The following is a 72,089-nucleotide window of genomic DNA, read 5'->3' as shown; positions in this document are numbered from 1 at the left end:
TATTCCAGCTTCACCCTCTGACATACTTCGCAGGCTGACACAAACTGTGCCACTTCTTTCTTCATCGCTGGCCATCAATAAACTTTCTTCAGATCTTGATACATCTTGGTGGCTCCGGGGTGAACGTTGTATCTTGCATTATGAGCCTCCCTCATAATGTCTCCTTTTAGCCCTATGTCATCTGGTACACAAAGTCTGCTCCCATAGCGGAGGATCCCCTTACTGTCAAATCTGAACTCACTGTCCTTGCCTGACTGAACAGTCCTGGCAATCTTCACTAACTCTGGGTCCTCATGCTGTTTCTGAGCCACTTGCTCCAGAAACACAGGTGTCACTCTCATCTGGGCCGCTAAAGCACCTGTACCAGACAACTCTAACTGTAGACCTTCATCAATGAGCTTGTAAAACTCCTTCACCACTGGTCTCCTTTCTGCCTTAATGTGGGATAGACTGCCTAGTGACTTCCGGCTTAGGGCGTCTGCCACGACATTCGCCTTACCCGGATGATACTGAATCTTGTAATCATAGTCACTCAGCAGCTCTACCCACCTTCTCTGTCTCAAGTTCAAATCTCTTTGACTCAGGATGTACTGCAGGCTCTTATGATCTGTAAAGATCTCACATTTTACCCCATAGAGGTAGTGCCTCCACATCTTGAGTGCAAAGATTACTGCTGCCATCTCTAGGTCATGCGTGGGGTAATTTAACTCGTGCTTCTTCAGCTGTCTAGAAGCATAAGCAATCACCCTCTCATTCTGCATTAGCACACAACCCAGTCCCACACGGGACGCATTACAAAAGACTGTAAAATCCTCATCACTAGATGGCAGAGCTAACACTGGTGCTGAAGTCAACCTCTTCTTAAGCTCTTCAAAACTCTCTTCGCACTGGTCGGTCCACACAAACTTTTGATTCTTCCTGGTTAACCTGGTCAGAGGAGCTGCAATCTTTGAGAAGTCCTGAACGAACCTCCTGTAGTAACCTGCCAAACCCAAGAAACTCCTGATTTCTGTCACTGAAGTGGGTCTAGGCCAGTTAGCCACAGCTTCTACCTTCTTGGGGTCCACCTCTATCCCATTTTCTGACACCACATGCCCTAAGAATGAAATGCTCCTCAGCCAGAACTCGCACTTGGAGAACTTGGCATACAAGCCATGTTCCCTCAAGGTCTGCAGAACCAACCTCAGATGATGGGCATGCTCCTCTGCATTCCTGGAATACACTAAGATATCATCTATGAAGACAATAACAAAATGATCCAAGAATTGGCTAAACACTCTGTTCATGAGGTCCATGAATGCTGCAGGGGCGTTGGTTAACCCGAACGGCATTACAAGGAACTCAAAATGCCCATATCTGGTCCTGAAAGCTGTCTTTGGCACATCTTCTTCTCTGATCCTCTGCTGATGATACCCAGATCTCAGATCTATTTTGGAGAAACAACCCGCTCCTGCTAGCTGGTCGAATAGATCGTCGATCCTTGGCAATGGGTATTTATTCTTGGTAGTGACTTTGTTCAACTGCCTGTAGTCGATACAAAGTCTAAGGGATCCATCCTTCTTTCTGACAAACAAGACTGGTGCACCCCAAGGTGAGGTGCTCGGTCGGATAAAGCCCTTTTCTACCAGCTCTTGCAACTGTTCCTTCAATTCTTTCAACTCAGCTGGAGCCATCCTGTAGGGAGGGATAGAGATCGGTCGGGTTCCAGGCATCAGTTCTATCTCGAACTCTATCTCCCTAGCAGGTGGTAAACCTGGCAGCTCATCTGGGAAGACGTCTAGGAACTCTCTAACCACTGGCACTGAGGCGGGCTCTCTAACCTGACTACTGAGCTCTCTCACATGAGCCAAATACCCCTGACATCCCTTCCTAAGCAACCTACGAGCCTGAAGAGCTGATATCAGACCTCTAGGTGTACCCCTCCTGTCTCCCCTGAAGACAACCTCTGACCCATCCTGATCTCTGAACTTGACTACCTTGTCCCTGCAGTTCAAGGTAGCACCATGGGTAGATAACCAGTCCATCCCTAGAATGACGTCAAAATCTGTCAAGTCTAGAACCACAAGGTCGGCGGAAAGGCATCTTCCCTCAACAAAGACTGGACTGCACTGGCAGACTGACTCTGCCACTGATGGATCACACTTGGGTCAACTGACCCAGAGAGGACACTCTAACCAAGAGATCATCAGACCCAACCTCTCGACGACTCTCGGAGCAATAAAAGAATGAGATGCACCAGGGTCCATCAAGGCATACACATCTGAACAACCAATGACTAAATTACCTGCCACCACGGTGTTAGATGCATCTGCCTCCTGCTGAGTCATGGTGAAAATCCATGCTGGAGCTGATGGACCTTCACCTCTGAAACCCGCTGACGAAGAGGCTGCTCCTCTTCCTCTGCCTCTGCCACTGGCCTGAGCCATGGCTGGAGCTGCTGGTTGAGCCACACTGCCAGAAGCCGTCTGCTGAGACTGTGCTCCAAAAGTTGCCCTAGGACACTCCCGAGCCATGTGTCCCTCTTGCCCGCATCTGAAGCAGGCTGCTGTCCCAGCCCGGCAAACTCCCCTGTGTGGCCTATTACACTTTGCACAAACTGCATTATCCGCACCAGAGCTCGAGCCACTCCCTAGTCCCAGACTGGATTTGACCTTGTTCCAAAACTTGTTCTTCTTGGGCTTCCTAGTGGTATTACTCCACTTTTTGCTACCTGAAGCTGCTGCACTCAGAGAAGAAGAGCCTGGGGTCTTGGAACCAGAAGACTGTGCCACTGATTGTCTGACTGTTCCCTGAACGATGGCACTGGCCTCCATTTTCTGGGCCATATCCACTATGGCATGGAAGCTCTCCCTATCTGCTGACTGGATCAAGGAGGAATATCTGGAGTGGAGTTTCATGATATACCTCCTTGACCTTTTCTGGTCTGAGTCAAGATTTTGCCCTGCAAATGGCAACAGCTCCAAGAATCTGTCTGTGAATTCCTTTACACTCATCTCATCGGTCTGCCTCAACTGCTCAAACTCGATCATCTTCAGCTCCCTTGAGCTATCGGGGAAAGCCCATCCTGCAAACTCGTTTGCAAACTCCTCCCAAGACATGCTGTCCACTCTCGGGTTCACATAATTCTTGAACCACTCTTGTGCCTTCTTGCACTTAAGCGTGAACCCTGCCATCTGAATGGCTCTACTGTCATCAGCCCCAATCTCCTCTGTGATCACCTTAACCCTTTCAAGATACATAAATGGGTCATCCCCTTTTTCATACTGAGGAGCACCCAGTTTCATGTAGTCGGTCATCTTGACCTTGCTCCCACTGGCTGAGCTAGGTCTAGAAGGCTGAGTAACTAGGGCTGCTGGTTCTGTAGGTGGTGGAGGTGGGGGTGCAGCATTCCCTGAGGTGGGGTTTGCCGGGTGAGGATAAAAGGGTGAGGGTGGATAAGCTGGGTACTGGGGGTGAGGTGGATAGAAAGGTGGATAAGGCATGTAGGTAGGGTAGGGGCTAAAGCTGGAGTAATCCGATGTGCCTCCCATCGGATACCCTGAACCCTGTGGGAAGGGTGGATAATGGGGTGGAAAACCATACCCCGAGGCCTGAACGCCTCCCTGTGACTCCCCTGTCCCCTCTTCCGTCATGCTGACATCCAGATTCCCATCCCTCCTCTGATCCTCTTCCATAACCTCCCTCACATCTGAAGAACTTCCTCCTCTATCTGTCCCCCTTTTGCTAGCATCAAAAGACCTTCTAGGGTCCCTTGACACTCTTTCTCTGCTTGATCTACATGACATTGCCCTAGGCAATGCAGGAGGACGGGCGCTCGTGCCCTCATCCTCAGGTGGCACTCCAGTCAATCGTGCAGATCGACAAGTTTCCCTCATCCTGTTTTCTGAAAGGCAGCACATAACAAGCAAACATTAGCATCATATGGTTCATGTGGGCACACATGAACCCTCATCACATACATCACATATCATTAATGCACATGCATATAATCATGGTATTTCACATCATTATTCAAGACAGGACTCTACATCCTATCCTAGTGGACATGATCTTCCTATTGTGCTTGACCTTCTATAACATCTATGAGCCCGACACTCTAGGTCTGACCATATGAACTTAGGGCTCTGATACCATTCTGTAACGACCCGAAAATCGGACCGCTACCGGCGCTAGGGTCCAGGTCGACTTAAGGCCGCCGGGACCCGTAGCAAGCCTAACATGCATCCTGCTAATCTGTTTAATCCCATACATGATCGACAATGTACATTAAAATTAAAACTTTTCTTTCATTCATTTTCTCATGTACCAATCTCAACCTGTGCATGGACTAAACATAAACATAAACATAACCATAACATTGACACCTCTGTGGGATCTCATCAAAGCCCCAATGGGCGACATAACATGCGTTGAGTTGGTTCACATATACATCATAAAACATCTGAGATCATGTAATAAAAGAGGATAACAATACCCATAGAGTCAAGCACAACTTCTAATCCTCAATATCATTATACATAACATGACTATTCAACTTTACATCATCTTACAATTTATCATGTCCACTTCCTATCTATTACAAATACATGACTTTACTCTCCTTGACTTCTCTGTCTAGCCCGTACCAGCAAGTATGGGGGTGAAGGGAGAGGGGTGAGCTACAAGAGCCCAGTGAGTAGAATAATGAAAAACAACATTTAAAATCTCATGCCATCATGTAATGCAACACATCACAACAAATCACATCTCGGATGGTATTGTCACCAATAGTCCTCCACATTCCAAAGTGCCGGGACGTAGAATGGGTCAACCGGTCTTTCTCTTAACATAACATAACATAGCATTCCAATGTGCCAGGGACGTAGAATGGGTACAACCTGGACTTTCTCTTACATCGTGCCAGGGACGTAGAATGGGTACAACCTGGACTTCCATACCGTATCATGTCGTAACATCATCATATCATATGAGGACTAAAGGATCATCCAATAACCAATCCACATCAACATCATAAATGCAATGCAACATATTCGTGAATTCTAATGCAAACAACCTAATTCATCACATGGCATTCATGATGCATGAACATGCTCAAAACTTTATAATTTATTTGCTTTCAATCGTAAAGGTTTGTTCTACTCACCTCTTGGCTAGCTCTGACAATGACTGAAGCAGCTGACTCACAGCTGGGGTCCTCGGTTCCTCAGGTCCGAACCTACACAGGTGGACTCAAATGAGGGACCAAACAACTAGAACATAATTCTAAAAACATCCCCCAAAAACCCCCTAAAATACCTCAAAACAATCATGCAAAAACATGCAAAGGAAGGCTGAACAGGGCACTTTCGGCGGCAGGTTCGGCGGCCGAAAGTCCCTCCAGAGCCGAAAGTCAGGCAGGTTCGGCGGCACCTTCGGCGGCCGAAACTCCCAGACAGAGGCGAAACTCATGCATGTTCGGCGGCACTTTCGGCGGCCGAAACTCCCAGACAGAGACGAAAGTCTCCTTTCGGGGGCAGGCTTCGGCAGCCGAAAGGCTTGCCTCCCCAGCCATGTTCGGCGGCCGAAAGTCCTTCGGCTGCCGAACCTGGTTTCTGCCAAAGGGCAGAAACTTGGCTCCTCTTGCCTCCAATGCCTCCCAAACCTTATAATCATGCACAATCCTATTCTACAACACTCATACTCAAGCATACAAGCTCCTAGGGGCTTCAAACTATCTTAAACCCCATGTACAACACATCAAACAACACAAATCCAACATACATTGTCCATAAACCAATATAAACCCAAAAACTCATAAAACCCTACACATGCATTTCTACTTCAAGAATCAACTTAAAACTTGTTAAAAACATGTAGTGAGCTCAAGATCGGCCCTTACCTCTTGTAGATCGAGAGAAAAACGACCCTAGCTCGGAGATGGAAGAGATTTGAGTTCTTGAACCTCAAAGCTCCAAAACTTGCTTTAAACTCGAAAATCTTCAAAACAAGGTGGAAACTCATAAGAAAAACATGAAAACTCGAAGGGAGAAGCTCAAAACAAAGGAGGGGCGGTGGAGAACTCACCTTGGCCGAAAACGGGAAGAAAAGCTTGTCCGTTTTGGCCATGGGGTCCTTTTATAGGGCTGTCCTTACCACCTTTCGGCGGCCTAACGTACCTCCACAACGCATTCAAGTTCGGCGGCCGAACATGAGGTTCAGCGGCCGAACCTTGGCTTATTCAAACAAGGCTTTCGGAGGCCAAAAGCGCTCCCAAAACCTCCCCATGTTCGGCGGCCGAACATGACTTTCGACGGCCGAACCTGGTAAAGTCTCCAAAGCCCTCTACACTCAAAAACTTGGATTTATTTCTCTTAAAAAAACATAAAACACCTTAAAACATTTTATGAAAACATGGTTTTACCCCTTCTTGAGGTTTCCGACATCCGAGATTCCACCGGACGGTAGGAATCCCGATACCGGAGTCTAGCCGGGTATTACACAAGGCCACAAAGCAAGTTTTACGGTTTTGCTAGATCACAATTCTGGCGTTGGTCCCACTAAATAAAGCCACAAGGCAGGTTCTGCCAAGTCAGGTCACAAGGCGGGTTCTGCCAGACCATAATCCGAGCATTGGTCCCACTAAACAAGGCCATAAGGCGGGTTCCGCCAGCCAGGTCACAAGGCAGATTCCGCTAGACTAGGCATTGGTCCCACTAAACAAGGCCACAAGGAGGGTTTCGTTAGGCCAGAAGGCTAGTTATTGGTCTCACTAATCAAAAGCGATCATAAGGAGCCACAAGGAGGGTCTCGCCAGGTGTTAATACCCTATAAGAAATTCTAAGGCATGTCCAAGGCCACAGGACGAGTATGAGCCAGGCCAAAGTTCAGGCATTGGTCCCACTAATTGAGGCCTTCATGCTAGGCCGCAAAGTAGGTTTCGCCAGACTCAATCATCAGGTGATAGCCCTATACAAAATTTTTGAGGCATTTGAAGCCTAAGCCACAGGACGGGTGTCCACGGACAAGCATTGGTCTCGAGATTATAAGAAATCCTATAGGATATTTCAGACCCAAGGCAAGCATACACTAGGTCATATATCCAGGTGTTATTTCCACTGTTCGAAGGTTTTCAAGCTATTTATCACCACGGTGGAGGACGAGTGTCAACCCTTAGCATTTTTTTAAAAATTGTTTAAATCTTGGATGAGGGCTATGAATGAGTACAGGACACATAGACACTCAATGAAAATAATGAAAAGATATGAGAAAATATTTTCATTGAAGTCACAAAAGATTACATAGGAGGAGGGATATCTTCAGGTACCTGCTCGAGTCTGTATTATATCGGTAGTTTCTCCATCTACTATGTTATCTGTAAAGACCCGATCGTGGGGACTACCCTCAGCTTATCCCTCTCCCTCTTCAATCTCATCTCTCTCCTCCTCAGGGAAGATGTCATCTATCAAAGTAAAGTCTTCAGAAGGAAACCATTTTGCTAGCTCCTTATTTACCGAGTCTTGACCTTGTATGAACATTTCCCTGCCTTAGGCCACCGTCTCCAACAGCTCTGCATCAAGCTCAGCAACTCTGGTAGAGGCAGCCCGAGGCCTCCTCAGTTTGAGCCTGTAGCTTCATAACTTGGCGATGCAACAGGGCCACCTGATCCTCGGCAATCTTTGCCTGATTCTCAAGGATTAACTTGGAAGCATTGGCCTCATTCAACTCGGCCTGGAGCTTATCCACTGACTCTAGGGTCTCCTTCATGGTACCTTTCACTTCATCGACCTGAGTCTTTAGCCTTGAGCATTCTTCGACCAAGAGCCTCCTATTCGTCTCTCGAGTGCTAAACTCCCACCTTAGAGCTTTGTGGTGCTTCTTGGCTACATAAGCACAGAGGGAACTCTCTAGGGCAGAGTGCATGATATTATCAAAAAGCTCATTTGTCTTGAGCTCATTCAGGCAATGCTAATCCGCAGGCTTCAGGGCATTTTTGATTAATAGGACGACTAGAGTAGGATCATTAAGGAGTGAGGGTGCGCAGTTTAGTGCTAATGCCAGGCACTAGATGCTCAGAGGCCATGAGGATTCAAACCCCACACTCGCAGGAGCGGGCTCAGAAGGAGTGGGGACAGTAGCAGAAAGCTCAAAAGCTAGGGCAAAAGCAGAGGCGCCTCGGGCAGAAGACTCAGGCTGTAAGTAGACCGACTCTTCTGCTGTAGGTTAGGCTGGGAGGGAAGGAAGCATGATCACCTCTTTTGCTCGGCAAGCACGCTTAGCAGGGGGACCAATAGCCATGACATTAGCCTTGCCTTTGCGGGCAGCATGCGCCGCTTCAGTAAATTTATTCCTTAAACCAACCATATCTATGAAAGTTACGAAGTAAGTAAGGCAGTTCAAAACCTAAAAGAAGATAGAAAGAAAAAGTATACTGATCTCTAGCCAAGGAGGAGCTTTCCCTAAGGCGGGGAAGCTGGACAGGCGAGGACCCTGAGTCTAACTTGCTTGCAAATGTCTCTGCCAAGATAAAATGGCGTTCCTCACCACCTTAGTAATGTCCATTTTCTTTGGGGACTTAGCCTTCGTCAAGAGAAAGGCTAAAGCCTCATCCTCATCTCTCCTTAGACGAACCTTATCCTTTCTCAGTTCCACCCAAAAATGCCAACTTGTTTGAAGGTGCCCAAAATCTTTAGATGTTCGGTAACGAAGGATAAAAAACTTATTTTTCCATCACTTCAGTGAAGAAGGTATCTGATCGAACATGGTCTATTGTTTTTGCCCGTTAAAAAATCAAAATTCTTCATTTTTTTAATACCCAACTAAACTCCAGCGTCGGAATTTCCACTTTTCGATAGAATCTCCATCGGAATCCAGAATCTCGAAGCTGGAATCTTTAGAAGGGTAAAATAGGGATTTCACAAAAATATTTTTTAAAGGTTCGGCCGTTGAACCCTAAGGTTCGACCGCCGAAGGTGGTCTCTTCAGCCACCTATAAAGGGCCTCCAGCCAGAAAATCGAGAGAGTTTTTCTCCATCTTCGGGCAGAGGTAAGCCATTTCTGTTCTTGATGATTCTTGCTGAATTTTACTTTAAATCCTTGGAGAATTCACAAGGTTCTATCCTATTGTTGAAGATTCGGTTTGGAACTTCAATTCTTGGCTTTGGAGACCTTCGGAAAGCTTTTTCCCCTTTTCCTTCAAGTGGTTTTTGGGTTGTGCGTCCCGTTTTATTCAAGAGGTGAGTTGATCATTGCTTCTTCTATGTATTCTGAAGTTTTAAATCAAGTTTTACAAGTTTCTGGGGGCATGCATGGGTGTTTATCCAAAAAGTTTAAGGTTTATGTTAGTATTTGCATGAAATGTTTACTCTTGAGAATATGTGTTTGCATGTTGAGTTTAGAGCTATTTTTGAGGTCCCTGTTGTGTGTTAGGTGGTTATGGTAGCTGATAGATTGTTGCATGCGAGTTTTGAAGAGTTTTGGATGCTACATATATAGGGCGGAATCGGGTTCTGCCTTACTGGAAAACCCAGGTTCGACCGCCAAACTTGCTTGTGGAGGCAGCCTTTTGGCCGCCTAACCTACCTCCGAAGGTTTTAACTTTCGGATCTGTGAGGGACCTTCGACCGCCGAACCTGCCACCGAAAGTCCCCTACCCAGCCTTTTTCTGCTTGTTTTCTATGCATGTGCTGGTATGTTTTTAGGGGTTCTTGGGGAGTTGTTTAGAGTTTTGTAAAATTTATGTTTGGTCCCTCATTTGAGTCCATCTGTGTAGGATCGGACTTGGGAGACCGTAGAGGCCTGCAGTGAGATAACTGCACCAGTTTTAGGCGAGCGTCAGCCAGAGGTGAGTAGAACTTAACTGATCTTTTATTTTAAAGGAATCAAACCTTTTAAGCATGCTCATGCATCATGAATGCTATGTATATGTATTGGGTTGTTTGCATTAGAATTTACGAATATAATGCATTGCATAATTTACTGTTGTTGCGGATGGATGTTGGATGACCCACTAGCCCTTGAGTATGATATGTTATGACGGATATGGAAAGACTAGGGCTGCCCATTCTATGCCCTTGGCACTATGTAAGGGAAATACCAGGGTTGCCCATTCTACGCCCCTGGCATTATGTATATGTTATGATATGTTTAAGAGGAAGTCATAAGGAGCACCCGTCTTGGGCTGGGCACTATTGGAATTTGTAAAGGGTTACTGGTGATAAATCTATCTTGATGTGAATTGTTTATGTTGTGACGCATTTCATTCGATCATATGTTTATTGAACTATTTTTATGTTCTGCTCACTAGGTTCTTGTAGCTTATCCCTTTCCCCTAACCCCAGGTTTGCAGGATCAGAATTAGCTCAGGGAAGTCTGTTGAAATGTTGGTATAGTACATTGTAATAGTATAGATGTGGACATGTTTTACTTTGTGGTTTTATAATTGTGCTTTGCCCTAGTATTTGTCCTTGTAATCCCTGTTTACATGATCCTTATGTAAAAGTTTTAATTATGAGTTATGTTTGAACTAAGCTTGAGGCATGTGATGTTTACCATACTGGAGCATTTGATGAGGGCTCTAGTATGGGTATTTTATGTTTACAGTTTTGATATATGCACATGTCGAGTCTTGGTTCATAGAATGTTTATGTTTTTATTATATCGTGTGATCATGTATGGGATTTTATCAGGTATAACAGGATGTATAGTACGCTTGCTACAGACTCCGGCGACCTTAAGTCGATTTGAACCCTAGCGCCGGTAGCAGTCCAGTTCGCGGGTCATTACAATTTTTGCAGGTACTTAGCTGGTATAGCTGGGAGAAAAGGGCTACGCTTGATTCAATGTTATTATTAAGGCAAACGAACTGAAAGGCCACCAAGATTCTCTAACTATTGGGGTGTAATTGGGCAATTGAAAGCTTATGGAATCGAAGAACATCAATAAAAAATGGGTCTATAGGGAACCGAAGATTCGACTTTCGCTGCTCCTCGAAGACCATAATAGTGTCCTCTACAGGAATCAAGTCATTCACATGAACGCATAGAGAAGGGGAAAACACGTGAAAGGACTCTCGAGAAATTTGGTAGGTATCATAAAAACGCTATACATCTTGGTCTGATAGGATGGACGGGATGTCATTAATCGATCTACCCTTGCTTTCTATAGCCTTCCTCAAAGGAACGATATGGGCTGAGGCACGAATGGGGCTGTTGAAGAAAAAGCTTGAGACAGAACCTCTACTAGGGGTAAGAGAAGAGAAAGTATTCATATTCATTCTAAAAAAGAAAAAGAAAACATAACTTACTATAAGAAGTATAAATGGAAAAGGAAGAGCAACCAGAGTCTTTTTGAAAGTAAAATATCACAGTTGAAAGCAAAAGCGATATTTAAGAAAGAATAAGGGTTCTTATAAGACGGTTTTTAAGAGCAAGCTTTAAATACGGTACGAGAAGCGGGACAGCCAACGGTGAAGAGTTAGGTAAGCAAAACGGTGAGAGCAAGAGGGAACCAATCTCAGCAGGCCATGTGCCTCAAATCATGAGAACAGTTATCACATTCGAATCTGATGAATCGAAGACCAGCGGAGGTCCTCTGATCCTACATAACAATTGACCAAGGTAAGCCATAAGTTGTCACCATAGAATAGTGTTGGGAAATCTCGAGATTATTACAACTCAAATTGCGCAGGGAAAAAATAAAATCTCTGATTTCCTTTCCCAGAATCCGAGTGCTTCGTTTAATTCAAAGGAATGATATGAGACAAACCTGTTAATCTCGTTGATAAGATACAATGCCGGACTGATGGTGCTGCCTCTTCAAATGAACACCCTCTATGGTATCCACACGAATGTCTTCTATCCTTCTAGAGTGCTACCTCTCTCAAAGATGGATAGATTATGTGCTCCACAATCTACAACTGTTAGACTGAATTTTTTTCCAAAAATTAACATCACCTCCACAATTCGTAGGAGTATTTATATGTTTCAGTCTCTTGTTTTCCCACAACTCTTTTCCCAAAAGAGTTGTGTTCAGAACCCACTATCATAATCTCGCAGATACTTAAATATCTTATGTGATAGAGTCATTTATCTGTAACAGTTACAGATAGATTTGCAGATCTTTTAAATATTATTATCTCATAATAATAAATAATTAATAATTAGTATTATTAATAATAATAATTATTATTATTAATAATTATTATTATTAATTATATTAATAATTAATAATAATAACACTTTATTATTATTAATTATATTAATGGACTTTTAGACCATTAATATGTCATAGCACATCAACAACATTCTTTTGTGTGTGACCCAATAGGCTCACATTAATTGGCAATAGGTCCAGTCCCACAAGGCCCATAAGTCATAAGTGGCCTCTAGCAAGACATTATGACCACCCAACTAATATGAGGATCAATAGTCCGATAAAGCCTAATAAATAGAACATGTTTAACCATTTGTCACACGATATCTAGTTTGAATATAAGTCATGGTCAATGTCAAACTTATAATGTTCAAACTTATGATTTCTCGATCTCTAAGTAGACTGATAAATTCAAATGATATTGATCACACTATCAATTCATTTGAGTACGGCCATGCATTTCTCAGTCTCACTTATCGAAGGGTCCAGAAGATATCTCTCTTAGAGAGAGGGACAAATCCTATCTTGATTGTTCATTATCCTCTACATAATTTCTATTATGCTCAATCATAACCTTTATGATTGTCCGATTAAAGACAATGTTTGGTTATATCAAAACATAATAGTCCTTATGTTGGAAACTATGACAATCTCAAGTCAAAGGATTAAGACATAACTATTTTGAGATTCACTTATGACAATAACCCATGTAGTGATCTCAACGCGGGTCCATCCAATACTTTATTATCTAACAAGTATCTATGATTATTGAATTATATCAACATATACATAATCATCTCATGATTATCAATCAATAATCATACTAGCTATGTTTTATTATTATCAACATAATAATAAGTAACCAAGGATGATAATCATTATTATGTAACATGCAAACAAATAATAATGATAAAAACCTCTTTTATTAATAACCAAAATGACATACAAAAAAGGTCCAAGATAATGGACTAGGACAAATACACTAACAAATAGGTCCATGTAGTAAGGATCTGATAAGTGGGTAATGCGGTCCCATCTGAGGAAGGAAAAACCTAGACACCTTAACATCTGGTTTGTTATCAAGACTTGCCCTCCCCTTGATAGCCCGAGTCTCGGCAAGAAGTTACCGTTATCAAGCACAGTCCAATATATCTTCATCACGCCTGTAATCGCGGGATTACCAACCTATTAACTGGTGATATTCCTTATTGACCAGCTAGCCACATCATTATCGAATTAACAAGAAATGCTATATTTATCTCTATCTTTTTATGGTATAAAAAGGGAAGAGTCACTGAGACAAATGTACGTTATTCTCTTACACTAAAGTTCTAAACTATTCATTACATTCACTCTCTTCTTCAATGTAATGACTTACATATCGGAGTGGCACTCACCACCACTTGAGCATTTTTTCAATTCATGCATAATAAAAAAATTAATTTTCAATTCACATAGGATCCGAAAATATTTTCGGATCCTGTGTGTCGGCGGAGCGTGTTCGGCAGTCATACTGTCGAACACGCTTATTCGTAGGGAGTTCGACACCATGGGTGTCGAATTGCCATTAGACCAGCTTGTTTGACACCAATTGTAACGACCCGAAAATCGGACCGCTACCGGCGCTAGGATCCGGGTCGACTTAAGGCCGCCGGGACCCGTAGCAAGCCTGACATAAAACCTGTAAACCTGTATAATCCCATACATGATCGACAACATGCATAAAAATTAAAACTTTTCTTTCCATTGAACATCAACCAAACTCAACCTGTGCATAACATTAACATAACTTTGATCCCTCTGTGGGATCTCATCTATACCCTCAATGGGTAACATATATCTGTTGAGTTGGTTTACATAAACAACAACAAAATCTCTAAGATCATGCATAAAAGGGATACAACAATCTATGGTCAAGCACACACTAACATCCATAAAACTCATTACATAACTATACTGTACTTTTACATTACAATTTTGATCATGTCCATTTCTATCTATTACATAAGCATGACTTCTTCACTCTATCCGAACTCCCGCACTAATCCTGTACCTGCAAGCCTGGGGGTAAAGGGAGAGGGGTGAGCTAAAAGCCCAGTGAGTAGAGCTAGTAAAAACACATTAACACTATGCTCAAATGGAATGCATCATAACACAGACAATTCACATAAGGGTTGGGTGAACTTGTCACCAATTAGTCCAAGCTAACATAGTGCCAGGCCGTAGCATGGGGTCCTGGTCTTCCTGTCATACATACATTACTTACCATTTTCCCAGGGCCTCCTCTAGGCTCCTGGTCTTCGAGTCCACAATCGTGCCAGGCCGTAGAATGGGGTCCTGGTCTTTCATTTCCGTGCCAGGCCGTAGAATGGGGTCCTGGTCTTCCTGTCATGGACTAACTGGGTCATCCAACATTCACCCACATCAACAATAATCAATGCAATGCGGCATATTCGTGAATACTAATGCAATCATCCTGTTACATAATCATGATGCATGAAACATGATAAAACATTTAATTTAAAAGATTGAGTTTAGTTCCACTCACATCTGGCTGACTCTGACAACACCGAAGCAGCTGAACTCACTGCTGGGGTCCTCGGTTCCTCGGGTCCGAACCTACACAGGTGGACTCAAATGAGGGACCAAACATACCTGAACATAACTCTAAAATATTCCCCAAAAACCCCCTAAAACATCATAAATTAACCATAAGAATGCATGCATGAAATGGCTGGACAGGGCACTTTCGGCGGCAGGTTCGGCGGCCGAAAGTCCCTCCAGAGACGAAAGTCAGGCAGGTTCGGCGGCACCTTCGGCGGCCGAAAGTGCCAGACAGAGACGAAAGTCTCTTTTCGGGGGCACCTTCGGCAGCCGAATGCTGCCTCCACAAAAGGGGTTCGGCGGCCGAAACTCCCTTCGGCTGCCGAACCTGGTTTCTGCCAAACGGGCAGAAACTTGGTTCAAATGAACCTCCTGCCTCCCAAAACCATAAATCATGCATATATCTCAACCAAAACATGCATACAAGTTCCTAGGGGCCTCAAACATACATATACCCCATCTACAACACTTCAATCACACACAAACAAGCTACATTGTTCAAAACATCAATATATACCCATAACCTCAACATATAACCTAACATGCATTTCTACCCATAGATCTTGCATAAACTTATTTAAAACTCATAAGGAGCTTAAGATCGGCTCTTACCTCTTGAAGATCGAGAGGGAGACGACCTAAACTTGGAGATCCACGAAAGTGAGCTCCTGAGTTCCCAAAGCTCCAAAACTTGTTTCAAAAGCTTAAATCTTCAAAACCAAGTGAAAACAAGTGAGAATATTGAAAGATTTAGAGGAAGAACATTGAAAATGGGTGAGGGACGGCGGGAAGCTCACCTTGGCCGAAAATGGGGAAAAAAGCTCGCCCGTTTTCGGCTAAGGGACCCTTTTATAGTGGCTGGCCAGACCACGTTCGGGGGCCGAATGTGCCTCCGCATCCATGCAAATGTTCGGCGGCCGAACTTGCCTTTCGGCGGCCGAACCTTTACTTCCCTCACTCATGCTTTCGGGGGCCTAACGTGCCTCCAAAACGCATGCATGTTCGGCGGCCGAACTTGACTTTCGGCGGCCGAACCTGGGTTTTCCTCCAAAGACTTTTCTTGTAAAAACTCATTCAATTTCATACTCAAAACCATTAAAAACATGAAAATATTTCATAAAACATGATTCTACCCTTCTAGAGATCTCCGACATCCGAGGTTCCACCGGACGTTAGGAATTCCGATACCGGAGTCTAGCCGGGTATTACATTCTCCCCCCCTTAAGAACATTCGTCCCCGAATGTTCCTCAACTAGCACATGCATAGCAATCAACATAACATACATACATAAACACATAAGGATCTAACCTTAAAAGAGATGGGGATACTGTTGGAGCATGGACTCCCGTGTCTCCCAAGTACATTCTTCTATATTGTGGTGGTTCCACAGGACTTTCACCATCGGGATTTCCTTATTTCTTAACTTTCTGATCTGGGTGTCTAGGATCCGTACCGGCTGCTCAACATAGGTGAGATCCTCTTGGATCTCCACATCAGGCTCACTAAGAACCTTGCCCGGATCTGACACGAATTTTCTCAACATAGAAACATGGAAAACCGGATGGATTCTCTCCATTGAAGCAGGTAAATCCAGCTTGTACGATACATTCCCAATCTTTTGCAAGACTTCGAAGGGTCCGATGTACCGCGGAGCCAGCTTACCTTTCTTCCCGAACCGAACCACTCCTTTCATTGGAGACACCTTAAGCAATACCAGATCCCCCTCCTGAAACTCTACTAGCCTTCTGCGGATGTCTGCATAGCTCTTCTGTCTGCTTGTAGCCGTTTTGATTCTTTCTCTGATCATGGGCACCACCCTGCTGGTGATCTCTACTAGCTCGGGTCCTGCTAAGGACCTCTCTCCTACCTCTTCCCAGCAAACAGGTGATCTGCACTTCCTTCCATATAAAGCTTCATATGGAGCCATCCCGATGCTAGCATGATGGCTGTTATTGTAGGCAAACTCCACCAAAGGTAGATGCTGCCTCCAAGAACCGCCAAAATCCAGCACACACATTCTCAGCATATCTTCTATGGTCTGGATGGTCCTCTCTGACTGTCCGTCTGTCTGTGGATGGAAGGCAGTGCTAAAATCCAATCTAGTACCCATGGCGTTCTGCAGACTCCGCCAGAACCTGGAGGTGAACTGAGGCCCTCTATTTGACACGATGGAAACAGGAACCCCATGCAGTCTGACTATCTCATCAACATACACCTGCGCCAACTTGTCCACAGAATAGCCACTCCTGACAGGGATGAAGTGAGCAGATTTGGTGAGTCTGTCCACAATCACCCATATGGAGTCCAATCTGTTGGACGTCGCCGGTAACCCCACTACGAAGTCCATAGTTATATTCTCCCATTTCCATTCTGGAATGGGTAGCGGGTTAAGCATTCCAGCCGGCTTCTGATGTTCCAACTTCACCCTCTGACATATCTCGCAGGCTGACACAAACTGTGCCACTTCTCTCTTCATAGCTGGCCACCAATAAACCTTCTTTAGATCCTGATACATCTTGGTGGCTCCGGGGTGAATGCTGTATCTTGCATTATGAGCCTCTCTCATAATGTCTCCTTTTAGCCCTATGTCATCTGGTACACACAATCGACTCCCATAGCGGAGGATCCCCCTATTGTCAAATCTGAACTCACTGTCCTTGCCTGACTGAACAGTCCTGGCAATCTTCACTAACTCTCGGTCCTCATGCTGTTTCTGAGCCACCTGCTCCAGAAACACGGGTGTCACTTTCATCTGAGCAACCAAGGCACCTGTACCAGATAACTCCAACTGTAGACCTTCATCAATGAGCTTGTAAAACTCCTTCACCACTGGTCTTCTCTCTGCCGTGATGTGGGATAGACTGCCTAGTGACTTCCGGCTTAGGGCGTCTGCCACAACATTCGCCTTACCCGGATGATACTGAATCTTGCAATCATAGTCACTCAGCAACTCTACCCATCTCCTCTGCCTCAAATTCAAATCTCTTTGACTCAGGATGTACTGCAGGCTTTTATGATCTGTGAAGATCTCACATTTTACCCCATAGAGGTAGTGCCTCCACATCTTGAGTGCAAAGATTACTGCTGCCATCTCAAGGTCATGTGTGGGGTAATTCAACTCATGCTTCTTTAGCTGCCTAGAAGCATAAGCAATCACCCTCTCATTCTGCATAAGCACACAACCCAGTCCCACTCGGGACGCATCACAAAAGACTGTAAAGTCCTCACCACTAGATGGCAGAGCTAAAACTGGTGCTGAAGTCAATCTCTTCTTGAGCTCTTCAAAACTCTCCTCGCACTGGTTGGTCCACAGAAATTTCTGATTCTTCCTGGTTAGTCTGGTCAGAGGAGCCGCTATCTTTGAGAAGTCCTGAACGAACCTCCTGTAGTAACCTGCCAAACCCAAGAAACTCCTGATCTCTGTTACTGAAGTGGGTCTAGGCCAGTTAGCCACAGTCTCTGTCTTCTTGGGGTCTACCTCAATCCCATTCTCTGACACTACATGCCCCAAGAATGAAATACTCCTCAGCCAGAACTCACATTTAGAGAACTTGGCATACAAGCCATGTTCCCTCAAGGTCTGTAGTACCAACCGCAGATGATGGGCATGCTCCTCTGCATTCCTGGAATACACTAAGATATCATCTATGAAGACAATAACGAAGTGATCCAGGTACTGGCTAAACACTCTGTTCATGAGATCCATGAATGCTGCAGGGGCGTTAGTTAACCCGAACGGCATCACAAGGAACTCAAAATGCCCATATCTGGTCCTGAAAGCTGTCTTTGGTACGTCCTCTTCCCTGATCCTCAACTGATGGTACCCCGATCTCAGATCTATTTTGGAGAAACAACCCGCTCCTGCTAGCTGGTCAAATAGATCGTCGATCCTTGGCAATGGGTACTTATTCTTGGTAGTGACTTTGTTCAACTGCCTGTAGTCGATACAAAGCCTAAGGGATCCATCCTTCTTCCTCACAAACAGAACTGGAGCACCCCAAGGTGAGGTACTCGGTCGGATGAAGCCCTTGTCTACCAGCTCCTGCAACTGCTCCTTCAACTCTTTCAATTCAGCTGGTGCCATCCTGTAGGGAGGGATAGAGATCGGTCTGGTACCAGGCATCAGTTCTATCTCGAACTCTATCTCCCTAGCAGGTGGTAACCCTGGCAGCTCGTCCGGGAACACATCTAAGAACTCTCTAACCACTGGCACCGAGGCGGGCTCTCTAACCTGACCATTTAGCTCTCTCACATGAGCCAAATACCCCTGACATCCCCTCCTAAGCAACCTACGAGCCTGAAGAGCTGAGATCATACCTCTAGGTGTACCCCTCCTGTCTCCTCTGAAGACAACCTCTGATCCATCCTGACCTCTGAACCTGACTACCTTGTCCCTGCAGTCCAAGGTAGCACCATGGGTAGATAACCAGTCCATCCCTAGAATGACGTCAAAGTCTGTCAAATCTAGAACCACAAGGTCGGCGGACATGCATCTCCCCTCAACAAAAACTGGACTACACTGACAGACTAACTCTGCCACTGATGGATCACACTTGGGTCCACTGACCCAGAGAGGACACTCTAACCCAGAGATCATCAACCCTAACCTCTGGACGGCTCTCGGAGCAATAAAAGAATGAGATGCACCAGGGTCCATCAATGCATATACATCCGAACATCCAATGACGAGATTACCTGCCACCACGATGTTGGATGCGTCTGCCTCCTGCTGTGTCATTGTGAAGATCCGTGCTGGGGCTGACGGACCTTCACCTCGGAAACCCGCTGAAGAAGAGGCTGCTCCTCTCCCTCTGCCTCTGCCACTGGCCTGAGTCATGGCTGGAGCTGCTGGCTGTGCTACACTGCCTGAAGCTGTCTGCTGGGACTGAGCCATCGGGGCCGCTCTTGGACAATCTCGAGCCATATGCCCTTCCTGACCACATCTAAAACAAGCGTTCGTCCCAAACCGACATACTCCCCTGTGTGGTTTACCACACCTTGCACAAACTGCATTGTCCGCACCAGAGCTTGAGCCACTCCCAAATCCCAGACTGGACTTGACTTTACTCCAGAACTTATTCTTCTTACCCTTGGGTTTACCCCATCTTTTACTGCCTGAAGCTGCTGCACTCAAGGTAGAGGGATCTAACCTTCCCCCTCCCGGAGTTTTAGAACCCGAAGCTTGTGCCACTGTCTGCTTAACTGTCCCCTGAACGATGGCACTAGCCTCCATTCTCCTAGCCATGTCTACTATGGCGTGAAAACTCTCTCTATCTGCTGACTGTACCAAGGAGGAATACCTGGGATGGAGCTTCATGATATACCTCCTCGACTTCTTCTGGTCTGTGCTAAGGTCTTGCCCTGCAAATGGCAGCAACTCCATAAACCTGTCAGTATATTCGTCTACACTCATGTCATCAGTCTGCCTCAACTGCTCGAATTCTATCATCTTCAATTCCCTTGAACTATCAGGGAATGCCCATCCTGCAAACTCGTTTGCAAACTCTTCCCATGTCATGCTGTCCACTCTCGGGTTCACATAATTCTTGTACCACTCCCGTGCCTTCTTGCACTTAAGCGTGAACCCAGCCATCTGAATGGCTCTACTGTCATCCGCCCCTATCTCATCTGTAATTGCCTTGACCCGCTCCAAGTACACGAACGGATCATCACCTGTCTCAAACTGGGGAGCACCCAGCTTCATATAGTCTGTCATCTTAACCTTGCTCCCACTGGCTGAGCTAGGTCTATGAGGTTGAGCAACTGGGGCTGCTGGTTCTGCAGGTGGTGGAGGTGGTGCAACATTTTCTGAGGTAGGGTTTGCTGGATTTGGATAGTAGGGTGGAGGTGGATACATTGGGTACTGAGAGTACAGTGGTAGTATGGTGGGTATGGCATCTGTGTGGGATAAGGGGTGAAACTAGGGTAATCCGATGTACCTCCCATCGAATACCCGGGATGCTATGAGAAATGTGGGTAGTGAGGTGGCTGTACAAATCCCGAGGCCTGAGTGCCTCCTTGGGACTCTCCCATTCCCTCTTCTGGCATACTGACTCCCAAACTGCCATCCCTCCTCTGTTCCACGTCCATATCATCTCCCATATCCTCTGACGCTCCTCCCTGAACTGTTCCTCTGACTGACCTGCTTCTACCCAGATCCAAAGACCTTCTAGGGTCTCTTGCTACTCTGTCCCTGTTGGACCTGCTAGACATCGCCCTAGGCAATGCTGGAGGACGGGCGCTCATGCCCTCATCCTCAGGTGGTACTCCAGTCAATCTTGCTGATCGACGAGTTCCTCTCATCCTGTTTTCTGAAAGACAGTGCACAACACAAGCAACATTAGCATCATATGGTTCACGTGGGCACACATGAACCCTCATCACATACATCACATATCATAGCATATCATTAATGCGCATGCATACAGTCATGGCATTTCACATCATCACGCAAGACAGGACTCCACATCCTATCCTAGTGGACATGATCTTTTCCTATTGTGCTTGACCTTCTATAACATCTATGAGCCCGACACTCTAGGTCCGACCATATGAACCTAGGGCTCTGATACCATTCTGTAACGACCCGAAAATCGGACCGCTACCGGCGCTAGGATCCGGGTCGACTTAAGGCCGCCGGGACCCGTAGCAAGCCTGACATAAAACCTGTAAACCTGTATAATCCCATACATGATCGACAACATGCATAAAAATTAAAACTTTTCTTTCCATGAACATCAACCAAACTCAACCTGTGCATAACATTAACATAACTTTGATCCCTCTGTGGGATCTCATCTATACCCTCAATGGGTAACATATATCTGTTGAGTTGGTTTACATAAACAACAACAAAATCTCTAAGATCATGCATAAAAGGGATACAACAATCTATGGTCAAGCACACACTAACATCCATAAAACTCATTACATAACTATACTGTACTTTTACATTACAATTTTGATCATGTCCATTTCTATCTATTACATAAGCATGACTTCTTCACTCTATCCGGACTCCCGCCCTACTGTACCTGCAAGCCTGGGGGTAAAGGGAGAGGGGTGAGCTAAAAGCCCAGTGAGTAGAGCTAGTAAAAACACATTAACACTATGCTCAAATGGAATGCATCATAACACAGACAATTCACATAAGGGTTGGGTGAACTTGTCACCAATTAGTCCAAGCTAACATAGTGCCAGGCCGTAGCATGGGGTCCTGGTCTTCCTGTCATACATACATTACTTACCATTTTCCCAGGGCCTCCTCTAGGCTCCTGGTCTTCGAGTCCACAATCGTGCCAGGCCGTAGAATGGGGTCCTGGTCTTTCATTTCCGTGCCAGGCCGTAGAATGGGGTCCTGGTCTTCCTGTCATGGACTAACTGGGTCATCCAACATTCACCCACATCAACAATAATCAATGCAATGCGGCATATTCGTGAATACTAATGCAATCATCCTGTTACATAATCATGATGCATGAAACATGATAAAACATTTAATTTAAAAGATTGAGTTTAGTTCCACTCACATCTGGCTGACTCTGACAACACCGAAGCAGCTGAACTCACTGCTGGGGTCCTCGGTTCCTCGGGTCCGAACCTACACAGGTGGACTCAAATGAGGGACCAAACATACCTGAACATAACTCTAAAATATTCCCCAAAAACCCCCTAAAACATCATAAATTAACCATAAGAATGCATGCATGAAATGGCTGGACAGGGCACTTTCGGCGGCAGGTTCGGCGGCCGAAAGTCCCTCCAGAGACGAAAGTCAGGCAGGTTCGGCGGCACCTTCGGCGGCCGAAAGTGCCAGACAGAGACGAAAGTCTCTTTTCGGGGGCACCTTCGGCAGCCGAATGCTGCCTCCACAAAAGGGGTTCGGCGGCCGAAACTCCCTTCGGCTGCCGAACCTGGTTTCTGCCAAACGGGCAGAAACTTGGTTCAAATGAACCTCCTGCCTCCCAAAACCATAAATCATGCATATATCTCAACCAAAACATGCATACAAGTTCCTAGGGGCCTCAAACATACATATACCCCATCTACAACACTTCAATCACACACAAACAAGCTACATTGTTCAAAACATCAATATATACCCATAACCTCAACATATAACCTAACATGCATTTCTACCCATAGATCTTGCATAAACTTATTTAAAACTCATAAGGAGCTTAAGATCGGCTCTTACCTCTTGAAGATCGAGAGGGAGACGACCTAAACTTGGAGATCCACGAAAGTGAGCTCCTGAGTTCCCAAAGCTCCAAAACTTGTTTCAAAAGCTTAAATCTTCAAAACCAAGTGAAAACAAGTGAGAATATTGAAAGATTTAGAGGAAGAACATTGAAAATGGGTGAGGGACGGCGGGAAGCTCACCTTGGCCGAAAATGGGAAAAAAGCTCGCCCGTTTTCGGCTAAGGGACCCTTTTATAGTGGCTGGCCAGACCACGTTTCGGGGGCCGAATGTGCCTCCGCATCCATGCAAATGTTCGGCGCCCGAACTTGCCTTTCGGCGGCCGAACCTTTACTTCCCTCACTCATGCTTTCGGGGGCCTAACGTGCCTCCAAAACGCATGCATGTTCGGCGGCCGAACTTGACTTTCGGCGGCCGAACCTGGGTTTTCCTCCAAAGACTTTTCTTGTAAAAACTCATTCAATTTCATACTCAAAACCATTAAAAACATGAAAATATTTCATAAAACATGATTCTACCCTTCTAGAGATCTCCGACATCCGAGGTTCCACCGGACGTTAGGAATTCCGATACCGGAGTCTAGCCGGGTATTACACCAATGGTGTCGAACAAGCTGTCCCTGCCACGGGAGCAGTTCAAGTGCCGAACACGCACAAGCATCAAGGCTTCGTTAGAGATTCCTGACGAAGCCTTGACCAAATCATGCAGAGCCACGCGGGTCTGTGTAGAAATTTGTTCGGCACCTTAAGTGCCGAACATCCTTGTTCGGCACCCTCACTGCTGAACTAGCCATTTCGAGCCGTTTTCACGCCATTGGCTACCCAACCCAGCTCTATAAATTACCCAAATCCACAACTCTATAAATTACCCAAAATCTGCACCATATCTCAACAAATTGCATTATATAAACTATTTATTTTCCTCTATAAATTTCACAAAATTATTGTATCTACTTGTTTCGATTCGACTACAAAAAAAAAACGCCGGTAAATTTTAAATATTTTATATTCTAAATTTTAATTTTTTTATTTATATAGTAAATTGAGTAAAGGAAAATAAATTCTCAAGACAAATTATTTTTTATTCGCAGGAATTGAGTGAATTGATTTCAGTGATTGATCCGCTGAAAACGTGATACAATGATTCATTCTTAAAAGGTAAGTATATAAAAAATTATATATTTTTTTAAAATAAATATTTTATATTTATTGTGTTTAATTTTAATTTATTATAATTTTTAAGAATTTAAAAGTTTAATTATCAATTATAGAAATATTGAATTTATATTTTTATTTATATTTTTATTTTTTATCAGAAAAATGGTAGTTCCTGCATATGCTAATATTCATTGGGATGGAAATATTATAAATAGTTCTCATGGTTACGATTATGATGGAGGTTTTTCAAAGATTATTCCAAGGGATAAACAGATAAATTTTAATCGATTGGTCGGAAAAATTACTCGTGCAATTGGATTATCCGAGAATAATGAATTTATAGAGACAATTAGTTTTAGAAAGCCTTTAATTATGGATGAATCCTTAAAAGTTGAATGTATGGAGATATGGGGTGAAGATGATATATCTAGTATGTTTAATTACTTGTATCAAATTGGTGGTATATCTGGTATAGAAATATATATTAAGATATTTCGTTGTGTTGATGTGGCAAATGAGGATGCTGATATAGGTCCATCTGGAACTGCTGTGGAATCAAATAATGAACAATGTGAAGAGCAAAATGTAGTGGATGATTATGCTTTATCTGATAGTCTTAGTGGGCCGTCAAATAATTTATCTGATAGAGTAGAGGATGAGGACAAGGATGATGATGACGATGACGGCGATTCATGGATGTCTACTGAGGATGATGATGATGATAATGGTCAGGAGGATAGTGGGAGTGAGTCTCGATATTACAACACTCAATTTCCTAATTCTATTGTGCCTATTGTTCATCCTCCCCCATATGCAGAAATAGACTTCGATTTGCTTAGGATGGATCCTTATGATAAGCCAGAAGGTTGTTCCTTTTGGGATCCTTCTAAAGAGTTTTTAGTTGGGATGATATTTTCTTCGAGAGATGCAGTGGCTGCGGCTGCAAAAGAATTTCACCTAAGACATCATCATCAATTTTATTACCATGAAACAAGAGAGAAGACTTATTTTATAAAGTGTAAAGACAAAGACAGTGGGTGTGCATGGAGGCTTTGAGCATCCAAGAAAGAAGGAGAGGATATATGGAAAATTATGAGATACAGTGGACCGCACACATGTACAAATCCTCAATTGATGAAAAATCATAGCCAATTGGATGAAAATTTCATTTGTCCATTCATCTTTGCATTAATTGAACAGCAGCCCGATATAAAAATTGCAGCCCTACAAGCCGAAATGAGGGATAAATTTAGGTACGAGCCGTCTTATAAAAAAACATATAAAGCAAAGCAGAAGGCAATTGCAAGGCTTTATGGGGGTTGGGATGAATCATATAGTTTTTTGCGTAGATTCATGACTGCTCTTCATCATTTTAACCTAGAAACAGTATACATGATTGAAGATAATCCACATTGGATAAATAAGCGATTAAATCCGATGTGTCGTGTATTTGACCGTATGTTTTGGGCTTTTAAGCAATCGATTGAGGGATTTAAACATTGTCGACCTGTAATCTCAATCGATAGGACATTTCTATATGGAAAATACACCGGGTGTATACTGTGTGCAACCGCACTCGATGGAAATAATCAACTCTTTCCATTAGCTTTTGCCATTGTTGTAAGGAGGACAGTGACAATTGGTCGTAGTTTATAAATTGCTTAAGGATCTTTATGACCAATCGAGAAGATTTGTGTGTAATTTTATATCATCATGCTGTAATTCTTAAGGCGATATAGAAAGATTGGTGGCAACCTCCAGCTGTCATCATCGTTACTGCATCAGACATGTTTTGAGTAATTACAACAAGTCATTAAAAAATGCAGCAATAAAGGAAGTGTTGCGCAAGGCAGGTATGTGTCATGTTTTAATACGAAGTTTACTTTATTTTTTTAATTTAATGTCATTTTTGACTTATACTAATTTTACTTTGATAAACTTGTCATTTATATCAGCAAATGAAAACCAAAAGAGAAAGTTTTACAAGACAATGAACAATATTCGGGAGGTGCACCCTGAATCATATGATTGGGCAGTGAAGATAAATTTAGAGAAATGGACGAGATCACACGATGGTGGACAAAGGTATAGCGTGATGACAACAAACATGGTTGAATCCCTAAATGGCATGATGAAAGGATTTCGGACGTTGCCTATAACGACAATGGTAGAAAAAATATTTTTCCAGTATGTCCATTATTTTGATACGCGGAGGACAACATTTTTGGATCAACAAAGCAAGGGCTATATTTTCAGTCAGTCTCGCAGTGAAACACTACGTGCTAATGCAATTAAAGCGAATGGACATAGAGTTAGACAGTTCAACAGTCAGAAAATGGTTTGCGAAATAATTACTACAAATGGTAGACAAAAGCAAGTGGTGAAACTCATGGATCAAACATGTACATGTGGCAAATTTTAGGAGATAAGGATACCATGTTCAAATGCTATAATTGACTACGAACAATTTGTATCTGACTATTATAAATTGGATCGTACCATCCAATGTTATGCGTACACATTCCATCCTCTTGGACATCCTAACTATTGGCCTACAGCAGATGGACTTCCTCTTGTGCCTGACATTTGTAGAATAAGGAAGAAGGGACAACTGAGGTCTTCTAGAATACGTAATGAGATGGACTGGAGGTCAAACAAAATAAAAGAAACGTCCAGAGTCCATTATTCCACTTGTGGCAGGGTGGGGCTCAATAAGAAAACTTGTATGGGTGGAGAATCAAGTAGATAAATATTGATCATTTTATTTATTATAAATGTATAGAGTATTACAAAGAATTCAGTTAATTATTAAGTTATTTTTAATAAATTAGTTTATTTTTATAACATAAAAATATATATGAATTTGTAACATAATTAAATATTAAGTGTAATAATTGAGATCATTTTTATCATTTTTTATGTTGTCTACAATTTTACTAAACTTATTTTATAACTCACACAATTTTTTTTTATTAGTTATCGATTGATAAAAAAATAACTATTAAAATTTAAGTGAAATTTAAGGTTTTTTTTATTAGTTATTTGAATAAGCAATATACATTGAGACTATATTTCATTACTGAACAAACGGCTATAGGTTCATTAGTGAAATTATAACAACTTCATTTTGAACCAAAATCTAAGTGAATTAAAAAAGATAAAAAGATGCTAAAACATAATTGAGATTTTAATCTATTTCCCCACAAAGAATATGCAACTGAAACAGCAAAGGGACAACCAATTTTCTGATTGATCAATCTAAACAATTAACAAACTCATATCCACATGCAAGGAAGTCTGCAAGGCAACCATTCATTCAAAAACATTTATTGTTCACAACCATGCTAAACATAGACAAGGCAACCATCCAAACATAAAGCATAACAGAAATTATAATGAAGCATAAGTTTACAAATTGCTAACGTTATTCACATGGAAAAATGGCAAAATCAACTTAATATCTAAGAAACCACTCATATAGTTGCGCTTTTGAATTTGAAAATTACAAGGCTGGACCGACAACTTCAGTCTATTCCTAATCCATTATATCATCAGCAGGCCTGTCCAACTTCACACCAATATCATCTGTTGAATAATCACCATGAACCTAGAGAAGAATAGCAAATCAAGGAGTCAACACATGTTAAAATGTGTAGCGTTCAAATCATGCTCACTCATATTAATATTTAGATAGTCACAATTAACCCATTCAAATCGTAATCTGAGATCACCAACAAGGAACTATTGAATTCAGCAACTCACAATTAGAGACCCCACCATTACACATAAATCAAACAAGACAATAATAAGAGTGTAATCGATTTAAGTTGAAATATATGATTATAAACATATCCATATCAACCCAAATAAAATTATATTGTGAGTAACAAACTCATGTGTAGTACATTGAGAAATTTATTACGGAGTCTGCTAAAGTGAATTCAATAGCTCACTACAATAATGCAAGTGCAACTCACAATCAGAACAGAGTTATAGTTCAACTGCAAACAAGGTAATTCAAAAAAATGCAAACAAGATCCTATTATAAAGCACCAATTTTACAGGTGGAATGAACTCAGTAGCAGCTTTCTCAAGTGCCCGCCAAAGATGTCATGTCTAATTACCACCTGAATTGCCCAAAATGATAGTGAATCATAAGACTCAATCAATATCTTCGAATAGGCTCAACTAAATACCCAAAAAAAATAAACATAATGAAAAGAATTTAATTAAAACACTTTTTACATACATATTCAACTCACAGTCAGTTATGATCACCAGTACCACACCCTCGATATCTCCTCTCATATGGAGCCCATAAGCGACCTTACCATGGTCCCGGTGCTAGGAATTATTGAGGATCCAGATCATCCTGTGTCGGCGTATTGACATCTGGATTTTGCACCACAGCAGTAGAAGGATCGGACTGACCAAACAGACCGACACCAGTCTGGCCATATCTTAATCCAGCATTATATCCTGCAAACATATTCTCTGTATTTCTGCCTAACATGTAAAACTGCCTAGAAGTAGAAGGCTCATGCATAGGCTCTGATGCAAATGTAGAAAATATCGATCCTATTGGCGTATATTGTACACCATAAGCACCGGTCGTTAATGAAGGCATTGTATTCGGTCCAGGCATCCATCCTATGAACTGACTCTGAGAAGGATAAAACATAGAAGGTACCTGAGATGAACTGGGTGGCACATGAGATGAACTTGGTGCATCTTCGTGTGCTGCTTGTGACTGATGACACTGTATCGGGGGAGGCACTGGATGCACATCCCTTTCACCTTGTGCTGCTTGTGTGTGATCCCTTCTACGGCCCCTAGTATGACCATGAGTCCTACCCCTACTACCACGTGAAACTGAATCTGGAATAGGTGGGTCATCTGAGTCAGCCGTGCTAGGCAGTACAGTAGGTGCTGGATGTGGAGCTGGCAACTGTGTTTGTCGCCTCTCTTCCATCATACAAAAAGAAACAGATTGTATGAGGTCACAAATAGCTGCATGCTCCTAATGGTTGGGTTGGTAGCAATAGCGTATATATGCTCTAGACCATCATCCTGCAATACATATATTCAATAATATTATTTCAAATATGCTGTTATTATTGAAAATGACATAAAAATCATAAATTTTTTTACCCCTGATTCCATTGTGCTCCTTTAACCGAAATCCAGCGTCTGGACACCCTATGGTACCACTCCATATACTCTGAATGAAAATGGAGTTGCTCTGTTGCTGGCGGGCTAGTTATTCTTCTTCTATCTCGGGTGTTCCAGCGCGCGATCCAATGAGAGTACACTTCTGTCCAATTTGTGTCGCTCTTCCGCAAATCAACATCATGGAGTGCAGCAGGTTGTTGAGGTTCAGCAGAAATATATTGTTGCATACCAAATTGTCGCATGAATAGATCCGGCTGATGCCACTCTATAATATGAAAGCAGACTAGTGGGACAACAGCTCTCCAAATTTCTCGTCCTTGGCGATAGTATTTGGGTAGCGACTCAATCAGGGCATCAGTGTATGATTCCCAAATTACCTGAAATGAACATTCAATTGTTATACACAAATTAATGTACCTTTAAATTATTAATTTTTTTAACAGTATTAGCTGCTCGGGTAATAATCGATCAAGCTGATAATGCAGCTCCACTAGTACGTGGGTAACAACCTCCGTTATCTGTCTGGCATTACTCCACCTGCACAACATATTATATTAACAAGTATTTCTTTAAATATTAAATTTAAAAAAATTAACAATAATATAATATCACATACCTGCTGCCCAGTGGAGCGTCATGATGTAGTACTCGATTAGACAATGTCGGCGATACTACTGTGATACAGTCCCATGCCCATATATGAAATATGAACAATGGACTAGTCATCTGCATAATTTCAGGATTTGTCGCCTTACATAACTTTCTGTACAACCATGCTAGACATGCCCCACCCCAGCTATAATTGCCGGCTTCTTCCAGATCGGCTAGCAAAGATAAAAACATTAGGTTCACACGCGAAGCAGATGCATCACTAAAAATAAATCCAATGACCGTCATAATATATGCTCGTGTGAACCTATGTACAACTTCCTCATCAACATCATCTGGAAGTTGACTAAACTCCTCAGCTAGTCAGATCATTTTCAAATAACACCCTCTTATGGCATTATTAGGTAGAATGACACCTAATAATGCCTCACAAACTGATGGCCAATGGTGGCGTGATCAGCCTGTAACAGCTGCACCATTGACCGTATCCCGGTTATTAGCCCCACATCCTGAAAGGTTATGATCATTTCCCCTTCGGAAAATATAAATGTATGGGTCTCTGGTCGCCACCGCTCAACAATGGCAGTAATTAAGTGCCAATCCAAAGCAAAAAAATCTAACCGTATTACGCTATAAAAATCCATACGCCGTAAGTGAGGTATTATTTGATCTGGAACATCTTCCAAATGTAAAATTGTACCTGTTCTTTTGCAACCTATCACCCCACTTTTTATAGTTTATTGTCATATAGTCTCAGACCGATGTTCGGCTTGCTCATATAGCAACGATGGATCATTGGAATCCGGTAAAATATAATTACGGCAGTTGCGTCTTTCCTCCATATCGAATTATACAAAATAATATATAATATCACAACACAATGAAATGTTATATTAATACACATTTACCAATTTTATTATATTCAAAATCACTACCAATATTCAAACACCATTTTTTCACTAAATAACAGTACATAATTTAACACTACAATAATATACATATTCTAAAAAGATTCTATCCAAAAATCACAACAAATATTCTATCTAAAATCACAACAAATATTCTATCCAAAAATTACAATAAATCTAACACTACATAAATTTTTTTTTTTTTAAATATGATGGTGTTAATGTAATTGAAATAATACCACAGTTATAAAAAAACTAGATTTAATTAAATTATTTAATATTTTAATTTAGTATTTTCAAAAATATTACATTTTATTATCTTTTTAATTATATTTATTTTAAAAAAATTAAATTTTATTAAATATTAAAAATTATTTAAAAAAACTTAAACATAAAATAAAATTAATACTAATTGATTTATATATTATTATAACATAAAAAATAAAATAAATAATAATTTTAAAATAATTAAAAAAGAAATATAAGACGGATGAAATATTTTAAGAATTTAAATTATTATATTTTTTAAAAAATATTAAATTTTATTAACTTTTAATTATATTTATTTTTAAAATATTAAATTTTATTAGATATTAAAAAATATTTACAAAAACTTAAACATAAAATAAAATTAATACTAATCAATTTATATATTATTATAATATAAAAAATAAAATAAATAATAATTTTAAAATAATAAAAATAACAAATTTAAGACGGATTAAATATTTTAAGAATTTAAATTATTATATTTTTTAAAAAATATTAAATTTTATTAACTTTTAATTATAATTATTTTAAAAATATTAAATTTTATTAGATATTAAAAAATATTTACAAAAACTTAAACATAAAATAAATTAATATTAATCAATTTATATATTATTATAATACAAAAAATAAAATAAATAATAATTTTAAAACAATAAAAAAATTAAGACGGATGAAATATTTTAAAAAATTAAATTATTATATTTTTAAAAAAATTTTAAATTTTATTACCTTTTTAATTATAATTATTTTAAAAATATTAAATTTTATTAGATATTAAAAAATATTTACAAAAACTTAAACATAAAATAAAATTAATACTAATCAATTTATATATTATTATAATATAAAAAATAAAATAAATAATAATTTTAAAACAATAAAAAAATTAAGACGGATGAAATATTTTAAAAAAATTAAATTATTATATTTTAAAAAAATTTTAAATTTTATTACCTTTTTAATTATATTTATTTTAAAAAAATTAAATTTTATTAAATATTAAAAAAATTTCAAAAACATAAAAAAAAATAATATTAATAATAATCAATTTATATATTATTATAATACAAAAAATAAAATAAATAATAATTTTCAAATAATTAAAATAACAAATTTAAGACGGATTAAATATTTTAAGAATTTAAATTATTATATTTTTTAAAAATTATTAAATTTTATTAACTTTTTAATTATATTTATTTTAAAAAAATTAAATTTTGTTAAATTTTAAAAAATATTTATAAAAACTTAAACATAAAATAAAATTAATACTAATCAATTTATAAATTATTATAATATAAAAAATAAAATAAATAATAATTTTAAAATAATTAAAAAAAATTAGACGGATAAAATATTTTAAGAATTTAAATTATTATATTTTTTAAAAAATATTAAACTTTATTAAATTTTCAATTACATTTATTTTAAAATATTAATTTTTATTAAATATTAAAAATTATTTAAAAAAACTTAAACATAAAATAAAATTAATAATAATCAATTTATATATTATTATAATATTTGAATTTAAAATATTATATTTTTTTTAAAAAAAATAATTTTTTCAACTATCATTTTAAAAGTTTCTCCAAAAATTAATTTATAAAAATTTATGGGCGTGAATTATGTTTATTTAACTTTATTTAAATTTTTAATTATATTTTACAGATAAATTTATGTAAAAATATAATTAAATAATTTTTTTAGTTACATAATTGATGGACGGTTAAAACTTTTTTAAAAAATTAATTATTTAATCTCTTAAATAAAAATACTAATTAGTTAATTTTTAAAAATTTTAAAATTTATTTAATAAAATTTCTAAAATTATAAAAAATACATAAAAAATTATATTAACAATATTATTTAATATGAAATACTTTATATTTTTTTATTAACATTTAATATTTTAATTTATAGTTTTACTTTTATATATCAAGTAAAAATATATATATATACATTTAAAAATAAAAAAAACAGTTTATAGAAAAATCTGATAACGATGATATGCTTTGAAAATAAAAGGTGATGAAAATGGAGATCACGGTGTGCCGAAGGAGGAGATTACAGTGTGCCGAAAGTGGAGGTGGAGGTGGAGGTGTAGAGCAAAGTGTGGAGAGGGAGAAAGAGAAAAAAGAATACTGATGAAAAATGGAAAAAAAGGTGAGATGGAGAGAAACTTGCTTTAAAAGTCAAAGTCTTCTCGAGCCTGTGCATGCAAGTCCACACTTCGTGCGGCATGTGGCATGCAGAGCCACGCGGACTTGTATGCACAAGTGCCAGACACTTTTCTCTTAGTTAAGACTTTCTTAAGAATTTTTAATGAAACCTTAATATTTGTGCGTGTTTAATACTTTTATAATTACGAGAGCAGTTTAAGAAACAGTTTGTTCGATACTGTTGATGTCGAATAAACTGGTTCAATAGGTCGAACTCTCTATTAGTCGACACCATAATATCGAAGGAGCGTAAATATATTTTGTTAAGGCACAAAATCTAAAAATATTTTTAAATTTTATTTAAATTAAAAAATAATATTTTTTATTATGTATAAATTGAAAAAATATTTTCACTACTTCAAATTCTCTATTTTGTAAATTTAAACCGATGACAACACTGCTATATGTTTTTTGCTGCATCAATATATATCGATTAAAAATTAAAACAAATATCTAGATTGAATTTATGATAGGCTCAAGAATTAATAATGTAATAAAATAAAGATAATAATTATTAATTAAGTGGATAATTGGCCGAGGTTACGAGTTCCACCTAGTTTAAGCTTTCAAACGAATTGTCGTTAATCGGTCTATTGTGAAGTGTATATATGGATAGACGACATGCCGTTACAGGATAGATTTTTAGATGAGAAACAAATTCAATTCATGTCATCTCTAACCACCCCTTCAATTATCCTAAGTTTGATGGTAAAAAAAAAAAAAAAAAAAAAATGGAAAGCAAAGAAAAGAAAAAAATTTCTTCTGTATGAGGCGAAAGATTATCGGGAAACATTCTGCAGCTGCAGCTGCAGCAGGAGCAGCAGGCTTCACTCCATGTAATTCAATTACTACCTACGCAGAATCGAAGAAACTATAATGGCTACTTGCTTTTCATGCGCTGTTAGTACTCCCTCTAGATCTCCAATCTTCAGCTCTCGTAGACACAACAATAAGCCCAAGTTTGCTTCTCAGGAAGCTATCATCTTAATTCAAAAGTGCTCTAACTTCAGTCATCTCAAGCTTATTCACGCTAAGATCATTCGCAATACCCTTTCTAATGATCAATTGATTGTTAGAAAATTGCTTCACTTGTGCTTCTCTTATGGGAAAATGGACTATGCCTCCCTGCTTTTCCATCAAATTCGGTACCCACATACCTTTACTTGGAATTTCATGATTAGAGCCTATACAAAGAATGGTAGCTCTCAGCAAGCTATTCTTCTTTACAACCTAATGATTTGCCAGGGCTTTCCGCCTGATAAGTTCACTTTCCCCTTCATTGTCAAAGCTTGCTTGGCCTCTTCTGCGCTTGAAAAAGGGAAAGAGGTTCATGGTTTTGCTATTAAGACTGGATTTTCGAAAGACACCTTTTTGCATAACACTCTGATGGATCTTTATTTCAAGTGCGGAGATGCGGAGTATGGGCGCAAGGTGTTTGACAAAATGTGTGTTCGTAGTATTGTCTCCTGGACCACCTTTGTTGCTGGACTTGTTGCTTGCGGGGAACTAGATGCTGCTCGTAGAGCTTTCAACCAAATGCCAACGAGAAATGTTGTTTCTTGGACAGCAATGATTAATGGGTATGTGAAGGACCAACGCCCTCAGGAGGCATTTGAATTGTTCTGGAGAATGCAACTTTCTAATGTTAGACCCAACGAGTTTACGTTGGTTGGTTTGTTAAAAGCAAGCACTGAACTGGGAAGTCTCCAGTTGGGTAGCTGGATTCATGAATATGCTCTGAAAAACGGATTCAAACTCGGGGTTTTCCTTGGGACTGCTCTTATTGACATGTATAGCAAATGTGGTAGTTTGGTGGATGCCAAGCATGTATTTGATAAGATGCAAGTCAAGAGTTTGGCTACTTGGAATTCAATGATCACTAGCTTGGGGGTGCATGGTTGTGGCAAAGAGGCACTTGCTGTCTTTGCACAGATGGAGGAAGCAAATATTGAACCAGATGCAATCACTTTTGTAGGTGTTTTATGTGCTTGTGTGCAGATGAATAATGTAGAAGAGGGTGATAGGTACTTCAAATATATGACAGAATGCTATCGCATTACACCTATTTTAGAACATTATACTTGCATGATCGAACTTTATACTCGTGCCAACATGTTAAATGAGGTTAACATGTTAGTGAATACCATGGAAATTAAGCTGAATGGCAGTCCAGAAGCAGCATTGATTGGGTCAAGTATAATTGATGGTATGGCTGAAAATGGGAGATTTTTTGAGCATCATGGTAAGGATTTATACTGTTTGGAAACACCTACATTGCAGTTGTCCCAAAATAAGTTTTGGTGCTTCAAGTGGGATGTTGGTTGACTGTAATGGATCTTTTTTTACCACATCATTGGTATGAAGTCAAATGTGACACAAAATTAGACTTTTATACAAACATGTGAAGGCATTTGTATTCTAGAGGAGCCACATAAGAAAGATTTAGCTTCTAGCTGCAAAAATCCTCAACGAGCTTTGTAAGTAAATATATTGTAATTTGGTTCGCGATGAAGGGTGATTTCTACAGCTAGATCTCATTGTTTCTGCAACCATATGTTTTGGTGTCTATTCTTTTTTATCTCCATTATTTGTACCGTTGTTCATAGTTTAGAACAGCTAATTCTAGTAGATATGACATAAGGTGTGGATTGATAATATACATCAAAGAGTTGTGCATAAATTAATCATTTAGGGATATTTGACATTGAACGTTAGACATGAGCAGTGTGAAGTGGTGGGATTTCTCTAATTTATTTAGTTTGAAAGAAAATTCTGTGTCCTCAAACCTGTTATCCTTAACTTTTGTTCCATATTGGTATGCTTCTAAGATTTGGGTATGTAGATTTCTTCAAAAAATGTATATTATATTTCTTTTCAAATGTCAACACAGAGGCTATGTTTAGCTCGTTTATGCTATTAAAGTTTTAAAAATATTGCGATCCTTCAGCTTGTTCCTAACTTTTACTGGTATTCTGTCTCAACTATGTGTATGCTTTCTCTGATGTAAATAATGTATCCATCAGTTTTAGGGATACAAAAAAAAGATGTTCACTATTTCCCATTTGGAGAAGTGCTAAAGGGAAAGCCAATGGTTCTGTTTATTATAAATAAGTATTGAATTTGTGTTTTTTTTTTTATCTTTTAGTGACTTTCTTTAGTTAATATCAATAGCTAGATTGTTGAAGTCATTTGAACTTGTGGCATTTTAAGAGAAGCTCACTTCTGGTTGAAAATGCCAACGATATCTGTTTATCACAAGGAAACTTTATTTTATTTCTTGGAGGCTTAGTAGCTATTGTTCTAAGCTTATGCCAACAAATATGCTGGATTCTTAGATTGGTGGTGTGCCATTGCTTGCATAATAATTTTTCTTTTCCACAATTATTACGATTACACTGCACGTAGATGTTCTCCATGCAATACTGGTGCCAATAGAGACCATATGTTTGGACTTCTATGCCACTTCTTGTTCTATAATGTCTCTGCTTAATATTTTTACCTTGATCTGTGTGATAAGTGATTCACCATTGTGAATAAATCCCTTAATTTTTGTACTGAAACAAATTTGTGGTCCATGTAATATTGTAATGGCTTGCGTTTGTTTCCTTTCGTTGGAGAGAATGCCATTTGTTATAATGGCTTCCATATCTTTTCTATCTAGCAGAAACAAGTTAATTGACTGAAATATCTTCATGCTGCATACAATGAATATTCGGAGACATGATTTCTACTGCTACACAGGATTATTATTTACTCTGATTCCAGGACTCAAAACTCTGAAAGAACATTGCACTTGTTCATTTGCAGAAACTAGTTTCCATGGCTGTATGCTCTTCCATGCATTAATGAAAGACTCTTGGTGAACATCGACAAACCATCTTCAGGGATTGGAGCTGTAATCAGTTTACCCATCGCCAATGCATTAACTCTCCATTTAGAATTTGAGAATTCATTATTTTTTAAATTACAAAGTTTTTATTTTAAAAAAAATAAAAAATAGATGATTTTATAAGAATTTATCTAAATTATTTTGTTTACGAAATTAATCTTTCAAATATAGAATTTTAAATCTTTTAAATTAAAAAAATTAAATTCATTCATTTTAAATAAATTAAATTTTTATGAAATTTTTTATTCTAAATGGATGGTTAACGCGAGGAAAGCCAACCGAATTGTAATTATGCAATTCTTACTCCTATTCAGAGTCAAACGTAGAGGATTATTGAGCCACTAACCACAAAAACATCCAAAATGGAGTGTTTGATTTTGACTTTGCGAGCTCGGTTTTTCGAGTAATTTGCCAATTTGGTAACAACTAACAAGGTGCCACGCCACACAAGAACAAGGAGGCACAAAGATTATAAAATCAAGCATGGGTCCTTGCTTGGTTAACCATCAAAGTGGAGGCATACAGAAGAATAGGAAAAGCAAAAAAACAATTGGCAATATCAACCAATATACTAGGGGGAAAGAGAAAAGCAAAGGGAAACACAATTTGACAAGTCGCAATACGATTTGCGCGGCCAACAGAAAGCAGACACCAAGCAAAACGCTTGACGACAAAAATTGAGTGTTGGTTAGTCTTCATTAGGAAACCCAGTTGCTTCTCTTGTCTTGCTCATCATCATCCCTGCAAACTCCCCTCCTCTCTGTCTCCTTTTTTTTTTTTTTTTTCTCTCAAGAGCATCAATTTCTTTTTCGATTTTTTTTATTAGAGACAAAACACACACGGCTCAGGACAAGACTGTACTATTGTCGATCGACCCTTCAACTTCAACCCATTGAACGAGTGATTATGAAGGCAGCCAGTTCATTATCACCAGGTAAGTTTAGCCTCTCTTTTTATGCAAGCGAAATACCGTGCAATGGTAATATAATATAATTTTTATTTATTTTAATTTAATTTTTTAATATAATTTAAATTTCATTTCTTGATTAATTTTATAGGGCTATTGATAAAAAAAATTTAGAAGTTTATAAATTTTTGTATTTATATCTTAAATTTAAAATTTTAAATAATAAAATTAATTTTTTCACATTATCTCAATTAATTTTAATATTTTTTTAATTCAAGATATAAATTATTACTAAAAAGCTTATTGAATAAAAAAAACATTCACATTAATGCATATTTTTACCTACGACTTTAAAATTTTAAATAATAAAATTATATATCTTCTATCGATTACAATTGTAATTAAAAAAAAAATTAAATCGAATCTAAAAAAAACGTTAATAATAAACTATAATATAATTCTTAAAATTATATATTAATAAAACATATAACACTTTAATTTAAATTTTCTATTCAAAATAAATTTATTTTCTATTTATCATATATAATATTAAATATATTATTTTAAATAAATATTTATTATAAATAAAGTTCAATTACGATAAATTTACATATAAATATTATATATTAAAATATGTAATTAAATATTTATACTCAATATTATTATAAATTATATGAATATTTTTAATATATGAAAAATTATAATTCATATCAATAATATTAAATAAAATAAAATATTGTATATTTTAATCTAATTTTTTTTACATTTTAAAATTTTATCTACAAATAAAAATAAAAAATAAATAACTAAATTAAAAAATATTGTTAAAATAAAAAATATATTTTAAAAATTATTTTATTAATTAAACAAAACTTTAAAAATTATATTATAATTTATTATTAATTTTTTTATATTTAATTTAGTCCTCTTATTATAATTACGATAAATAAATTAAAAAGATTTACATTTATTACCTTAAATTTAAATTTTTTTTGAAAATCAATATGAATTAACATAAATTTAAATTTTTTTATTCAATAGAATTTAAAAATAATAATTCACATAAAATTTAAAGAAATATTTATTAAAATTAATTGAGACTAATAATTAAAATCGAGATAAACAATAAAAAAATTAACTTTATTATTTAAAATTTTAAATTTAAAATGTAAATGTGAAAATTTTTTATTCTTTTTTCAATTGGATTAATTTCTATTTAAAAAATTAAATTATTATTATTATTAAATTAATTTTTTATATTTTTCTTAAAATTAATTTTATTTATTTTTCACCTATTATAGTAATAGTTTTTAATTAATTTGGAACACAATAAAATTTAAATTATTTTATTTTATTCTTGTTTATACATAAATTAATAGCAGTTATAATTATTTTAAATGTTAATAATAATTGTGATAATTAAATGATAATAATAAAAGAATTGTTTTTGTTAATTAATTGCATGAGTTACAATATGCATTAATCTTAACAATAATTAAATGATTAAAAAATAAAAACTAATATAATAACATTAATGAAAAAATCATAATGAAAATAAATATTAACTATTAAAGAAATTAATTTTGTAATTATTAACTATCCTATACTACAGAATAATATTAATAAAAGCTTATTTATAAAATTCTTATATTATTTAAATTTATATAATAAGATAAATAATAAAAAAATATATTTTTAAAAAATTTTTAAAAGGAAAATATGTTAATTATGGAAAAAATATATATGTATTTCTTAGAGTTTGATATATATAAGATTTCTTTTTAATAATGTAATTATATTCATAAAATGGAATTTATATTCAAATAGCAAGAAAACCTAACCAATTAAATTAAATATATTTTTTTCAATCCATCATGATAAACAGTTAATTGTCATTTTCAATTTAAATTTTTTATTTACTTATTTAAATTATTTTTATTTTAAAATCAATTATATACTATTTAGCTTATTTGAAACTAATTAAATTTTTGATATATTATTATAATTTTTATTCTAATTATTTTTAACTAGATTTTCTATAATTGTTAATATTCATAGTTCTACATCAATCAAAAGCTAATATTTATTTAAAAGCCATGAAAATTATATTTTAATATTACATTTTTATAAAAAAAATGTGAAAATAATTAAAAATTATATAAGGAAAAGAAATTTATTTAAAAAATTGATAGCCATATAATTTCACAATATATTAATACACAATTTAATTATACTTAATATAAATAATTAAAAATACATTATTAATAAATTTTAAAACCTAAAATATAAAAAAATACATATTTAAGTATATTATAAAAATAAAAAAAATTAAACCACGCAACACACGGTATTTATAACTAGCTATCTTAATCCCGAAAGCTGCTGGAATATTGTTGACAATTTCAATTTTGTAAAATACAATTTATAAAAAATGGGGATAAAGTTTGAATTTTGATTATTTTCTGTCCACTCATCTTCCAAAAATAGAGAAAATAAGTTTTTTTTTTTTTAAATTTTCTATCCATATAAACAAAAAGAAAGAAAATAAAAAACACACATTTTCCTTCTTCTTATAATTTTTTCCAAACAATGTGAAATAATCGGTTCGCACTTTAATATTTCTCATCCATAACATTCGATATTTAATCATTATTGAAAATTAATTATTTAACTCGTGAATTTTATAAATGTAACTATTAAATATTTAATTTTTTTATAATATGAATATAATATTTAACTCTTGTCTATAAAAAAATAAAAAAAATATTATTTTAATTCATATAATATAAAAAAATTAATTAATCTCTCAATTTTAAAATATTTTGAAAATTTTTTGAGATTTTCAAAAATATATTAATTAATTATTTTGTTAATTGTAAATAGTAGTTGTGATATATAAAAAATAATTATTTATTAATTAATCTCTTTCTATTAAAAATATTTTATATATTTCTTATAATTAACAAATTAATTAATATATTTTTAAAATTTTAAAAATATTTTAATAAACTTTTTAAATTAATAGATTAAAGAATGTGTTACTTAAATAATATAAAAATTAAAAATTTAATTTTTCTAAAAATCAAAGCTAAACTAATAAGATTTCGAGACTTATAAAGATCAAGATATTAACACTTTGTTTGAAAGGAGAAGTTTTTTAAAATACGGTTAAGTCTCAATAAGATTAATATTTTGTTTTAATAATAATTTTTTTTAAAATATGGTTTTATAATATATTTTTTTATTATTTAAGAGAAATCGAAAGATTTTTAAAATTTTTTGAAGACTTTCATGAGAAAATTTTATAAATTTTCTGAGTTAATCTTCTCCCAAAAAACCTCGCCTTCTTCCAAGGACTAGTTAAATGTTTTTAAAACCTAACATTACTTAAAAAAGAAACTATTTCCAAACAAAAGGTAAGCAAATAGCATGACAACAAAAGAAAAACAACTGGAGTTGGGCTTCATCAAGGACAGAAACGCTTGAACACATCACCACATATAGCCAATTGCTCCTTTTGACTTGGTGATCAAACTTGTGGACATTGAGATCACCATCATCATCCTCAGCAAACTCCTCCACATTTTCTCTCCTTCCCTCAGTTTCCATCCTCCTTCCCATCATCTCTTTCTTCTTTCTCTTAACCATGGTTTCCTCTACTAAATCACTAAACAAGTGATTATGAAGGCAATGAATTCACTGTTACCAGGTAATCTTAGTCTCTGATTAATTATATTAATCATGGTAATCAATTAATTAATTAATTATAGCCAATGTCAAAAGCTTACGTTTTCATTTTGGCATATGAACAGGTGCCGGAGGTGTTTATTGTAAAATAAAATAAACGTTTTTAAGATTTTTTTTTTGGAAAGAGATAACAGCGTAGCTAAAGCAACCAAGGTTTAATAAAAAATGGCGTCCCCGGTCTTATATAGCGGTTATGTTGGAAATGGTGTAGGAGCAGCTCGTGAAGCTCTAGCTGTTCAAATATCTCCCGTGATTTTTGCCGTTTCTTTCGTCAAACCTTCTCTAGCAGTCGCAAGGCGTTCGGCCTCCGCTTCCGCCTCTCGTCTTTGTTGCCGTCGGTTTGGTCGACGCGGGATCGGGATGGCGGGTCAAAATTTCAAGACAACCAAAAATCACCTTAGGCATGTTGAGTCAATGTCTACTCTGCCTTCCGGCGCCGGGAAAATAACTGGTCTTAATGCTGTTATTTTAGGAGAAGCTTTGGCTTCTGAAGAGGACGATCTCGTTTTCCCTAATGATGACTTCGTTCGTCAAGCTCTTGTTCCCTCTCCTAAGAAGGTCAGTATTTGTCTTTAGTGATAATGGAACTGTGGAAATTTACTAGGAATGGAAAGTGTAATTGTCCTTCTCTTCTTCTTTTTCTGATAAGATCAGTACTTGGAGATGTATAAAAGGTCAATTGAAGATCCAGCCGGATTTTGGTCCGATATTGCTTCTCAGTTTTACTGGAAGCAGAAATGGGGCAAATCGGTTTTGTCCGAGAACTTCGATGTCCGCGAGGGCAGGATTAAGATTGAGGTCATTATTTCAATTTTTATTTTTTTTTTTGAATGAGTTCATTGTTCAGTTTCATTATCGTTTTATTGGGAAGTGTCATAAAATCTAACCTGAAAGCTGCATTTTCATAATTGTAATCGATAATAATGGTGACAATATTTGTATAATTACGCAGTGGTTCAAGGGCGGTGTCACCAACATTTGTTACAATTGTTTGGATAGAAATGTTGAATCTGGAAATGCTGACAAAGTTGCTATTTACTGGGAGCCCAATGAACCTGGTTCCCAAGACTCCTTAACTTACTCTCAACTTCTTCAAAGAGTTTGTCAGGTTATATATATTTATATATTTTTACTCAGTTATATATTTACCGGGAGCAACAATGTGAATAATTAAGTGCTTGACGGTGGATTTAATGGTGTCATCTTTTCTCTTTTTTCTTTTTTTTTTTTTCCTTTTTTTTTTTATGTAGCTATCCAATTATTTAAAAGATAAAGGAGTTAAAAAGGGTGATGCTGTTGTGATTTATTTACCCATGCTCATGGAACTCCCCATTGCAATGCTTGCTTGTGCCCGCATTGGTGCTGTCCACTCGGTACTAGAGCACAACTATAAACTCCATTTATCCTTGCATCTCTGTTAGCAAATACCTCTTACCTTTTTATTCCATCAGGTTGTGTTTGCAGGATTTTCTGCGGAATCTCTCGCTCAAAGAATTGTGGACTGTAAACCAAAGGTAGTGATTACATGTAATGCTGTCAAAAGAGGTTCTAAAGTTATTCCCCTCAAAGACATAGTTGATTCTGCCCTTGTTGACTCTACTAAAAATGGGATCTCAGTTGGTATGTAAATTAAACAACTGCTCTGTTGTTTAAGCATTGCTCATCTTCTTCACCTTTCATGTGGTTCCTTTATATTTTTTACCAGATGTATGTTTAACTTATGAAAATCAATCTGCAATGAAGAGGGAAAGCACTAAATGGCAGGAGGGAAGAGATGTATGGTGGCAGGTAAGCTATAACAGAACAGCTCAAACATTTAGGGAGAAAATATTTTTTTGTATTAATGGGCTTCAGTTATCTTTATGTGTGCTACTGTGTTACTTTAATATAGTATTTCTATATAACGGATAAAATTTTAAATGAATTTTTAATCATTTTCTATAAGGTACATAGCTATGAATCTTAATTAGTTATCCTGTTAATAAGGCTCTGTTAATGCTAGAAAGGTGGCTTATACGATTGAGAATGATTTCATAACTAAGATTATAATATTTTTGAGGTTTGATGAATGATAAACATCTTTCAGGATGTTGTCCCTAAATATCCAACTAATTGTGAAGTAGAGTGGGTTGATGCAGAAGATCCTCTTTTTCTGCTGTATACTAGTGGGAGCACAGGGAAACCAAAGGTGCCTAAAATCCTTTGTTCAATCGATATTGGAATTACCTTTTCTCTTGACTGTATTCCAAACTTATTCCTTTTCTTCATTGTACCTATTTTTCATTTCCCTTTCCCTCTCTTTCTTTTTTTCTTTCTTTCCTTTTCCCAAAAGGGTGTTCTCCATACAACTGGAGGATATATGGTTTACACTGCCACAACATTCAAGTATGCATTTGATTACAAGCCATCTGATATCTATTGGTATTGATGAAACTCCCACTTGTTATTGTTTATGTTTTGTCAAAAGTTTTTCATTTCAAAGCAGCTGAATAGCATCTTGAAATCTATTGAGAGTTTTTCTAATATCAGGTGCACTGCTGACTGTGGTTGGATCACTGGGCATAGCTATGTAACTTATGGACCTATGCTGAACGGAGCAACTGTTGTTGTTTTTGAAGGGGTAAGTTTTTTGGTCCTTCTCAATTTAGGTTTTAAAATTGATGTAATGTCCCAAAAAAAACTAGGTGTATTTTTGCTTATAATCCAACTTTTATTTCTGGTGTCTTAAATTATTACTGAGAGAAAAATTAGCATAATAAATGGAAAAGTACAAGCCAGGTAGAAAGGATAAAGTATATTTCTAGAGATGAAAACTTGGTTTATAACTTGTGAAAGTTCTTTGACAGTTTGGATACTTTGTTCTATAAAGCAAAGAGAATTGGAAACCAAGAAAAGCAGAATGGCAAGGACTAAGGAGTAGAAATCAAGGAGGTACATAAACAGAAGAATGTTGTTGAAGAAAATTTAGTTGTTAATCATAATATGACACTTGCAGAAGCTTATTAAGATATGTAAAAATGTAGAGGCCTTGTATCTTGACAACTGTAGTATAGTGCTTTTCTACCAGCAACACCATTTCAAGTAGAGGCTATCTATAGGGTTTAATTTGATGTGAACAGGTCCCCTTCAGTTAATCTTCTATTGATTGACACGGATTTGTAAGTATCTCCATTTAATAGCAAATTGCTTGCAGGCTCCAAATTATCCCGATCCTGGACGCTGTTGGGATATTGTTGATAAATTCAAAGTGACAATATTTTATACTGCCCCCACATTGGTGCGGTCTCTCATGCGTGATGGTGATGAGGCAAGATATTTATCCTTTGTTACATCAGAAATCTGTGGTTTGAAACATTCATAATAGTTTTCCTAATCATGAGTAGGTTGAAATTCAACAGTGGTTTCTAAGCTATATGGAGTTGATTTCACATTTCGTATTTGGAAATTTGTGATCTAGTTTTATAGTTTCCCTCAAGCTCAAGTCTTTATGCATCTTGTGGCTTGGATCCATTATGCTTTTGGTCTTTATTTATACTTAACATCATTACGCTTTTGCAATGAAGATTTGGAGGAAGTAAACTAGGACCTATTTGTGAAAGAAATATGCTTTTATTATTTTATTATGAAAGAGTTCTGCTTGAATCTTTTAGTCATATGTTGCACAAGTTTAATTTTATTTGTTATTTATGGTGCCTATTTTCCTTTTTAGGGATTGTAAAATCTGTTTATCCATATTTTATTATTTTCTCACTTATAGAGTCGCTTTTGCTCATGCTTGGATACTATTATTGATATTAGCTGTTTCTGATAATGCAGTATGTTACTCGCTATTCACGAAAATCCTTACGGGTCCTTGGAAGTGTAGGCGAGCCCATTAATCCAAGTGCTTGGAGGTTCTTGCTTGCCTCTTTTTTATTTCATTTTTTTCTCTCTCTCTCTTGCCTGATCAGAAACCACATCTTTACACCAGAAAATTTGTAACACAATCTGTTTCTTCCAGGTGGTTTTTCAATGTAGTTGGAGATTCCAGGTGTCCTATATCTGACACTTGGTGGCAAACTGAAACTGGTGGCTTTATGGTATTTTGAGTTCATTTCTTTACGTGCGCTGTTAATTTTACTAAAATCGCTATGTTAGTGTAATTTTATTTTGTCCATTGCTACCCAAAACAAGCGGCTTCATGATTCTTGTATTTGTTTTTGCTTTTGCTATATGTATATGTTTTGTTCACTTTCTCCATTGTAAATATCTCAATAATAATTGAGTGTTATAATGTGTCAGATTACTCCATTGCCGGGTGCCTGGCCACAGAAGCCTGGTTCTGCAACTTTCCCTTTCTTTGGTGTTCAGGTTCTCAGTGAAATAAAGATTTTATGCCTTTATGTTTTTGCCTTTCTTTTATCTCTTTATGTTAACTTATTCTTCATCATTCCTCTTCTGGTGCAAGTGCAGCCTGTCATAGTGGATGAGAAGGGTGCTGAGCTTGAAGGAGAGTGTAGTGGGTATCTTTGTGTGAAAAGCTCCTGGCCGGGGGCATTCCGGACTCTTTATGGTGATCATGAAAGATATGAAACCACATACTTCAAGCCATTTCCTGGCTATTATTTCAGTGGTGATGGCTGTAGCAGGCATGTTTTTATTATTATTATTATTACGATCAAATGGTCTTTTTTCATTCGACCTAATGTGTTACAATAGATCTTCATGTTCTCTTATCTGTGGACTCTGGAAGCTTTCTTCCCTTGGTGTGGACGGGACACAAGGTCAGCCAAAGGACTAATGGTTGACATATATGTTTCAGGGACAAGGATGGATACTACTGGCTAACTGGAAGAGTTGATGATGTCATCAATGTTAGGTAGGTGACACTTTCTCTTATTGTCCTATAACTATCTGGACAATGCTAATTTATTGGATTAGTATAGAGCAGTGAGCTATGCCTAGTTTCTATGCCTTTTTGTTCTCTCTCTTCCTAGTCAAATTTGCAATGTCGATTGTTACTAACTTCCAGTGTTTCTCCTTGCCTTTTGTCACGATATGAATTCTTAACGCATAAAATGCTACAACTCACATATTTCATTGTCAGATAAGTTGTGCATTATTATGATGGACTATCATGAGAAAACATAATGCTCGCTAGGGTTAAAAGTTGATGTCTTCTTAAATATTGGAAGAAGGAAAACGTGTGAAGTATTCTTGATTTATAATAGATTGGCTTCTTGAAGCACTACTAGGAAGCTATGATAGGATCATTTGGCAAAGAAAAAACTGCAGAAGTGGAATCATCAATCATTTTGATTGAGTGTCAATCTTTTTGGGGATTGTTCTTAGCAGCTTCATTAAATTTCTTGAAAAGTCAAACTACGTAGTTGTGTGCTACGCACATTTTTAATGGTATTTCTTTCATTTATCTATTCAATATGAGTGTTGGGTGTTACTGGACTTGGACTCAGTCCAGTTCATGGTGTCCTGTTCAAATAATGAACTGGACTGTCAAACTTGGTGCCAGAATTGTTTATTAGGGGAGCTGGTTACAGATATCTCCTCCTTGAACCAGATTCGTTACTGGCTAGTTTGAACTGCTAGTTCTGAACCAGATCTGGCCGAATTCAAAATTTATTATTATTATTTTTTTTAGTACTGGTTCCCTTTAGTTTGCTTTTTTTTTTTTTTACTCTAGAAACAAAATGAATTATGTATTATAAACCTATATCTTCTAAATTTATATATTATTATGTATAAAGTGTTAACATTGATAGAAAAAAACCGCTTCAAACTATAACCATCCGGGTTTGAACCATGAGACCACTAAACTGGCAGAAGTTGCAGTTCCAGCCTGTAACCAGACGGGAACTGGCCCGTGGCCAAGAATTACCTATCAATCCTTTTTCCTTCATAACTTCAGTAAAGCACTATGATGGCTAGATAATGGAAATCTGAGTTCAGGATTACAATGGACTGAAAATAAAAGATCAAACATTGTGATAAATGAAAATTTTATGAATAATAGCCTGCCAATACTACACCAATACTTGTGTTTGAGGTAAAAATCCTCTTCATAGAGTGTTCTTGTAAAGATAAGCGACAATAAAATTTGAAGCTGTTAAATCCTTGTCCGTGAATGCATTTTTTGTTTTGGTGGTATATTCGTGTTACATTTCTAAATGTTATTTTATCATTTCTTCTTTGTGTAGTGGTCATCGTATTGGCACAGCAGAAGTGGAATCTGCTCTTGTTTTTCATCCCCAATGTGCAGAAGCTGCTGTAGTTGGTGTTGAGCATGAGGTAACCCTCTGTGTGTGTGTGTGTGCTCTTCTGCACGTGAGAGAGAGAGAGAGAGAGTAGTAAGTGCATTGTTCACTATCTCAGCTTTGACTTCATTGTTTTCTTAATGTCAGGTTAAAGGACAGGGTATTTATGCATTTGTCACTCTTGTGGAGGGTGTTCCTTACAGTGAAGAGCTTAGGAAAAGTCTTATCCTCACAGTGCGAAATCAGGTCCATACCCAGTCCAACAATTCTAGTATGACATATTTTGAATGCAATATGCAAACTTCTATTTGGACAGTTTAGCCTTTTCACTTATCTTTCAAGATGCATCTGGCCATGTGCATAAAAACTTCAATCATATGATCAAGTGGTTAGACATGCATAATGAAAAAGAAAAGATCTGAGATGATCTTGTCACATATAAAGAAAATATAGGAATAAGTAGGCTCAGGGATTTGGAGGTGAAAGATGTTTAAGTGACTGTATAGTTGTAGATTGTAAAGTTAGTTGTAACTACCTTCCAGCTACAGTATAAAAGACTATAGTTGAGCTGTATTGATCATCTTCCAAGATCGATGAAGCATTATTTCTTTCTCTCTCTCAAATACTTCTCTTCTTCTCTCTCTCTATTCTATCTCTTCTCCCTAAACTCTTCTGCTTCTTCTTCTTTTATGGTTACCAGACCCACAATTAGAGTTTTTGTGACAAATTGGTATCCGAGCTTGTTTTCGAGTGGGATTGAGCTGCAAATGGCTGATTTAGGTCGCATCCATGGCAGAATCAGGTTTCTTTCTGCTCTTTTTTTTTCTTTCTTTCCCTCTAATTCTTCTTTCTTCTTCCCTGAAATTTCTTTTCTTTCTTCCCTATATTCCTTCTTTCCTTCTTTTCTAAGATTCTTCTCTTTCTTCCTGTAATTTTTATTCTTTTTGTTCCCTGAAATTTCTTTTCTTTTCTTTCTGGTCTCTGTTTCTTCTTTATTTCATTAAAATTTCTATCCTTCTTTTTGTTCTTTCTTGAATTCTTGAATCAGGTTTTCTTCTTTTTCTAGTTGTTTTCTGGTTCTTCACTTCTTTAATTTCTCAATTCCTGTATCTCAAGAAATCTGTTTCTTGAAATTCTGGTAATATCTAATTCATTTCTTCACTTACTTTCTTGTTTGGTTCTATTTTTCCACTGTTCCTAATTCTTTCTTTAAATCTTTTGTTTCTATGATAATACATATCTTGGTTTTCTTTTCTTCATAATATGGAAGTACAATCTTTGGACCTAGAGGATCTTGAAGATTATTGGAAACTACTGAAAGAAAAATAAGAAAATATGATGAGGAACATCTCAAGAAGTGTGGTGGTAGGCCAAGAAGTGAGGATCGCCAAGAAGCAGTTAGGGTTGCAGAATTGGAGAAGCAATTAAGCATTTTGCAATCGACAGTGCAGAAAAATGTCCACGATCTGGAGGTACTGAAAGAAAAATTCAGTAAATCTGATGATGAGAACAACAAATTCAATGAAGAAGTGCGTGCTTTTATGAGTATTATACTGAAGGACATGAAGGATGAGGGTAAAGAAAAAATGCAGCAACTCAAAGAGTCTCAAGTAAACAGAGTCGCTGAAAGTAAGGTTTTGGAAAACAGAGGGTTGCTTCCTAACCCCAATCTTGGATATATGCCAAAGGCCAAGGTGATTGTGTAAACTATCGTGTTGTTGAATCTATTTTGCCAAAGATAGAACTGATTGCGTTTGAGGGCAAAGAACCTAAGGATGTCAATGATACAAATGATGAGAATATTCAAGGTTTTTAGCATGAAAACGTCTTTGAAGCTTCCCTTGTAAATTCAAGATCTCAAGAACTGGAGCTTGGAAATATCTCTGAAGGAAAACTGGGGCAGAGGGTGACACTCACTAATTGCAACACTTGGAAGAAGGTGTCTTCTCCAAGGACAAAAATTGGGATTCGTTCTATAACCGGAGAAAATATTGAATATAGTCTTTTTGCTGTTGGAATTTTTGAAGTGTTTGAACACAAGAATGATGTTCTTGTTGAGAATATATCAAATCAAGAAAAGGATGTGAAAGTTTATGAAGAAGAAGGGTGTCAGAAACGAGTCTTGGAATTTGGGGAATAGTATACTTATGCTGGGATCATGTAGGCATATAATACTCAAAGAGGATGCATTTGAAATGTGGAGGCGGCAAAAGAAGAAAGTGTCATTTTGTCAGGGAGGATTTGTGCATTAAAATGTTGAAAAATACCATAAGAGTGACAATGATGCCTCTATTTCCAATTTTTCTGTTCATAAATTGGGGCAGCTGTTTGTGCGTACCATAACAATTGACAGGAAAGGGTCGGTGTTTTTCAAGGTCTCATCAAGTGAAAAAATTTGCCACCTGAAGATGCAACTTGGGAAGATAAGACTTTTAATCAGTCTTAGTTTCCAGCCTTTTAACCTTCTTGGGGACAAGAAGGTTCTCAAGGGAGGGGTATTGTCACATATAAAGAAAATATAGGAATAAGTAGGCTTAGGATTTGGAGGGAAAAGATGTTAAGTGACAGTATAGTTGTAGATTGTAGAGTTAGTTGTAACTACCTTCCAGCTATGGTATAAAAGACTATAGTTGAGCTGTATTGATCATCTTCCAAGATCAATGAAGACTTATCTCTCTCTTTCTCAAATACTTCTCTTCTTCTCTTCTCTCTCTCTCTCTCTATTCTATCTCTTCTCCCTAAACTCTTCTTCTTCTTCTTTTATGGTTACCGAGAATTGTGGTTTTTGTGACACACCTCTAATGGTCCTTTCAATTGTGCACCCATTTGTCTAAATCATAAGGCCTATTTACTTGTCTGGAGTCTAGAGAGATGAGGTTTTGACTGAATGGTGAATTGATTAGTATACAAACTACCCAATTCCTCGCATCCACTCCCCTCAACTTCAGAAGTCCTGGCAACCAAAGAAATTGGTTCTAAATACATGTTTGTATCAGCTGCATTCTCTGACACATTATTGTTCCACATTTCAGATAGGAGCATTTGCCGCACCTGACAAAATCCACTGGGCTCCTGGCCTTCCAAAGACAAGGAGCGGAAAGATAATGAGGAGGATTCTGAGAAAGATTGCTTCCAGGCAGTTAGATGAGCTTGGGGACACAAGCACACTGGCAGATCCAAGCGTGGTTGAGCAGCTTATAGCACTTGCTGATCGCTGAAGCTACAACATTGTAACGTGGAATGTCTCTAGCAGGCTTCATCAGAATTTATCGGCTATAGAGAAATTGTCTTTAGCATTTGATTTGGGCCCAAATTTACTGTTTGTTTTGCGTCAAAAAAACTGGGCATTTAAGTTTCAAGAAAACGTAAGGCCATATTGATGGATTTCAATAATCTTTTTGAGGTAGTAAATTATTCATTAAAATTAAATGAGTGAATTAATCTATTCTGTGATGAAATTATAAACTAAAAGTATAAAGATTAGTAATATAAATAATAGTTTTTCATAGAATATTCAAAATTTAAAATTCTAAATTGTAATATAAATACTCAGAATATATATATATATATATATATATATATATATTTATATTTATATTGATAAAAATAAATCTAATACATCAAATGTTTGTAGCACATAATTAAATAATTTTAATTCACACAATAATAACATAAATTTATTAGCTTCATTTCATTAAAGTTTTTAAACATAGCGTAATATTGAACCTATAAATATAGAGGTCAAAGATTTAAGATTCAATGGGTCGATTCAGGATTTAATTTAAAATAAATTTAATTAAATTTTAATACATGAATTTTTTAAAAAATAATTTAAATTTTTGGTAAAATGATAATATTGAATTATTGATAATTTATACGTAACTAAAACTAGATTTTTTTATAATAATAAATTTTGTTCATATTTATGAAAATAAATGTTAATATATTTATATTCTTTAACGTAAATTTTATATTTTTATGTCATATAAAAGATAATGAAATATGAAAAATAATTTATTAATTTAGGCTCTTTTTGTTTAACGAAAATCATTTTTTAAAAAATTATTTTTTATATTTTTTTATGTTTAAAGTATTTAAAAAATTAATTAATGAAAATTATTTTTTTATCAAAATAAAAAATAAATTATTTTAAAAAAGTTATATTCTGTATTTTAAAATTTTATTAAAATTTTTATATATAAATTTATAAATAAATTTTATTTTTTAAATTAAAATCAAGCAAAAAAAATAAGTCGTTTTGTTGGATAATTTTTTTTCATAGAAAATACTTTTTTATAAGATAATATAAATTATTTTTCATAATAAACAGAAATTTAATTAAATATACTAATAAAGTAAATTGTTGGCATTTAGCAATATTAATGATTTTTTTTACCCTTTATTTAACACACTAATAATTTTACAAGAAAAAATTTAAATAAATTTTTATAAAATTATTTATGATTTTATTTTTATATATAATAAAAAAATTTTAAGTTAAAATATTTTAAATTTTTTTATTTCAAATAAAAATTTATAAAAAAATTTAATTAAATATGTTTATGATAAGACTTCCAACAAATTATATACACCGACAATCTTTAAATATGTAAATCTATTTTATTATTTATTTTTTTATTAAATATATACTTAAATAGTTTATTGACTTAAATACCACAGAATTTATCCATCAAATCATTCCATATTTTTCTTATTTTAGAAATGAGTTGTGCAATATAACTTATTTAACATTAATTTTATCATTAATTATAAAAATAGATCAAATAATGAAGCTAAAAATACAACTTGTTTGGCAAAAAAAAGTTTTTTTATCTTATAAATCAATATTTCACAATTAATATTTATTATAATTATAAACTATTTATAAACTTAAATTTTTAAAATCCGCAACGGATCGAGTATTTTTGATTATCCAATCTGATTCAACTCTAATACAACGAATTTAAATAGTTATAATTGGATTTGGAATAAATTTAAATTTAAAAAATAATATCCGTGATCAGATTGGATTTGAATTTTATGCATAGATTGTCCACTGTCTGAATATGTTTATATAAATAATTAATTTAATATAAAAATATATTTTATAATAATATTTATAAATTTTTATATATTTTTTTATTTAAAAATTAAAATTTAAATATTTTTTAGAAATATTAAATTTTTTAAATAAAAATTATTAATAAAAAATATTTTTTATATAAATTATTAATTAAAATATATAAAACTAAAGGGTTTAAATTTTATTCGGATAATAATAATCTGATTTAAAATGAATTCGAATTAAATCAAATTTAATTTATTTTTTAATCGGATTTAGTTCCCGGCATTTTAATTTTCATAAATAATCTCCTCATTTACATTCCTACTTAAAACTTTTGTTTTATTTTTTTTTTAAATTTAACTCTTTAATATATATTATAAACTTTATTGTTTTCAAAATTACAATTGACTCTAAATTGTAGGAACTAAAACATAAGTAGTATAATGACATAATAAATTTATTTACTTTCTACAGAACTTTAAATCTAATGACTTGAAAATGTGGTATGAAATATTTATGATATTTTTTATTACTTAAAATTAAATTTATATTTTTTAATACAATTGTAATTTATATTTTATTAATCATGATTATCTCAATTTTGGCCCCTACATATTTATTTCTGCTTTTGCCCCTGATTTCTCTTAGCAATCAGATATAGAAAATTTGTGAAAAAAATAATAATAATACTCAGATTGAAATTTATAGATTTTTATGATATAAATTGAAAATTAAGGAATGTCGCCCAGACAACTATCTAAATTGGTAAAATTACCCCCAAATAATGGGGAATCAGGGAAACATTCTACATATCCAAATGAAATGCAGCAAAACAAGAAAATTCAGGCAACAGCAGTAACAAAGCTCCATCACCCTGGTAATGGTATGGGCTTTTGCATATCATTCTACTTCCTAATCAGAATCCTCGTAAACTTCATCATCATCAGACAACTCGTCAAAAGATCTAATGTCCAGCTGGTAGCGAAGAATACCCCCTATCCCACCAAACCCTCTGCAAAACTGTGAACCCTCTTGAGATTTGTTTGTAACAAATTCAAGTGAGCAACCAAATCGCTTGTATTCATTGGCAAACCACTCAAGCAAAGGCATTTTTTCCTGAACCTCCAGCTCTGCAGAGTTTGCTGCATCCCTGAAGTTACTCTGATCAGCTTCTTGCTCCTTGTTCAAGTGTTGTATAATCATTTCACCTGTAACACTGTTTTTCAGAACATATCGATTAATATCTAGATTTTCCCACACAATGAGTGTTTCAACAGCGCCCATTTCCAAAGTCTTCAATGTGTCATCAACACCAAAGACATACTTCCCAGTGTCCTGGCTGATCTCCTCAAAGTATTTTCCAATCAATCTTTTTTCCTGTATGAATTTTACATTTGATAGAATCTCAGCTGACAGCTCAATAGCTTGGTTGAAACCATTCTCTCCCCCATAAGAGACATCAACTACATTCAATATCTTTGCCTGCAAACGAGGATCAAACATATCTGACTGGCTCAACTCAGTCTTGAAGTCTGCTGAACCTGCCAGTATCAGCCCAGCAACATTTGGTTGACTGGTAGCAGGATTGATGAAGAACTGCGTGGCTAGCTCTGCAGTTTTCCTAACATAGTTGTGTCGTTTTTCCATCCGAAGTCGAGCAAAACGAAGGGCAGACTGTCCTCCTCTCCCATGCTTCTTTGGCAAATCAACAGTAAATTTATGAAGTACTTCTCGTGTGTTACCACTTAATGTTCCAAAAAGAGTGCCATTCCCATCCATTACAATAAAACCAAACTTGTCGTCAGATTCTAAGAGTTCATTGAGTGCTTCTGTGTGGAACTTGTTGTCGCAAAGGTAAAGTGATGCATTGATAGGTTTGAAAGGCTCGAAATCAATAGTTACCTTCTTTTCCTTCCCATCTTCAGTAACAACTGTTCCAGTATAAAGCACCAACCCATTGGGAGGAACCTTGTTATAAAGTTTCAGCCTCTGCTGAGCAGATGTAATGGCAGCCAATACTGACTGACGGTTGACCCTACTTTTAATGTTTGAAGCAGTTCCAAATTCATCACCCAGCATCTTTGTGACCCGAGATATTTGATCACGAGGAGGCATAATAAGAGATATCATGCTTGTACCATTACCCCTTGCTGATTCCAATGCCTTGATCAACTTTTTGATTTTCCATATCTCAATATTCTTATCTGATTCATGACCGTCTGCCATTCTGAGAAAAGAAAGACACCAGAAAGATGTACCCCACAACAGCAACTTTTGTAGGGTCAATTAAGTAGTCAAAGAAAAGATACACAAAAGCAACTTTTAACATCTTGAATTTTATAAATCATTATATTCTTTTCCAAAACTGGGAGAACTTCGCATACAAAGTTATAATCAATGTAATGTGTATGTTTGCATTTGGTAGAAATCCAAGTAATAGGGATAACGAGACACACTCGTTTACCTATCTACATATTCTCACCTTACAAAGATTATATGATATGTATTTCATATAACAAAATTATGAACAAATAAATGTGAAAAGAAAATTAATTATTGAGGATGTTTATTACTTTTACGGTTTTATCTCAAGTATTTGAAAAGATTTGACAACAAAAGCGGGCAATAAAATCAGTACATATGCAAATCAATAAATTGTTCATGGTACAGGCAAAGCTGAAACCTGCTCAACTTCTAACAATTCTATTGCTTGAACAAGGTAAGATATGGCATCGAATAGAAATACAGGTGGAGCAAACATAAAACTATTGAAGGAACCAAGGCTAATCTGACATCTAGAGACTAGAGAACACATGTTGATGGCAATTTTTCAATAATACAATAAACAATGACAACTCTCAAAATATTAAGACAGTAAATCAAAGTGAAAACTTCCACATGGATGTCAAGGCACATAATACATTTCTAAAACTAGAAATAAGATCCACCCAACAAAGTATATGCCTTATCTTTAAGCATTTGAGCTGTGCACAAATGAGCTATAGTGCTAGACAACGTTTTACAATTCAAATGGCATAACAACATTATGATTGTTAAATCATTATGGTAGTCTTAGCCACCAGACTGCTACGAGAAAATATATTACACAAGTTGGAATTATTAGTAACACTTATACCTTTGTGAGGCAGATTATTTCAAATCTGTATTCTAGAACAGCTGAGTTCGCAGCATTTCAAAACTCACTAAAATTCCATTTCACAAGGGCTATCACATTAAAGCTTGCATAGATTTCTCAAATGCTATTCTATGGTCTACTAGTCTTCATTTTATTTTGCCAATCCCATCAGAACACTTCACAATTTTAATGTTCAATGTAAAATATTTGTTGGTTAAGAGATTCCAAGCACCGTATTCACAAATTGGCACCAGGACAATTACAAAAGTTATAACTAGGGCTGTCTGGAAGGGCAGGGTGCTGAGTTGATAGTTTCTTGTGTAGATCTTTTACCCTCTTTTTTGAACCAGCGAAGTCAAATTAGTGACTAATGACTCCACTTGGGATGGAAACCAGAATATCTGGTTCCACAGACCAGCATCTTATCCTGAAAGAGCCTGCATCCAAGATTGGTTTTAGTACTTATCTACCTGCATTTTTCATAAACTGATTGACCCAAAATATTGCTTCCTGATCAAAACTAAAGCCTAATCCAATCGAAGCCATCAACGCTAACAAAGGCCTTTTTTTTTTGTTTAATATGACATAAGATTAAATATTGAACTTAGAAGGTCTAGAGTCTAGATTCAACTAACTAGAGATCATGTTACATATCAAGACCCTCATCATTGAACATTTCAAAGTCTGCAAATAAAGTATTTTCTAACAAAATCTTAAAGCCTCTCGCACTTTGATCTTCCTAATCAAATTGAATTCATTAAAAAAATTACAAAGCACATAAATTAGAGAGATCAGTTTCTACTAGCAGAACAGAAAGAAAGAAAGAAAGAAAGGTAAGTAGATCATAACAGAGAGAAAGTCAAGAGCTGAAAGAAGGACGGGACAAATCAGAGAAGTGAAAGAGATGGAAAAGAATCAACAAAAACCCATCAAAGAAACAAAAAGAATAATACCTGGAGAAGAAGATTGATGGTGACGGTGGATTGGATTGAAAATCCTGTTTTCTCTCCCACTGTTTCCCTTCTCTCACAAAACAGTCAGACAAGTCAAAGAGCTTCTTTAGGGTTTTCACTTTTCAGTGTCTGCCTGTGCTTTTCCGCACTCAACTCATAGTTATTTTTTGTTCTCATACGTAATTTACGTAAAATTTCCCCCTTTTTTTTGTCAGAAATTTACGTAAAAGTTAATCCTCTGTCCTTTGACAGGCACGCAAAAGCAATAGAGAATTTGTAAGCTTAATTGTGGGGAAGGAATGTAGGGAAGAAATGCTGAGAAACAAAAATAGAATAAATCCAAGAGGAAAGCAAAGAATAAAAATTTAATTTGTTGGATAGATTATTAGAAAAAAAAAAAACTACTAAATTAAAAATATTATACTCTCCTAAGTTAAAAAGAAAACGTTTTAAAGAGAACTTTTGAGGGTAGTTTAGTAACATTGTACGATTTTTATTTTTTATTTTTTTAAAACTAAAAAATAGTTTTCAATTTTTATTATTTATTTTTCAAAATCTGTTTTTTAAAATTATTTACATAAAAATAAATTTTTACCGGGTTATATAAAAGTAAGTAATAAAATATTTTTTTTTAAATACGATATAAATAATTATATATAAAAATAAATTAAATTATTTTTATAAAATATATAATATTATAATAAAAATTACTATTTAATTTTCATAATATTGTAAAATTCATTAGTTAGTTTATTGATTTAAAAAATATATAAAAATATTTTTAAGATTTTAAAAAATTTAATATTCAACTCTTTATTATTCATTAAATATTGTAAAAATAAAAATAATTATTTAATTATATATTATATGAAGTTTATTAATTAATCATTTAATTTTAAAAGATATATCATAACGTATTTACATTTAAAAAATCTATCGACTATTAATTTTAATTATTAAGTATTATAAAAAAAATTTAAAATATCCTCAATGTAAAAAAATTAATTAACAAATGTTTTTATAAAATTGAGTCATCCGCTAATAATTTTTTTATTACATAAATTAAATAGTAATGGTTAAAATAATAAAAAATTAATTAATAAATTTTTAATACTTTAGAAATATTTTAATATATTTTAAAAATTAAAAAATAAACTAATAAATTTTACCATATAATATGAATCAAGTAATAAATTTTTTTTACAAAAAATTTAAAATACTTTAATACTTAAAAGAATAATTAATAAATAAATATTTTTACAAAAATAAAAAATCAATTTTTTATATTATAGAATTAAATAGTAAAATATTTAAAAATTAAAACTAATAGAGAGATTAATTAATAGATTTATTAAAAATTTAATGTATTTTTTAAAATTAAAAAAATAATTGATGAATTTTTATAATATAAAAATTAAATAATTTTTTTACGATAATAAAATAAAAAAATATTTTATAAATTAATTAAATAGATATATATTTAAAAATAATTTTAGTCGATAAAATAAACTTTTGAAATTATTAATAATAATAATCTGATAATGATTATAAAAAAATAATGATTTAATAGAATATGTAACAATCAAATATTCGTGGGTTTTTTTTTTAATTTTAAAAATATTTTTTATAAATAATAAAAATAAAAATAAAGCACTATACAAATTCTAACAAAAAGGTTTGGAAATAGAATATTTAAATATTTTAATAAATATAACACTCCTTTCTCATCAATTTGGAAAATATAAAAAGTTGAGAAACGTGTCTTTCTTTCTCTTATTTCTTTTATTATATACTTAATGCACTTGTTTTTTAGAAAAATTATTATTTAATTTTTATTTAAAGAAATTTATTAATTAATCATTTAATTTTAAAAAATATATTAAAATATCCATTACGTAAAAAAAAATTAATTAATTCTTTTATTAATTTTATCTGTTAAGTATTTTAATATTTAATTTTTATTATTTTAAAAAATTTATTAATTAATTTTTTTAATTTTTAAAATATTTACTGATTAATTTTTTTTATTAAGAGAATTTTAGATTTTTTACTATATTTAATAATTAAAATTAATTAAAAAATTAAATAGTAAATTTTTGAATATTAAAGATGTTTTAATATATTTTTTACATTAATGAATTTTTATATATTATAGAAACTAAATAATAATTTTTTTATATTTTATTATATAAGTGAAATTAAAAAATTAAACTTTAGATTTTGCACATTTATATTTTAAAATAATGTCTTTAGTTAAATAAAAAATTAATAAATAAATATTAAGACAATTAAATTTTTGAAAATTTAAAAGATATATAAAAAATAATGAAAAAATAGATAAGATTAAGCATTAAACTAATTTATTTTATTTTTTGAAATAATGTTGGGTTTGTTCTTGAGAAGAAAAACAAGAATCAAACTAATGAAATTGAATTTCTATCTATCAAAAAAATTAAAATAATAGACTAATTAATTTAATTTTTAAAAAATTAAAAAATTAACTAATAAATTTTATTTATATTAATACTTAATATTTAAAGTTAATAGAAAGCTAATTTAATAAAACGAATTTTTTAAATTAATAAATTTTACTAAATTTAAAAAATTAAATAATTATTTGTTCTTTTTATTATTGGACTACCAAGTCACCGAACTTCTAAAGGAAAACCTATTACAGATGAAACTGATAGCAAATCACTGATCCCTCACTCCACGGTAACAGGATTGTGGATATAAAGATAAAACTATAAAAATCTATAGGAATAGTGATAAATTTTAAATACAAATTCAAATTTATTACTAATTAGTAATAAATTCATAATAAATTTTAAAATTCATATTTTAATTTTAAAAAATAAAATTATTTATAAAATTAATAATGAATTTTAAATTTTTTATTAAATTAATTGCAGATTTAGTAATGAATTGAAACTCGTTACTAAAATTTAATGCCTTCTATCCATTACTATATCAGAATTTGAAGTTTTTCTTTTTAATTTAGTAATAAATTTAAGTTGTTATTAAATTCGTTACTGATCCAGGAATTAGTGATTGATTTCAAAATTAGTGGAGTTTGAAGAAATAAATACTGCTTTTCATTCTTGGAATCCCACCTTTTCCCTTTTCAATTTAAATTTGTTATTAATACTTTTTTTTACATAAAATATTTTTCAAAGTTTTATATTTATAATATTTAAAAAAAAATAGTTGACGAAAAATATTATTTTAATTAAAAAATTAAATCATTTTAAATAAAATAATTTTTTAAAAAAAATAGAAAGTCATTTTATATTTTTTTGACAATTTTATTTACACCTTTCTATATAAATTTATTAATATATTTATTTGTAAAATTAAAATCAAACAATAAAAAATAAATTTAATATATTTTACTTTTAAAATTAAAATTAAAATAATAAAAAATAAATTATTTTTTAAAAAATATTTTCTATAAAAAAATATTTTTTAAATATAAATTAATTTCAAAAAATATACAAAGCCTAAATCCTTTTATTAATCTAAAAAATACTGAACTTTTTATAAAACAATATCATATTTTTATTTTTTAAAAATCCATATTTTTCATTTAAATTTAATAACAAATCGAATCCGCTACTTTTACGCATCTTTATCTATTACTCTGCATGGATTCAGGAATTCTACCTACAACTTGTCATTAGCGCTTTGAGCATAATGAGGAGTTTCAAAGGGTGAATGAGATCTTGTGAGGCTATGAAAACAAACAAGGATAACATTTTTTTTTTTTTTTGGGCCTTTTTCCCTCCTTTAAAGCAACGAATTTTAAAAACAACAATTCTTAAGGTAAATATCTTTTATTTTTATATTTAATTATACTGCTAATCACGTATTTTTTATTATATTAATTATAATAATTAAATTTTTAATAAATAAAATATAGAGTTAATATTTTATTATTCTAAATTTAAAATTATTATTTAACATTTTTCAAAAAAAATATAGATATTAAAATATATTAAATACGGATCTCAATAATTCAAATCATGTTAATTATTCAAACACCTTATAATTCTTGGTAGAATTCTAATATATTATTCATATCAGAATATTAACTTAATAGAATTTTAAATACTTACCACTAAATTAAGTCTGTAAATAAGGGTGAGCAGTATTCGGTTTAAATCGAAAAAATCGATCGAATCGGATTAATTTAAAAATTCGGTTCGATTTTTTATTAAATTCAGTTCGGTTTGATTTTTAATTTTAGAAATTTTAATTATTTCGATTCGGTTTGATTTTGATCAGAAAAAAATTGAAAAAATCGAACCGAACCGATTAGTGATAATAATATATTATTTTTAATAATATAGAGAAATTAAATCATATTAAATATTGCCCCAAAACTTGCACAACAATAAAGATCTCTTTAATCATTTATTATTTGCTGAAAATAGAATATCGAATTTTCATAATCACAACATTTTATTTGGCATATTTATTTTATAAAAAATAAAATTAAATGAATTTTTATAAAATAATGCCTAATTTTTTTATTTTAAAATACTTTTTTTAATTAAAAAATTGAGTGCTCCATTTCAAATAAAAAAATTAATAAAAAAAATTGAATTAAATTTTTACAAAATCTTTGATTTTAAATAAGGGTAACATAATTGCATTACTTGTTACTGCTTTCTAATCGTATCCAAGACAATTTGTGTACCCTAGTAAACATAAACTTATTTATTTTTTCAATTGAAAAAATATAAATGATATAGTTAAAAGTAATAAAATTTATATTCTCTTTACTAATATATTAGTCACGCATATTATTTTATTATTAAATTATTTTTATAATTAATAAATTTTATTTTTCAATACTAATTTATTTTTTATTATCGAAAGATTTACTGTAATTTGAGTCGAATAAAAAATAAAAATAACTTTACTTTTATAAAAGAATGAGAATATATAAATAAATATTTTAATTCGGTTTACCATAAATCAAAACAATATATAAATAAATATGCCTTTTATAATCTCTTATAAATTCAAGATAGATAGAATTCATTTAATTTTATTATTGCCAATAAAATATCAATTGTTGCTTAAGTGATGAAGAACTGCGTGGCTGGTAGCAGGATTGATGAAGAACTGCGTGGCTAGCTCTGCAGTTTTCCTAACATAGTTGTGTCGTTTTTCCATTCGAAGTCGAGCAAAACGAAGGGCAGACTGTCCTCCTCTCCCATGCTTCTTTGGCAAATCAACAGTAAATTTATGAAGTACTTCTCGTGTGTTACCACTTAATGTTCCAAAAAGAGTGCCATTCCCATCCATTACAATAAAACCAAACTTGTCGTCAGATTCTAAGAGTTCATTGAGTGCTTCTGTGTGAAACTTGTTGTCGCAAAGGTAAAGTGATGCATTGATAGGTTTGAAAGGCTCGAAATCAATAGTTACCTTCTTTTCCTTCCCATCTTCAGTAACAACTGTTCCAGTATAAAGCACCAACCCATTGGGAGGAACCTTGTTATAAAGTTTCAGCCTCTGCTGAGCAGATGTAATGGCAGCCAATACTGACTGACGGTTGACCCTACTTTTAATGTTTGAAGCAGTTCCAAATTCATCACCCAGCATCTTTGTGACCCGAGATATTTGATCACGAGGAGGCATAATAAGAGATATCATGCTTGTACCATTACCCCTTGCTGATTCCAATGCCTTGATCAACTTTTTGATTTTCCATATCTCAATATTCTTATCTGATCCATTCTGAGAAAAGAAAGACACCAGAAAGATGTACCCCACAAAAGCAACTTTTGTAGGGTCAATTAAGTAGTCAAATAAAAGATACACAAAAGCAACTTTTAACATCTTGAATTTTATAAATCATTATATTCTTTTCCAAAACTGAGAGAACTTCGCATACAAAGTTATAATCAATGTAATGTGTATGTTTGCATTTGGTAGAAATCCAAGTAATAGGGATAACGAGACACACTCGTTTACCTATTTACATATTCCCGCCTTACAAAGATTATATGATATGTATTTCATATAACAAAATTATGAACAAATAAATGTGAAAAGAAAATTAATTATTGAGGATGTTTATTACTTTTACGGTTTTATCTCAAGTATTTGAAAAGATTTGACAACAAAAGCGGGCAACAAAATCAGTACATATGCAAATCAATAAATTGTTCATGGTACAGGCAAAGCTGAAACCTGCTCAACTTCTAACAATTCTATTGCTTGAACAAGGTAAGATATGGCATCGAATAGAAATACAGGTGGAGCAAACAAAAAACTATTGAAGGAACCAAGTCTAATCTGACATCTAGTGACAATAAACAATGACAACTCTCAAAATATTAAGACAGTAAATCAAAGGGACAAGTGAAAACTTCCACATGGATGTCAAGGCACATAATACATTTCTAAAACTAGAAATAAGATCCACCCAACAAAGTATATGCCTTATCTTTTAAGCATTTGAGCTGTGCACAAATGAGCTAGAGTGCTAGACAACATTTTACAATTCAAATGGCATAACAACATTATGATTGTTAAATCATTATGGTGGTCTTAGCCACCGGACTGCTACGAGAAAATATATTACACAAGTTGGAATTATTAGTAACACTAATACCTTTGTGAGGCAGATTGTTTCAAATCTGTATTCTAGAACAGCTGAGTTCGCAGCATTTCAAAACTCACTGAAATTCCATTTCACAAGGGCTATCACATTAAAGCTTGCATAGATTTCTCAAATGCTATTCTATGGTCTACTAGTCTTCATTTTATTTTGACAATCCCATCAGAACACTTCACAATTTTAATGTTCAATGTAAAATATTTGTTGGTTAAGAGATTCCAAGCACCCTATTCACAAATTGGCACCGGGACAATTACAAAAGTTATAACTAGGGCTGTCAGGAAGGGCAGGGTGCTGAGTTGATAGTTTCTTGTGTAGATCTTTTACCCTCTTTTTTGAACCAGCGAAGTCAAATTAGTGACTAATGACTCCACTTGGGATGGAAACCAGAATATCTGGTTCCACAGACCAGCATCTTATCCTGAAAGAGCCTGCATCCAAGATTGGTTTTAGTACTTATCTACCTGCATTTTTCATAAACTGATTGACCCAAAATATTGCTTCCTGATCAAAAACTAAAGCCTAATCCAATCGAAGCCATCAACGCTAACAAAGGCCTTTTTTTTTGGTTTAATATGACATCAGATTAAATATTGAACTTAGAAGGTCCAGAGATTCAACTAACTAGAGATCATGTTACATATCAAGACCCTCATCATTGAACATTTCAAAGTCTGCAAATAAAGTATTTTCTAACAAAATCTTAAAGCCTCTCGCACTTTGATCTTCTTAATCAAATTGAATTCATTAAAAAAATTACAAAGCACATAAATTAGAGAGATAAGTTTCAACTAGCAGAACAGAAAGAAAGAAAGAAAGCTAAGTAGATCATAACAGAGAGAAAGTCAAGAGCTGAAAGAATGATGGGGACAAATCAGAGAAGTGAAAGAGATGGAAAAGAATCAACAAAAACCCATCAAAGAATAATACCTGGAGAAGAAGATTGATGGTGACGGTGGATTGGATTGAAAATCCTGTTTTCTCTCCCACTGTTTCCCTTCTCTCACAAAACAGTCAGACAAGTCAAAGAGCTTCTTTAGGGTTTTCACTTTTCAGTGTCTGCCTGTGCTTTTCCGCACTCACCTCATAGTTATTTTTTGTTCTCATACGTAATTTACGTAAAATTTCCCCCTTTTTTTTGTCAGAAATTTACGTAAAAGTTAACCCTCTGTCCTTTGACACGCACGCAAAAGAAAGAGAGAAAATTTGTAAGCTTAACCGTGGGGGAGGAATGTAGGGAAGAAATGCTGAGAAACAAAAATAGAATAAATCCAAGAGGAAAGCAAAGAATAAAAATTTAATTTGTTGGATAGATTATTAGAAAAAAAAAAACTATTAAATTAAAAATATTATACTCTCCTAAGTTAAAAAGAAAACGTTTTAAAGAGAACTTTTGAGGGTAGTTTAGTAACATTGTACGATTTTTATTTTTTATTTTTTAAAACTAAAAATAGTTTTCAATTTTTATTATTTATTTTTCAAAATCTGTTTTTTAAAAATTATTTGCATAAAAATAAATTTATACCGGGTTATATAAAAGTAAGTAATAAATTTTTTTTTAAATATGATATAAATAATTATATATAAAAGTAAATCAAATTATTTTTATAAAATATATGATATTATAATAAAAAATTACTATTTAATTTTCATAATAAATAAAATTTATTAGTTAGTTTATCAATTTTAAAAATATATGAAAATATTTTTAAAATTTTAATAATTAATCTTTTTATTAATTTTAACTATTAAAGTATTATAAAAATAAAAAATAATTATTTAATCAATTGATTTTAAAAAATATATTAAAATATATTTAACATTTAAAAAAATTACTAATTAATTATACTATTAATTTTAACTATTAAGTATTATAAAAAAAATTAAAATACTCTCAATATAAAAAGATTAATTCGTAAAAATTTTTATAAAATCGAATAATCAATTAATAAATTTTTTCTTATCATATAAAATAAATAGTAATACAATTAACTGCTAAACTAATAAAATAACTAATTAGTATATTTTTAATACTTTAAAAATGTTTTAATATATTTTTAAAAATTAAAAAATAAACTAATAAATTTTACAAAATAATAAATTTTTCTTACAAAAGAGCTTAAAATGCTTCTATACGGAAGAAATAATTAATAAATATTTTTATAAACTAAAAAATTAATAAATAATTTTTATTCATATCATAGGATTAAATAGTAAAATATTTAAAAATTAAAGCTAATAAAAGGATTAATTAAATTTTTTAAAATTAAGAAGATAATTAATAAATTTTTTATAATATAAAAATTAAATAAAAAATTTCTTACGAAAATAAAATAAAAATATATTTTATAAATTAATTGAATGAATATATATTTAAAAATAATTTTAATTGCTAAAAATAAAATTTTTAAATTATTAATAATAATCTGATAAAAATTATAAAGAAATATAATTATTTAATAGAATATGTAGCAATAATCAAATAAGTGATTTTCAGTTTTTTGTTTTTTAATTTTAAAAATATTTTTTAATAAATATAAAAATAAAAATAAAGCACTGTTCAAATTCTAAGAAAAAGGTTTGGAAAGAAAATAGAATATTTAATATTTTAATAAATATAACACTCCTTTCTCATCAATTTGGAAATATAAAAAGTTGAGAAACATGTCTTTCTTTCTCTTACTTTTTTTTATTATATACTTAATTTTCTTATTTTTTGAAAAAATATTATTTAATTTTTATGATATAAAAAAATTTATTAATTAATTATTTAATTTTAAAAAATATATTAAAATATCTATAATATTTAAAAAAAATAATTATTTTTTTATTAATTTTATTTATTAAATATTTTAATATTAAAAAATTTATTAATTAATTTTTTTAATTTTTAAAATGTCTATTGATTAATTTATTTATATTAAAGACATTTTAAAATTTTTTTATTATATTTAATAATTAAAATTAACAAATGGATTAAATAGTAAATTTTTTAAATATTAAAAATATTTTAATATATTTTTATGTATTAAAATACTAATTAATGAATTTTCAAACTAAGTAATAATTTTTTATTATTTATTATATAAGAGAAATTAAAGAAAAAAAACTTTAGATTTTGTACATTTATATTTTGAAATGATGTTTTTAGTTCAACAAAAAATTAATATATAAGAGAAATTAAAGAAAAAAAAACTTTAGATTTTGTACATTTATATTTTGAAATGATGTTTTTAGTTCAACAAAAAATTAATAAATAAATATTAAGACAATTAAATTTTTGAAAATTTAAAAGATATATAAAAAATAAAGAGTTAATATTAAAAATAAACTCACATTTAAATTATTTTGGATAAAATTTAAATTTTCAGCCAATGATACGCTGTCTATTCTCTTAGATTCGTTATGTACTTTTAGACATATTGTCAACCTACCTATTTATCCTCTTGTGCCAATTGCCATGTTTTTTTTCTTATTTTTATTTAAAAAAATTATTTTTTAATTTTTTAAATTTAATGAAACTCATTAATTAATTTTTTTAATTTATAAATATATTAAAAATTTTTAAAAAAATTAAAAAATCTATTAATTAATTATTTCATTAATTTTAATTATAAAATATCAAAAAAAAAGTCTAAAATGATGAACTAATTAATTTAATATTTATAAATTTAAGAGATTAATTAATGAATTTTATTCATATTAACATTTAATATTTAAAATTAATAAATAGCTGATTAGTAAATTTTTTAATATTTTAAAAATATTTTAATAAATTTTTTAAATTAATAAATTAATTAATTAATTTTACTAAATTTAAGGACTTCTATCTCTCACTAAATTAGAAGTGAGAGTTTTTCTTTTTAATTTAGTAATAAATTTAACTTGTTATTAAATTCGTTACCAAGAGATTGATTTCAAAATTAGTGGAGTTTGAAGAAATAAATACTGCTTTTCATTCTTGGAATCCCACCTTTTCTCTTTTCAATTTAAATTTGTTATTAATATTTTTTTTTATAAAATATTTTTATATTTTTTTATGTTTATAACATTTAAAAAATCAATTAGCGAAAAATATTATTTTAATTAAAAAATTAAATCATTGTAAATAAAATAATTTTTTTTAAATAAAAATAATTTTAAGTAAAATAATTTTTTTAAATAAAAAATCATTTTATACTTTTGACAATTTTATTGACACCTCCTAATATAAATTTGTTAATATATTTTACTTTTAAAATAAAAATAAAATAAAATAAATATATTTTACTTTTAAAATGAAAAAAATAAATTATTTTTTTAAATTTCAAATAAGTTAATTTCGAAAAATATACAGAATCTAAATCCTTTATTAATCCAAAAAAATACTAAACTTTTTATAAAAAAAAATATTATATTTTTAATTTTAAAAATTCATATTTTTTATTTAAATTTAATAACAAATTAAAACCGCTACTACTACGCTTATTAATTGATTGATGTATTTATATATTTACACATCTTTTTTTTTATTATTTTATCATTTCATTCATTTAATTTCTTTCTCTTTTTCTCTCATCTCTTTCATCCTTTTTATTTTATTTTTTTCTTTCTAAATTATTTATCACTTCCCTAATTTCCTCGTTCTCTTAATTTATCTTTCATTTTCTTTCATTCTCAATCATTTTCTACTTTCTATCATTTACCTTCATTTTTATCTTCTCAATAAATTATTTATCATTTCTCTAATTTTTCTTTTTTCTTTCCTTATCCTCTATCATCTTCTTTTCTTTTCTTTTTTTTTTTTCATTTTTTTAATCTTTTCTCCTTTCTTTTTTATCTCAAGTTGTCAAAATACTTAAATATTAAAGAGATTGTCAAGTTGCCAAAGCAACCTACTGGTATTATCTCTTATTTTGTAAACTTGAAAAGATATGATGGGAATAATATTAATCATAAATAAAAAATTTCAAATAAATTAGGAAAAAACTTAATTTTGTATAAAATTAAATATTGCCCCAAAATCTGCACAACAATAAAGATCTCTTTAATCTTTTATTATTTGCTGAAAATAGAATGTCGAATTTTCATAATCACGACCTTTTGTTTGGCATATTTGTTTTATAAAAAAATAAAATTAAATGAATTCTTATAAAATAAATACATGATTTCTTTTTATTTTAAAATGAATTTTTTTAGTTAAAAAATTGAGTTGCTCCATTTTAAATAAAAAAATTAAAAAAAAATAAATTAAATTTTTACAAAATCTTTGATATTAAATAAGGATAACATAATTGCATTACTTGTTACTACTTACTAATCGTATCCAAGACAATTTGTGTACTCTAGTAAACATAGACTTATTTATTTTTCCAATTGAAAAAAATATAAATAATATAATTAAAAGTAATAAAATTTATATTCTCTTTACTAATATATTATTCACGAATATTACTTTATTAAATTATTTTTATAATTAACAAATTTTACATTTTTAATGCATATTTAATAAAGTATATTAAAGATAATTTAATCATTACTATCTATAAAAAAAAAATTTACTATAATTTGAGTCGGTTAAAAAATAAAAATAAAATTATTTTTATGAAAGAATGAGAATATATAAGTACATATTTGAAAAAATATTTATCTTAATTCGGTTTACCATAAATCAAAAACACTTCTCGTCTGATAAATTCACGATAGAGAGGATTCATTTAATTTTATTATTGCCAATAAAATATCAATTGTTGCTTTAAGTATGCCTTCTTCAGCGAAAGATTGTTAGGTTATCTAGCTTAGATTTTTCCTTTTATTTGTGACTTTGTCCTAGCACTGTCAAAGGAAAAGGCAAGCTTTTTTTAATACAACAAACAAAATAATATTAATAATGACGTAATTCACAAGAAATTGTTTTTTTTTTTTTTACCAAAATATAAATAAAAATACATAGAAGAACTTGTATTTAATTACACCAGCATTTTATAAGTAGAACCCAGGAATCAAGTGTAGACGTTCCCCTCCAATTTTAAAACAGAGGGAAGTTATCTTCAAGTTCATTTTTGAAAATCAGTTGCCAATTTTTCTCTCAGGTTTTTCCTTAAGATCTTCCCTGATGGTGCCTTTGGAATGGCTTCCATGAAGAATACACGTCCTATTCTTTTATAAAACACCACCTGCACGCAGCAATTCATCCGATCACCCATTGATGCATAATTTTTATTTTTTAAAAAATAAAATAAAATAAAAAATTCCTAAATCTTAATGGAAAATATGTTTTTTTTGAATATTTTTTATATGTAATTTATTTCTTGAGCATAAATTTTCACTCAAAGAGTAGTTAAATGGACCCATGAGACTGAAGATGTAAAATTACCTGTTTGGAAATATACTGCTTGATTTCGTCTTGAGTGATTTCTGATTTGCCTGATCTTACTACAAATGCAACCGGGACTTCTCCAGCACTCTCATCTTTCATCCTGAAAATCAGAGAAAAATGTCAATTTTTTCACCATAATTTATTCAAAATAATAATAATAATCTACTATGAGTTTTAATTTAGTATTATTGAAATTATTTTCAGAACTGTGACATTTCAAATTCAAGTTTATTATAAGATGTAAAACTCTACACATACCCAACTACGGCAGCATCAGATATTTCAGGATGAGCCAGCAACAAGGCTTCAATTTCGGCAGGGGCAACTTGAAATCCTTTGTACTTGATTATTTCCTTCAATCTATCGACAATAAAGAGCTCATCATCATCATCAATATAACCAATATCGCCTGTGTGCAGCCATCCTTGTTTATCTATGGTTCTTGCTGTGGCCTCAGGATCATTAAGATATCCTGAAAAATTATATAAAAAAAAGAAGAGCTTCCAATTTTAGTTCATTTCCCTTTTTTTTTTCTTCTCATTTTATTGAAGTGGTCCAATTGAAGAGATATTCATTATACCTTTCATGATTTGATCTCCTCGGATGCAAATTTCTCCAGGCTGGTTCCTTGGGAGAGAGTCTCCGGTTTCAGGGTCAACAATTTTCATTTCGGCATTCCTTACTACAGTTCCACAAGCTCCTGGTTTTATGTTGAAAGGCTCCTTGGCAAATGCCAAGCACATAGCGAGCACAGGCCCTGCTTCTGTCATCCCATATCCCTGTGTAAATTTAACCATTAATTGTTAGTTTCCCACTAATCATATCAGCATTAACTAAACCCGGACCGGGAAAAAACCCAGACCGGGACAACTAAAAATCAGTGCTTCATCCAAAAAACAATGGTTCAACCAATGAATCACTAAAAATTAATTAAATATCATATAGATAAACAAACTAAATTATATTTTAATTATTTAAAATCAAAATTTCAATATTTAGTATATTATATTTTTATTTTATATAAAAAATTAATTTTTATTATTATATTAAATATTTTTCAAACGAGTAATAGAAATATATATATATATATATACAGGAAGAGTGAAAACCAAGCATAAATAAAGAGGCGACATACCTGACCAAGTGTAGCTTGAGGAAACTTTGCTCTTACAGTATCTTCAAGCTCCTTCCCTAGGGGTGCTGCGCCTGACTTGAGCATCCTTATCGACGACAAATCATACTTTTCGGTGTCCGGTGACTTAGCGATGGCCAAAACGATCGGCGGCACAATCGGAGCAACAGTGATCTTGTACTTTTGTATCAGCTGCAACAGAGCACCAATCTCAAACTTTGGCATAATCAAAATGGCCGCCCCAACTCGCAACCCACAAAGCATTATCGAGTTCAGAGCATAGATATGGAACATGGGAAGCACACATAGAATCACATCGTCGCTATGAAAATACAAATTGGGATTTTCTCCGTCAACTTGCTGAGCCACACTGGTGACCAGCCCCTTGTGGGTTAACATCACTCCTTTTGGCAGTCCGGTCGTCCCCGACGAATAAGGCAGCGCCACGACATCTTCAGGGCTAATGTCAACGTCGGGCATGTCTCTCTCATCGGCCTCTGATAGCTCCGAGAAGTGCAAGCAACCGTCAGGGGCAGAGTCGATACACAAGATTTTAATACCGTAATCATTGGCTAAATCCTTGACTTTCTCAGCGTAAGCAGCCTGTGTGATTATGAGTTTCGTGTTAGACCCCTTAGCTTGCTTGGCTATCTCAGCCGGAGTAAAGAAAGGATTAGCAGCGGTGGCAATGGCTCCACGAAAGGAAGCTCCAAGAAAGGAAAGAACAAACTCCGGTGAGTTA

The 72,089-nt window shown here is 33.6% G+C and overlaps 6 protein-coding genes across 18 annotated transcripts in view; 3 read left to right on the top strand and 3 right to left on the bottom strand.

The window, feature by feature from the left end:
- Positions 1-25,327: 25,327 nt before the first annotated feature.
- LOC110625590 lies at positions 25,328-26,513 on the top strand. The gene is made up of 3 exons (XM_021771226.1): positions 25,328-25,736; positions 25,822-25,944; positions 26,047-26,513. Exons 1-3 carry the CDS (start codon positions 25,328-25,330, stop codon positions 26,511-26,513), a joined length of 999 nt encoding a protein of 332 aa, XP_021626918.1.
- A 7,425-nt stretch (positions 26,514-33,938) lies between these two features.
- Positions 33,939-35,979, top strand: LOC110625773 (pentatricopeptide repeat-containing protein At3g26630, chloroplastic). The gene has a single exon (XM_021771408.2). The coding sequence runs from the start codon at positions 34,152-34,154 to the stop codon at positions 35,598-35,600; it is 1,449 nt and encodes a 482-aa protein (XP_021627100.1). The 5' UTR covers positions 33,939-34,151; the 3' UTR covers positions 35,601-35,979.
- Positions 35,980-38,055: 2,076 nt separating this feature from the next.
- Positions 38,056-51,498, top strand: LOC110625772 (acetyl-coenzyme A synthetase, chloroplastic/glyoxysomal). 5 transcript variants are annotated; one of them, XR_006352517.1, is made up of 20 exons: positions 41,468-41,780; positions 41,884-42,376; positions 42,473-42,616; positions 42,771-42,926; positions 43,069-43,191; positions 43,270-43,438; positions 43,524-43,606; positions 43,905-44,006; positions 44,151-44,239; positions 44,348-44,438; positions 45,012-45,125; positions 45,635-45,711; positions 45,819-45,897; positions 46,100-46,168; positions 46,271-46,446; positions 46,620-46,676; positions 48,013-48,103; positions 48,217-48,315; positions 48,770-48,871; positions 51,102-51,236. XR_006352517.1 is itself a non-coding variant. In XM_021771403.2 (19 exons), the coding sequence occupies exons 1-19, from the start codon at positions 38,071-38,073 to the stop codon at positions 51,285-51,287; spliced, it is 2,280 nt and encodes a 759-aa protein (XP_021627095.1). In that variant the 5' UTR covers positions 38,056-38,070; the 3' UTR covers positions 51,288-51,498. The 5 variants fall into 5 exon arrangements, 3 of the variants coding, with proteins under 3 accessions (XP_021627095.1, XP_021627096.1, XP_021627094.1); XR_006352518.1 differs by lacking the exon at positions 51,102-51,236 and adding an exon at positions 49,340-49,694; XM_021771403.2 differs by lacking the exons at positions 41,468-41,780; positions 48,770-48,871 and adding an exon at positions 38,056-38,098 and having other exon boundaries at positions 42,030-42,376; positions 51,102-51,498.
- Positions 51,499-53,829: 2,331 nt separating this feature from the next.
- Positions 53,830-57,551, bottom strand: LOC110625931 (eukaryotic peptide chain release factor subunit 1-3). Of its 5 annotated transcripts, none has more exons than XM_043962113.1 (3): positions 57,224-57,404; positions 56,604-56,707; positions 53,830-55,361 (listed from the first exon to the last, which is right to left on the bottom strand). In XM_043962113.1, the coding sequence occupies exon 3, from the start codon at positions 55,358-55,360 to the stop codon at positions 54,047-54,049; it is 1,314 nt and encodes a 437-aa protein (XP_043818048.1). In that variant the 5' UTR covers position 55,361; positions 56,604-56,707; positions 57,224-57,404; the 3' UTR covers positions 53,830-54,046. The 5 variants fall into 5 exon arrangements, 4 of the variants coding, with proteins under 4 accessions (XP_043818048.1, XP_043818046.1, XP_043818047.1 ...); XM_043962111.1 differs by having other exon boundaries at positions 53,830-55,405; positions 57,224-57,403; XR_006352633.1 differs by lacking the exon at positions 53,830-55,361 and adding an exon at positions 55,443-55,453 and having other exon boundaries at positions 57,224-57,551.
- A 4,666-nt stretch (positions 57,552-62,217) lies between these two features.
- LOC122725177 (eukaryotic peptide chain release factor subunit 1-3-like) lies at positions 62,218-65,051 on the bottom strand. 5 transcript variants are annotated; one of them, XM_043962115.1, is made up of 3 exons: positions 64,788-65,027; positions 64,185-64,288; positions 62,218-63,015 (listed from the first exon to the last, which is right to left on the bottom strand). In XM_043962115.1, exon 3 carries the CDS (start codon positions 62,885-62,887, stop codon positions 62,297-62,299), a length of 591 nt encoding a protein of 196 aa, XP_043818050.1. In that variant the 5' UTR covers positions 62,888-63,015; positions 64,185-64,288; positions 64,788-65,027; the 3' UTR covers positions 62,218-62,296. The 5 variants fall into 5 exon arrangements, 3 of the variants coding, with proteins under 3 accessions (XP_043818050.1, XP_043818049.1, XP_043818051.1); XR_006352634.1 differs by lacking the exon at positions 62,218-63,015 and adding an exon at positions 63,053-63,063 and having other exon boundaries at positions 64,788-65,051; XM_043962114.1 differs by lacking the exon at positions 64,185-64,288.
- A 4,622-nt stretch (positions 65,052-69,673) lies between these two features.
- The window catches only part of LOC110626457 (4-coumarate--CoA ligase 1), a 2,908-nt gene continuing 492 nt past the window's right edge, over positions 69,674-72,089 (bottom strand). Inside the window, exons 1-5 of the mRNA XM_021772370.2 lie at positions 71,351-72,089; positions 70,796-70,994; positions 70,474-70,687; positions 70,213-70,315; positions 69,674-70,012 (exon numbers count right to left, since the gene is read on the bottom strand). The exon at positions 71,351-72,089 is cut by the window's right edge and continues 492 nt beyond it. Coding sequence (XP_021628062.1) covers positions 69,893-70,012; positions 70,213-70,315; positions 70,474-70,687; positions 70,796-70,994; positions 71,351-72,089 — 1,375 coding nt within the window. The 3' untranslated portion in view covers positions 69,674-69,892. The remainder of the gene's footprint in view (positions 70,013-70,212; positions 70,316-70,473; positions 70,688-70,795; positions 70,995-71,350) is intronic.

Source organism: Manihot esculenta, chromosome 11 (genome assembly GCF_001659605.2).
Source record: "Manihot esculenta cultivar AM560-2 chromosome 11, M.esculenta_v8, whole genome shotgun sequence".
NCBI classification, from domain to species: Eukaryota; Viridiplantae; Streptophyta; class Magnoliopsida; order Malpighiales; family Euphorbiaceae; genus Manihot; species Manihot esculenta.
Note: the sequence above shows the minus strand (reverse complement) of the source record. Positions and strands in the feature narration are given on the sequence as shown.

Excerpts from the sequence above, each read along its gene's own strand:
- LOC110625931 (XM_043962113.1), bottom strand. The coding sequence starts at position 55,360 with ATGGCAGACGGTCATGAATCAGATAAGAATATTGAGATATGGAAAATC.
- LOC110625590 (XM_021771226.1), top strand. The coding sequence starts at position 25,328 with ATGAGGGATAAATTTAGGTACGAGCCGTCTTATAAAAAAACATATAAA. Across the intron at positions 25,737-25,821 it reads GAGGACAGTGACAATTGGTC|GCGATATAGAAAGATTGGTG; the intron begins GTAGTTTATAAA and ends GTAATTCTTAAG. Across the intron at positions 25,945-26,046 it reads GGAAGTGTTGCGCAAGGCAG|CAAATGAAAACCAAAAGAGA; the intron begins GTATGTGTCATG and ends CATTTATATCAG.
- LOC110625773 (XM_021771408.2), top strand. The coding sequence starts at position 34,152 with ATGGCTACTTGCTTTTCATGCGCTGTTAGTACTCCCTCTAGATCTCCA.
- LOC110625772 (XM_021771402.2), top strand. The coding sequence starts at position 41,984 with ATGGCGTCCCCGGTCTTATATAGCGGTTATGTTGGAAATGGTGTAGGA. Across the intron at positions 42,377-42,472 it reads TTGTTCCCTCTCCTAAGAAG|TACTTGGAGATGTATAAAAG; the intron begins GTCAGTATTTGT and ends TGATAAGATCAG. Across the intron at positions 46,677-48,012 it reads GATGATGTCATCAATGTTAG|TGGTCATCGTATTGGCACAG; the intron begins GTAGGTGACACT and ends TTCTTTGTGTAG.
- LOC122725177 (XM_043962115.1), bottom strand. The coding sequence starts at position 62,887 with ATGATATCTCTTATTATGCCTCCTCGTGATCAAATATCTCGGGTCACA.